The following is a 72089-nucleotide window of genomic DNA, read 5'->3' on the forward strand; positions in this document are numbered from 1 at the left end:
CGCGGCACGTGCAAACGAGTTGGCGTCCCCCACCTCGTATGCCGCATCTGGAGCTATTAACTGCTTGACTCTTCCCGAAAGTGTAGCGAGAGCCTGGCACTGTTCCAGGTAAAGTGAGTCCCGAAGCAAGACGGCTGTAATGCACTGTGAAACCCAGGCAGCGTCGCCCCTTCCGCCACTTTGTGACGGCGCTTGCAAGTCAGCAAGGCAATACCGCAGCGAGAAAGCCCTCGGACAATTGGGACCCAAGGAGCGACCCTCTCCGCCTTGGTGACGGTAGTTGCAGACCGGGACGGCAAGACCGCAGAGAAAATTAAGCACTCGGACAATTGGGGACCAAGGAGCGACCCTTTCCGCCGGGTGTGACGCAATCGCACGGGCGCCCACCATTGGCCGAAAATGACGACACCTGAGCGAGCTCGCCGATTGGCCGACAATGGCGTCGGCCAATCGGCGACGCCATTGACACAGACCGGGAGCTGCGAGAGAGGATTCCTTCATTGATCTCTTTCGAGCTTCTTGCCACGGGCCGCAGCGTCCGTGTTGCTGCCGGCCCGCAATGACTCTATGACTGTTAATTTCTTGGTCGTCTCACTTTAAATAATGTAAATAAACCTCCAGTTTTTCATCGCAAAGTCCTCCTCAACTCCTACAACTGGTGGCAGTGGTGGGATCGCCTCCAAATGCAAGAACTGTTTGCCAGCGGTGGGATCGCCTCCAAATGCAACAACTGGTGGCAGCGCTACGGATGAACCTTCATCGAAAGAAGTCCTGAGGAACCCGGAACAGCGAAAAAGTGCCTTCGTCCAAAGGAGTCGCGAGGAACCGGGAAGAGCGAAGAAGAGAGTGCCTTCGTCCAAAGAGGTCCTAAGAAACTGGGAACAGCGAAGAAGTGCGAGCCTTTGACCCAGAGAGTCCTGAGGAACCGGGAACAGCGGACCAATAAACCAGATGGCAGGGTGCTGCAACCCTAGGTGAGCGCGTGGTTTTTTTTCCTTTTGATTCCTTTTTCCTTTTGATATATCAGTGCTTTCGTTCTGAGCAAAAGACTGCTATAGGGCAGCAGCGTAGTTAGAGCTAAGCGTTATAATTGCGTATGTTATTAAAAGAAAGTACGCTCTCGAAGTTGCTGTTTGAAGCTTGCTCAAACGAGAAAAATATAATTTATTGAAAAGGTAGTCCCTTGAGTTACGCTGGTGTGTTGCGAAGAAGTTGAACAGATTGCCGTAGGGACAATGCGCACAATGCCGGAACATGACAGATTAAGGGTGCGTCGACTGCACGACGTGGGAACAAACAGACGAAAGGGAAGTACATCTCTCTTGCTGCGGCGCGATGTAAAACAAAAACATGCAGACATTCGGTTTGTGTGCTTTATTATTTCTCTAAGCTTTAATTCGTGTATTCTAGCAACATATTGCACAAATAACGCGTGTTGGCTTGAATAATTCTCGAAATGACGTGTCATCACGAGCGATGTCACAGCGCGAACACGTGTCCGTAGGCGCATTAGCACGCGCACGTCTTCCTCCGACTTGGAGTGCGGTGGCAGCGAGGAGGAGGAGGGAAAACGGCGTTCGGTTTGAAATTTCTGATCCTTCCGTGGCGCGTAGCGATGTAATACTGTTGCGGATGAGATAGATTTATTTACAAGATGATCGAGGGGGCGTAGAGACGAGATCGCATGCAGTCGGGCATTTTCTACACCACGCGCAGTTCTTCCATCTCCTCTTCTTCGGCTTCGCCGCGCAGCGGGACATTTTCCTCCGACGCAGACGAAGCTCGTCGAGCGAGTTAGGGATCCACCTAATTGGTAGTTCTTGATTCGGGAACCCTATGATGGTAGTGCTTGAGGCGGGCCACATGAACCACTTGAGTCTTCCGCGACCGGCGATTATTGGCGGTCAGTTTAGCGATTACGTAGTTGGCGTCACTTAACAGGAAGCTTTAGCCTGGGCCCAACTCCGACGCCGCCTATGCAAACACATGTAAAAAGCAAAAACGCTTTTCTGGGATAACCCCTGGACCGATTTTAATAAAATTTGTTGCAGTTGAGAGAGAAAGTTAAATTGTAGTGGCTGTTGGAAGCGGTATTTCGATTTAGAGCCTGAACTTTATGAAACAGATTTTGAAAAAAATCCAAAGTTTGAAGAAAATAGACGCACGAGGTTTATAGATTAATTGCTCTGGATCAAAAACAGATGTCGCAGTTCTGTGAACGGCATCCATTAGATCATTAAAAGCGGACAAATTCGATATGTCACTTTATATCTTACGTGAATTTCTTACGCTGTGTACGAGGGTACTGCAAAAGCTGTATTTACACATTACCACATTTTTTAAATTCATGTGTAACATATCAGTTTTGTCCGCTTTAGATGGTCTATCAGTTGCAACTCGCAGAATTGTGATATCATTTTTCCTTGCTGAGTTGAAGGGTTGTAAATTTGGTAGTTTAGTTTTTCTGAAAATGCTCGATATCTGCCAATTTTTTATAAACATTTCACAATCTAAATAGAAAATCGGAAACCATCAGTCACTAGATTTTAAGCTTTCTTTAAAATGCAACAAACCTCGTAGAATTTCGTGCAGCGGTTGCCGAGGAAAACGAATTCTCCCTTTGCATGTATTTAAATAGGAGCACCCGAGCTAAAGCTTCCTCTTAATCGGCTGAGTATCACAAATGTACCGCTGTACGTTGAGAGCAACTTGCGATAGAAGCCTTTCTTCCGTAGAGGTGCCCACAGTAACATATTATCGCCAGGAGCCTAAGTGACATGCCTATGCCAGGCGTCATAGCGTGCCTTGGTTGAAACTTGCGAAGAGAGCATTCTTAAGCGAGCTAGGCGACGCGCTTCTTCGGAATGACACAAGGTCTGCGGAATGGATGTGTCTTCATTCAGTGTGAATGGCAAAATTGTGTCCAAGAACGTTTGGGCGCTGCAAATGTACAACAGATTGAAAGTTGCATACCCCGTTACTCGTGCTTTGCTGTATAGTATGCGTACGTGACAAAGGGCAGCACGGCATCCCAATTGCTGTGATCAGCTGAGACGTACAGAGACAACATGTTGGTAAGCGTACGGTTCGTGCGTTCAGTGAGGCCATTTGTTTGTGGCTGGTACGGTGTTGAATGGTGATAAGTAGAACCGCAAAGGCGCAGCAGTTCTTCAACAACGTCAGCTATGAATTGCCGTCCACGGTCACTTATAACAACACGTGGAGGGCTGTGACGCAGGATGACAGAATAAAACAGAAAGCACGACACATCGGCGGTGGTAGCAGAGGTAAGTGCCGCAGTCTCAGTATAGCGGGTCAAGTATTCGACGCAAACAATAATTCAGCGACGATGGGTAGAGCCCTTGGGAAAGGGGCCGAGCAAATAGATACCAACTTTTTTCAAATGGTAAGGTAGGTGGTTCGCGGTACACAGGATAGTCATAAAATGGGGCCTAGGGCTGGCTGTACTGAGGTGCGAGGCGTTGGGGTGGTCAGGTCTGACGACGTTCGAAAGTACACGAAAGATGCCGGAACTCCACATTGTCGACGCGGACGCCTTCATCATGCAAAGACCGAATTTCACTGTTAGTTTGCAGTCGGCAAAGCAACGGCTGTTCAGCACGGTGTATGTCAAGCGTGCAGTGGCGGTACTCTCGTCCTGCGTCTCTCGACCTTGTGCTTGAAAGTGCGCCAATTCTTCTCTAACGAGTTGGCGTACTAACAAGGCGATGTCGTGGGAGGAGGAGGTGTCCACGCTTGCGACCGTGGTCACGTTGTGAAGTCTACCGAACGTTGGCAATACACGACGTGTCTTCAGTGCCTCAAAAGCCCAACAGTGACGTCTTAGACCAGATGGAGTCCGCAGGTATTCCTTTGACATATGAAAATTGTAGACATCTTGTAGACATGCCCGTGTTCACAATTCTGCAAAGTTTGAATACTTCTTCAATGTAAGTTGTGCATGTTTCTCCGGGCCACTGTGCTCTACGAAAAAGCGTATGCCCAACCTTCTTTCTTTTTGAAAGTGAGTCTCCGAAGCAGCTCTTGATTTCGTGAACAAACCTTTCTCACGTTGCCATCGCGCTTTCGTTATTATCGAACCAGAGAAGTGGGGTTCCGGTCAGAAAGAAAACTACGTTACAAAATGGCGCCGTTGCGTTCCACTCTTTGTGACCGCTTACCCTTTGATAATACTTCAGCCAGCCGTCAACACCCTCATCAACATTGGCGGAAAAGGTGCGCGGTTCTTTCTGATGGATACAGGAGATGACTTGCCTTGGGCGCTCACTGTCATCTTGCATACTTGTGTCATGGCTGCCGCCAGCCACTTGTGGTTCGTTCATGTCCGTGTCTTCAGGCGGTAGTCCAAGCAAGCGCCGGCTTCGTCGGAGGGTACGTAGAAGCAAGTTGTGCAAAGCGATTACCTCCCACCGTCCACCAAATTTGTTACGGATGAGATGGATTTATTTACAAGATGCCCGAGGGGGTGTAGAAACGAGATGGCAAACAGTCGGGCATTTTCTACACCGCGCGCAGTTCTTCCATCTCCTGTCCTTCTGCTGCGCCGCGCAGCGTAACAATGCTTTGCAGACACGATCATTATCGCGCATTGTATGCTCTGGGCTTGTCAGCTCAAAATGCCCAGACCTGGTGAGGGGCCCTTTAAGCTTTTTCGTGTCAGGGCGAGATAAAAGGAAATCATACGTACGTGCGGTCGGGTATTGCCACTACATCACTCTTTACGCAATGTCATTGAATTTCAATCACCACAGAAGCCCACTCATTGTGGGAGTTTACTGCCCGTCATAACCCTGGAAACGCAGGGTCCTACCACTGCGTAGACGACTGCTGTTTATTATTTTCTGGTTGATGATGGGCAAACACGCTCTACTGTCCACGAGTGCAGTAATCTCAACACCGTCAATCTTGACAGGGACATAAAGTAGGCTAGAAGATGCCAAGTACATAGGTTCGTGGCAATCTTTCATGAGAGGCCTGTCGTCTTTACCCAGCTCTGTGTGTGGTTCGCAGGCAATCGGAACGCGTAGAGTGCTACCAGCACTATTCGAATAGCAATTCGAGGGCTTCAAAAAGTTCTTCTCAAGGCTCCCTGCAAGTTTGATTGATCGTATATGTGACTGAGTTTCTACGAACTCACTGACCTCATTGCTGTCCAAGAGAAATTCCTCTCCGAAAGGACGACTTTTCTGCGCTGGTTCCAATGGAAAATTTTTCGGACACTGCATACGGTCGTCTGTTGTATCTGGGGCTTTCAGCTTGGCCTGCTTTCGTATACTGACAGAAAGTCCCAGTGTTGCCAAGGCTATAACTGCGAATTATGAGCGTTTAGGCTCTGTCATGCGCAATAGATGACGCTTCTCAAGTCAGTACAATAGTAGGAAGCCACATGTGTCTCATGTGTAGCGCGAACTGCTGTCCCTCCGATAGATTCTATTGGAACAAAACAACGAAGCTGTATTTTCACTTATCTTAACATGTTGGCCTTTTTATTCAAGCTCTACAGATTACAGCATTTTCTGGCAGTGACACCAAGGTATAGTCACACGTTCTGTACTTTCCCTTTGTTGGATAGCCATTCGTTAATATCAGAAGTATACTCACAATACCATAACCAATGTTGCGGGTCTTCGGAGCCTTCTTCAAAAACATCAGGTTCAACCATATCCGGCGCTCGTCTTCATTTCCCCAAAGACTCAGCTAGTGTTGCCATCAGTTGATTTTGTTCCAGGATCTGACGCTGTTGTCTTTCAAAAACTTTCAAGGCGTGGCTCACCTTCTCCGCTGACATATCCTCTGTTGAAGAACCACGTCGCACGGGTGCCAGAACCAGCTCTTTTATTGTCGATAGCTGCGAATTCACCATTATTGATTCTGTCTGCAAAAGTTCACTTGGTTCATTTAACCTAATGGTAACAAATGTAAGATCATGAGAATTTCTGCCGCATGAATCGTACTGTGCCCTGTAATTATTTCCTTAATAACTATCCCCGTTGTAAAATCAGCAACTACAAATACTTTCGTGTTTACATATCCGAAAGCCTTTCAAGCCATACGCATATTGAACAAATAGCAACTCTAATTGATTCCTTAGTTACATAAAACGCAGATTCTCCCTCACCCTTACTAACCTAAAGCTCCTTTTGTATGAAACGTTGTACGTTCGAAACTTCAATATGCCTCCTCCGTCTCGGACCCACATCTTCAGTCGGTATTACTTTGCATCGAAGCCGTGCAAAACCATTTTGCTCGTTTCATCTTCCCTTGCTATTGCTGCACTGCAAGACTCACATCAATGAAATCATCTCTTAATTTTTCTCAACTTTCACTTCCACGTAAATGTGCTCGACTCTGCCTTTTCCATGAAATATACGATCCCAACCCCGTTCTACGCACCTCTCACTTCACCGCACCCTCTTAGATTTCCTTACGCAACGACCACCGGTTCCAATTGGTATGCCTAATTGTCGTACTAATAGTTATTTTCATTTTTTGGTACCAACCACAAACATGGACTGAAATCACCTTACCGTCGATTTCACCTTCATCCCCGATGACAACAATCTTAAGAATGCCATTCCCTCTCGCTTGATGTAATTGCATCATATTACTCACTCCTCTCTGTAGTTACTCACTCCTCACTCCTTCCTTGTTTATCCGCTCTTTGACAGTTCAGTGAATTCTACCGGAGCTCTTGAGTCAGACACTTTTATGTTTTGTCGTTTATTAGGTCCTTTGCCACGTCCTACAGGAGAGCTTACCTTCTGGTTGCCTTCGTGCCTTAGTTGTCGCTTCAGTTGCTGCTTCTGAAATCAGTCTAAATGCGGTTTCAATCCTTACCTCTATATTATCTTCATCTTCCTGTTCTAAATCTCCAAATTTTTTGCGAGCACCAGCCTGAGATCGTCTGCTTTAACCTTGCTGTGTCCAGGTTGGCCTGTTTCTTCTTGACTAATTTCGCACTTCCTTATTCAAATTGAGAGCAATCCTAGACTTCGCTAATCTATGATGGCTGCCCTTTACCCTACCTAACTATTCTACATATTGCGCTGTGCTGGGATGGGCAGAGCGTATGAAATCGATTCCGTTTCTTGTTTCTCCATTAGGGCATTTGCAAGTCAACTTGCTGTTAACTCGCTTCCTGAAGAAGGTATCCATCATTCGGAGTCTATACCTTTCTGTGAAGTATACTAACATTTCTCCTCTAGTGTTCCTAGAATCGATGCTGTACTTGCCAATTGCTTGTTTCCCAGCCTGCTTTATCCCTAATTTTGCACTAAAGTCGTGCATAACTACACTATACTGAGTCTTGTACTTTCCTCATTGCTAATTGAACATCTTAATGGATCTATTATATTTCTTCATCGCCATGACTTGAAGTAGGAGGCATAGGTTTGTACTACCTTTAATATATATCTCCTATTTAGCTTTATTACGACTGCTGCTACCATCTCAATGATGCTGTACAGTTCATCAATGCTGCTCACTATGTCCGTATCAGTTAGAAATCCCATCCCGTATTCTTTACTACGAACAAGACCTCTGTAGCAGGGGACGTGGCCGTTAGTCTGCACTGTATAAGCTTCAACAGTTCTAACCTAAGGCCAATAAGGTCTGAGGCAACACCTGATCATTCATCGAAGAGCCAGCTTCGCTCGAGACGGTTCGCGTGTCTAACGCTCCCAGGTTCAGTTTCCAGTGACGGAGTTTCCGAATCCAGATATTCTTAGCACCCTCTGCCATGTCCCAGGTCTGACCGCCACCTTTATCAGGTGCTCTGCAGCCGCTGGGGAGTGAGGTTCATGGGCTAATTGAAAGGGGCATGAGGGAAGTAGTGACCTAATACTGCACCAAGGCCAGTTCCTGCTTTGGCGATGGAGTGTCTTTCTTAAAGCTTAGTGGGCCTTCCCAATTTCGTTGGACTTGGGCTAGTATAGCCTCACTGGCTCTCGGCAACTTTTTTGCCGGTGTCAGGTGCTACTCCAAGACTGAGGAATGTAGTGGACTGGAAGAGGATTTGAACTTACGACATTCAGATTAGCTGTCCGGTGTTTCTGACTCCGATCCACGCCACCCACACCACCAATGTATGTACATCATTGCCAAACGCGGCCGACTGGCAGTCTTCGCAGGATGGAGGGATGCGACCGGATAGGTCGCACAGGGGCCGCTTGCCTGTGCCAGATGTGAGTACACAGACGAGTGCATTTGTACGTATTCGTGGGTGCTAACACGTTATTTGATTTTCCAGAGGCATTGAATGTGTCTTCTGCCAAGCAAGCTCTCAAGAAAATGTGGACCCTTCCACACAAGTGATAAGTGCCTTAATCAGAAGTTAGCGGTGGCGTCGACACTTCCGAGCGCACTAAATCATACGCTTTCTCCCTCTCTCTTTCTACGCATGCAGTGTTGACCTAGCGAGATTACATGGAACATACAAGTTGGATACACCTTCATAATGATGAAGAGGTAGAAACAGCTGCCTTGTATCGTGCAGTTTTTTTTTTGTTTGCCTTATGCAAACCAAATAAGCAAAAGCAAATAAGCGAAAGTTTGGAGACCGGGAACCGCATAGGAAACAAAAGAAACTTTTATCTAGAGCATCTCCATAACGCGGCGTTGCTGCAGTGCATTGCATTTGTCCAACACGCGCACGTAGGCTATTCCTCTTGATTGTATCCGAAATGCCCAGACATGCCAAGAATTTATTTTACGGCACCATTGTCCTCCAAAGTTAAACTCGCGACTGTACTTAAGCGGATTCGCTGACTGCGTATTTTTCCTTAAAACTGAACACTTTTTAGTCAAATAGCACTTGCAAAAACTAGTCCTGTTAAATGTTCATTAAGTTAGGCCCGGTTAAAAGGCGGTCAAAGTGTGCGCCCCGGTCTATATGTATTTAAGTTGTCGTCTTTCTCGAAATGCTGCAGGACGGCAGTATTCTGGTTAGAATAGAATGAGAATTAGAAAGCATATCCACCTAGAACGAAAGAAGAACCGGGAACCCAAAGGTCACGTAAACAGAGTCTGAGTCGTGGAATGCTTTGCTCTTAAAAGTCGTTTGGGCTTGAAGATCCGCACCGTCGTTTTCTACTTCATTCTGCGACGATTCTTATACGAGAGCGCCTTTCAAGCACTCTAGGTCTGCAAGAAGAGCATTGTTTGCGAAAGGCTTCCGGGGAATGCCAAGAGGCGCCAGGAAGACTCCGACATGAAGAGACAACGTTGAGCTTCGACGTCCACATAAACATTGCCCTTTCTTGGTTCGCAGTGGCTGGCACTGTTTGTCCATCCGCACAGCCGAAACGGCGGCGCGCCTGGCATTTCAGGGCGAAAAATTGTAGACAGCTTTGCCGGCTTCCAAAGGACCGAAGCGAAGGCACCTCAGGTTAATAATGTTCTCTTTTTAAATGTAGCCTTGTTCTGATAGGCTATTCCTAGCTATTTTTTTGTCTTCGCTTCCTTTCTTTTGAAGATGAAAATAACTACTGGGATATTTACAGTAATTCAGATTTGGTATATGTCTCTCCATTGACTTATAAATATCATGCCTTTTTTAAGTATTGCAACATTGCCATCTCTGCTACTGTAGTTTGTTCTCTAAGCATTATTTTGTTTATTTGCATTTCGCGGTCTCCACCGGTTGTTATTCGCCGAGTTTTGCTTTCTATCTGCACAACGAAAAAGAGCCAAGGTCGTTGAAGGCTGCAAAGAATAAGCAGATGCTCTTGCGGACGATGCGCATTTCGCTTAAAAAGAAAAAAAAATTAATACTCATCCTCCTAGAGAGTTGTGAAGCTTTGTATTGGCGTTAAATAGAAAAGAAAGTATCGTTTAATATACCTATGGTTTGTTATTATACACCACTCCTTTGTAAATGAAAAGACGCTCTTGAATAATAAAAGGGGAGAAAGTAGAGACCCCAGAATATTACCCGCCATGGTTGCTCAGTGGCTATGGTGTTAGGCTTCTGAGCACGAGGTCGCGGTATCAAATCCCGGTCACCGCGGTCGCATTTCGATGGAGGCGAAATGCGAAAACACCCGTGTACTTAGATTTAGGTGAACGTTGAAGAACCCCAGGTGGTTGAAATTTCCGGAGTCCTCCATTACGGCGTGCCTCATAACCAGAAAGTGGTTTTGGCACGCAAAACCCCATAATTTAATTTTAACCCCAGAATATTGCCTAACAACTTTGAAACTGTTATTCTGGGTTGTCAAAACCGCACTTTCTCGGCCGAAATAGCATAAAAGTAAATCTTGCATTAGACATACAGTTGTACTAGAGAAATGTCAGCACATAAAAGGAGTACTGCACTCTTCGAAATTGTGCAAGAGAGATAGATAGAAGCAAGAAAAAGCAGGGAGGTTATCTAGACACACGCGTTGTTGGCTACACTACACTGGGGGGAGAAGGTATAAATGTGTAAAAAGAGAGAAAGAAGGGAAGAAAGAGAGAAAGCATTAGATGACGAGCACGCTTGTAGGTGCACCCCGAGTATGTAAACAGTCCCAGAGACCTGTTAAAATTATTATAAACTATACAATACCGAACAGACGGACAGGTCAGCACAGAACACAAATTGGTTATTCCACGCCTAGCTTCCCAAGAGGCTCATTTAACCATCTCAGATTCTTATTTAACGTTCTGGCTCTTTATAGGTTTCTGCAAGGTCTTCTCCAAAATCATGGTTTAACATTTTTGTTGTCCTGCAAAAGTTGGCTGACTTTTGCTGACTCTAAAAGTTGGCCGACTTAGTTGCGTGATAAATACGGGGCTGTAAGAAATGTTGCAGAAAAATTACTTCGGGGTGCAGAGCTACAGGATATTGGCCTACGCACTCTAGAATTTAGGCTTGTAGATATCGTTTATTCGTAAGTACAGTAGGCAAAATGCTTGTTATATAACATCGAAACATATGACGAGATTGCGTCTAATATACATTTTATTAGGAGAAAACTTGCACTTTTGTTATTATATTTGCTTTCCGTGTCCATCACTGGAGCCAAACTGCTCAGCAAAGGTTTTCTCGTGCGAGGCATATTATGGAAAAAAGAAATAAATGTTAACATTCCGAAGTCTCCGCCTCAGTTAGCCGTATTTGTGCACTGAGGAATGCATCAATAGCGGCACGTGAGAGAATACGCCGTGTGAGCTTAAATTCTTCTCTGGCCCCAAGACTTCTCGTTGGCTCGACGAGATGCTATAGGAGGACAGAGGAAATGGAATTTTGCTAATGATGTGTGACTGAGCAGCACAATTGAGATCTCACGTGCTGGCAGATGCAGTGTTGCAGTCGGACGTTGCGTGCGCTGAATGCTTGCAGCGTGAGATTTGATGCTCTGTGCTGCGAAGCGGCTTTACGGAACGACGTTCGCCGTCCTGCCGAGACCAAGTAAAAATTTTTATGTCTCTCTCCATGTTATCTCAATGTGAGATAACACCCGAGTTTGAAGGCGAACTGGCAAATCTGTCGGATGCACTACAAGCACCGTTTCATTTGAACTGCCGTGATGTGAAAATTACAGCTGGAGATTTACTAACATGAATATTAGGAATATTTGTCAAGTTCTCTTTCTCCTAGTTGGTTATCTTGGCCGAGGAAATTTTAATTCAGGAGCATGGCTTCAGGAAAATCCGGCGAAACAATTTTTATAAGCGAAGAAAAAGTCCTACTGCCTGAAGAAAATTGTTCATTATGCACCTCCCTTACCCGCCGTGGTTGATCAGTGGCTATGGTGTTTGGCTGCTGAGCACGAGGTCGCGGGTTCGAATCCCGGCCACGGTGGCCGCATTTCGATGGGTGCGAAAACACCCATGTACTTAGATTTAGGTGCATGTTAAAGAACCCCAGGTGGTCGAAATTTCCAAAGTCCTCCACTACGGCGTGCCTCATGATCAGAAAGTGGTTTGGCACGTAAAACCCCATAATTTTTTATGCACCTCCCTTGGAATAAGGAACTTAGACATGTCACCATTGAAAAGGAACGCTTCATCCCTTGTGTTACCACTGTCTATCAGATTGCTGCGTTGCAGGATTACGCGGCTTCCTTTTGAAGGTGCTCTAAAAGAAAACAGTAAATCAGTTAAGGCTGGTAATCTTTGACAGCTCTTTTTTTGCGTTCATTTGGTAGGACGTTGGCTACCGTATACGCTCGGGTAAGGGCCACACCCCCAACTTGGCAGCCAAGAATTTGGGGGGAAAATTAAATGGAGAAGGAACCGAGTAAGGTATCCCGATACCATGCACGCATCGACGAATTTTCGCTCGCTGCGTGCTTTCGCATGCCGCTACTGGATGGCGAAAGCTATGGGCTGACCTCTGATGCAATGGTACATGCGGGGATATTGGGTGTGCACAAGTAGAGGCTGCGCCGGCACCATGTTCACAAAAAGGTTAGGTCCCGTGTAAGAGCCCCAACTCACCAAATTCCTTGAACAAAAAGTGCGGCCTTTACACGAGTCTACACGGTATTACTTATGAAGCGAACGCCAAAGTAATCTCTTTTTCTGTACTTCTCGCCAAAGCATCACTGTGCGTCTGTGTGACGTCACAGGTTTCAGTGTAACTTCTCGTAGTTGAACCGTTATGGTGCACGAACATTCTCGAAAGCTGCTACGTTGAGTCTGATTCTTGCAGAATGTAGTCGCAACTTCAACTTCCAATTAACGATTAATTTGATCTGTGTAGGCGCTGTCAAAACGGATGTCGTCACGGTAAGCTACTGCTGTAATTTCAGAGCCGTGTCGCTATAAACTGCAGAAAATAGCTTTCACAAGCATTTCACAAGCACTTACCGCGCACTTTAAGCTATGGGAGAAAGAGAGGCGCAAAACTCGAGCTTTGGGATAATTTTGCAGTATCATACGAAAAACATGACACATAATCAAACAGAGAAGAAACGATGGGGATCGATGGGACCGCATAATGCCTTCGTTGTGGCGGCAGGTCTAAGCGGGGTGTTTATGGTATTGGAGTGCGTATGAATAGACATTGAAAAAAAAATTAGAGGACGCGTAAGCTTCGCCTTTAAGAATGGAAAGCGATAGCATTCAAAGATCGCTGACTGCTTCTCACGTTTCCTGGCAACTGCAGCTTATGTAAGGGTAATGTTTACTGGGAAACGCCGGCCACGAACGCTGTGCACGAAGGCCAGCTTTCTGGCAGAAACGCGACCTCTAGCGGGGGCCGCGGATGCGCGGAGGCGAGCGCCATCAGGATGGTGTTGCAAGGAACCGGGCGCGCCGCTCTATGTATGGTAGAAACGCTGAAAAAAGGGTTTGTGTTTGAGCTTCCGCGTAACAGAAATATGTTTTATCGTATATTCAAATTACAGTCCGACGCTATCATGTCTTTAGTTTGTGTGTAAGTGATACTTTGCGATTGTTCTGGCGCATTTTACTTTGAGAAATTCAGTCAGTTCAATAACGTCTTTGCGTTAGACGCAAAAGACGTTACACGCAAAGACGGAGGGCCTGCGTGATTAGGTATGCGTGGTTGGCAATAATTTTTCGCTCCAAGAGGACCGACGTTGGATGCGGGACGCCGACCTCGGATTTCCTGCGGCACGGGGCCCTTAGCGCTATCGCGTCGAAAGAGGAAGCGAGCCTACATCTACGTCTATCGCACATGTATCTATACTCACGATAGTAGAGGTGGCTGGATAAGGAAATGCTGTAGAAGACGCATTCGTAGATAGCAGTTGACTGTGATGCACAAGAACATTGAACACAGAAGACCCAAATAAAAGGCATGGTAACTGACTTTCTTCGTTATGGCATTCAGCACCTACTTTCCTAGGAGCAGTACGCTGGTGACTTAGAGGTCGACAGGTAGTTCTTTTCTTTTTTCTTTTTGCTTTTGTTCAGGAAAGCATCATCCGCTGAAAGTGAGTACACTAATCAGCGGCAGTCTTGATATCTTAAGAAGTAAGGATATTCTAGGTATAATAAATGTGGCTCAAAAGTTATGCATATCATACGAATTGCGGGAATCTATGTTATGCAAATCATTTTGCCCGAAACTGGCTATCCAGCATTGTTTGGTGTTATAAAATATGGACCAACGTGTTTGTGTGAGGAGAAGAATTGTGTCAATGTTGCAAGTGAGTTGGGATCCGACAGCAGCCAGACGACGACGGCGATGACTTAACGACTAAGTATGATTTTGTACTCCTGCGACGAAAAGTTGCAACATGTCCGGTTGAGACCTCGATTGGTACCGAATGCGGTACAATGTTCCACACAGTGTATTGTGGAGGAAAGGTGCAGCGAATGTGGGTCTCTCATAATGCTGTGCAGTCTAACGCCACGCCTCGAAGCTCTAGCAGCCACGAAGTAAGAATGCGAGGAACTGGAACGCGCACGCTTTCATAAGCCACTCGCTGTGCGACGAGACGCACGCGACTGACAGCGGTAAATTGAGCGTTGTTTGCACGTTCTCATTCCTCCTTCTGTTGCCTAATGTGAACAACTGACGCGTGCTGGCGTGCGGTCACTTTGTGCAACCTGTTGTACGTCCGTTAAATAGGGATTAGTGAAAGCAACCTCGAGCAGAATGCGCAGCAAGCACGTACGATCACGCCAGTGTGGAAGCCATGGGGAATGCGAAAGAAACGCTTCCGCCAAATATAGCGTAGAGATACCCACACTGCCGTTACGCTCCACTCGATTGGGAGCGCTAAGAACGCCACGCAACAGCAGCCACACAAAAGCAGCAGCGTCACGTCGAGAGAAAGGTCATACGAGCGGCTCAGAGGAGCGACCAGGGGCAGTTTGAGTAGCTCTAGCAGCCATGGTGGCAAGTGCGCTCGACGAAAGGCAAGTGTCCATTCTGGGAGGCCAGCAAAATTCGGAACATGCGCACATATAGCCTAGTCCATTTCGAAAAGTAGAATCAAGACGAGGTGCTAAATGAAAAGATCGCACGTGTAAGTATAGTTACGTTCTTCAGTAAGTCGTACAATTTTTGCAGCAGCTTGGTCGCTTTTTTTATTATCTGCGCATAGCTTTCTGTGCACCGACGCTTATTTGCATACTTCCACTTGTCCGCTGTCTTCGTGAAGTAAATATGTCGTTAGAAGCGTTTCTGGATCCATGTTCGTGTTACAACAGGCCCAAATGCGGGCCTTATTCGAGTTTTAAGCAGTTTCAGCGTATCGATGAGATTTCACTTTGCCCGCTATTGCCAGTGGTTGGACAAGAACTGCAGTTCTACACTGTGCTTCCGCCTAGGGCACGCTGCGTGTCGATAGTGTGTGTCAGTTGCTCCTACGTGCGCCGTGCCGTCCGAGATTGTAGGACCACGGGTGAGTCGGCGATGGTGCCCCACGCACATGCACAACTTCGCGTTCCGGGATGCAGGCGAGAGCTCCTCGCGGAGCAGTAGTTGTCGCCGAGACGCTCTGACAAGATCTTGCTGATATTATGGTGTGAGTTGACGGAAACAACAAGCCGACGGCCTACGATTACAAACAACTGAAACACAGCCAGTACGGAACAGAATAGTCCAAAGGTGGTATTTATATATTTGGTAATTTTGGTCCAAATTTTCTCAAGAACTAAGAGCGTGTAATTTTTGTCAAGCAACGATAATTTCCTTTGAAGATATTCTACACGCCAGCGGACACGACAAAAGTAACGAATACCTACGAACAAGCCGATTTTTAAATGCAGTTAATACTTTTGGAAGCTCTTGTACTGGAAGGTCGCCTCGCGAAATTTGGAGCCATAGAAAATATGCACTGAAGCAGCCCTAGCCTTTGAAGCTGGACGTGACTTGTGTATCTCGACAAACATTGCCGACCCACAGAGATCAACAGCACTTCGCCGAGTTTCTATCGCCGAGTTTAAGATGAAAACACCCCCTAAGACATTAAATGAAGGGGAAACGCATACTGCCGCCTGCTTATAAGGATGCCACCATTCACTTCCCCCTCCCTCTATTACTATTACCATGAAACATTCTTCTAAGCATTCAGAAGACTCTTTCACAATACATGTACGGAGGCCGAGACGGAAAAGACACCATGCAAGAATAAAGGGCCCAAGTTTGTGCACCGCGCCCCAAAACTTTGAGACAAGTTCTTCACTTTAGAGTTACGAGCCTTAAACACTTAAACATAAGCGAAACAGAATCACGTACGCACAATGCTGGCAATATGAGCACATCGTAAAACCCTACTACATAGACTTCATTGCTTCCTTGCAGAAATGAGCTATTTGCCAGAGTAGGAACTCATGTTTCGTATATATCATGCACGTCATCCTACAGTTATGCTTTTCGTAATCAGTGGAAGGGCCTTATAACGGCCTAGCAATAAATTTTCTCACCACATTCCTAAATTGCGAGGCCAGCAATTGCTTGACACTGATTATATATGTATATATGTATATATATATATATATATATATATATATATATATATATATATATATATATATATATATATATATATATATATATATATATATGGGCAAGTCTGTAAGGCTTTTCTGTAACCCTCGATAAATGTCGCTCCACCGACCGACCAAAACACACACACGCACACACGCACGTATATTACAGAGATGGAGACCGCACATAAAAATGCATGCTGTGCATCTGTGCACCTTTTATATATATATATATATATATATATATATATATATATATATTGTGTCGCTTTGGATCCGGGTTCTGACAAGTGCCCCATCTTGCAACGATATTTACCTGATTTCATGTCTTCTATAACAGGGGGGGAGGCAGCCGCTCTCTTCTGCCCTGGATATGCCGGACTGTGGCCCATATTCCGAATGTAAAATTATAGGCTGGTTACATCGGCGCAGCTTTATACAGCAGCTTCTAAAGGCCCTTCTGCATTTATCTAAGGACGACAGGCTTACCTAAACTACTGTGATTGAATGATGCTGTAACCTTCTTCTTTCGTTCTCCTATCATCTTATCATTCTTGTATTTCTATTCAACAGCGCCGCGTAGCGAACCCGATTGCGGCAGAAAAATCTATAATAGAGCGAGTTTCTATGTTTTCGGCGCCTACTAGCGGCGTACAAAAGAAAAATCACAGTGAAAATGCCCATATTGTGTATTTCACTGTCCTTGTCCCTTGCGCATAGCTACAGTGTTCATAGACGAATTATTCTGCCCTTTAACCTCTTCTACCTTCCTATCTTGCTATTTTTTCTCACATTCACACAAGGTTTTTACGATTGAAATTTACTCGATGTCATGGCGGATCTATCATTCTTCAATCCACCCGAGTGATTTTACTTATCGCTGCTTTTTTTCATATATTGCCCCGTGGCTCTATAGAAATCTCAATATTTCCCGGATCTTGGCGCTTGCCTTGCCTGTTTGGAACTGAAAAGAAATCTACATTATTAAATTATGTTCACTGGTTTCGTTGACTTGCATACTGCGCTGAAAATAGCGTTCTCAAACTTTCGCCTTTGTAATCTTGTTTTTAAGCTCTCAACCATAGCCGCGAAAACAAAAGAACCCTTTTGGCTGTAGAAGTTGTAAAAATAAATGAAATGACATCTTGAGAGGTCCTAAAGAGCTTTCGTATCTGTTCATAAAATACTTTTATCTAACACTAAGAAGTAGAGACAACAAGCAGGGTCCCTAGGAAATGCGAGCGGGGACGAAGGCGGTATTGATGTTAATGTTACTCTAGAGACGACGAAGGGCTATTGAATAACGGAACAAGGATGCGAAGAACCTTGAATTAACGGAGGAAATATGATTTGTGCTCAGCTTCACAAATCGCTGAGAGATACCTTTCTTTGAGATGAAAAACCAGTTCTAAATTACGAGGTTGGATGTATTGGAGCTTATCGAAAGACTCGATAGTTTGGAGCCTCTTTGAGTACGTGAAAACAATTTGCGAAGCCATGATTACGTTGATTTCAACTTTCCAGGCGTATTACACAGTTCAAGAACTCTGATTTAAAGCCGCTGTGATACGGATCCCAGAAAAGACCAAAACGTTGTTCAAAACCGGTGTTTTACATAATGAGGTCAGGTAATCAATGACAAAGGTGTGAGTTTACAAGCGCGGTCATGCCAACGCGTGTCCGTTCGGGCCGTGTTTTGTCCGTTTCTAAAAGTGGAAATAAACTTTGCTTTTAAGACGAGCCTGTGTGCTCAGTTTCAATTTCAGGGCATACGGTATTTGATGTCACGGATCCTTTTATTCACTCGCACGTTACTGCTGGGAACTTCTCAGTTTTTACAGAAGTGTTTCTTCCAAAAGCCATTGTCATGTTGGGAACTTGTGAGTTAAATTAGTGTTTTGACCAGGCAAGGTAAACGTTTGTGGGCTTATACGACTCTCACTGTCTACTACAAGCAATGGTAAAGGTGATGCGGAATTCTTGACGTAAGGCTGCTTACGCTAGCTTATACTGAAGAGAGTCCAACTTAAGCTGTGCGTGACGTGGGGCTTGTTGCGATTGCATTGCTTCTGAAGTGCTGGACGTCACAGTAAGACGAAGACAAATGTGGAGGAAGGAAAGACAAACTCTGTTGTCTCCCTTCTTATTTACCCTCGTCTTGCTGCACTGTCTTGATCTTCAGAAGAGGTCAAGTCACAGGTCTCGCTGATATCAATTCTGCTTCTTGATATCACTCTTTGACGCTAATTAAAACACACAACATATGTAATTTCGCAGTAATAGGTTGTCAGAAGTGCCTAGCATGCAGGTTACTAGAACATGCCCTTAAGTTGCAGTCTCTGATGTGGTCCTTATGCGTAAATCACTCCTCAAGCGATGCCACTTTTATCAAATAGACCGCGGTTCTGACAACATGAACTGCAACGCCTTTGTCAGAAAAAACTCTTTTAACTCTCACAGTCTTGACCAATAGAAAGCCACCTACAACGAAAGATTTGGCACCCCGGTTTGTTCGTTATCGGACAATCGCACTCGCACAAAATCTTCTTAAAGGACGGCAGTTTTACTATTGGCTGTCTTTCGAACATGTTTTAGCTAGCCTCGCCAGCGCTAGTCTTAGAAGTGAATCGTTATCTCATTCAGTAGCTATATTCATCCAAGCGAAGAATCCTTCTCCTGCATCCGCGCCCTTACCCAATATGTGCTTCAATAATGTTTTTATTTATATATTCATAATACCCTCAAGGCCAAAAGCGTTACAGATTTTGCACGATGTTAAAGGCTACGATGTTAAAGGCTACTTGATGAGGTGCATTTTGACATACCCGCATACCGTTAACGTTCAATAATTCCGCAATCTATTCCAAAACAGACCATATCAAGTTGTCGCACAATAGTGCATTGCACGTGTTCTCTCTTACTCGCATTGTGTTGACTCATTAATTCTCGCGAGCAGTTGTGAGTATGTGCAGAGCGATGTGTACCGACGTTGTACTCCACTCTTCCAATTTATCCCGCTTGACAAAAACTGTTCTGATGGACTTTGCTCAGCTGTCTGAACTTCTCAGTGAATAAATAGCATTAATAAATGATCCATCTGCACGCTTATGGTAACGTGTCAAAGTTATTTTTTTTCTAAGTACCAATCAAAATGAAATTTCTCTGAACATCGTGATGTTGTTTTCAGAAGTTCTCTTCATTTTTATTTCGTCTGGCAAATATTCAGGGTAAATTGTGTGCTGTAACAACCCGTGAGGAGTTTTTTATTGCGTTTGAGAGATTGCTATTTTTTAGCTGCTACTACCAAAAACGCCTAAAAATTTCAGTCTGTTGTATATAAAACAATAGTTGGCTTACCAGTACCTCTGGCAAACCGCGGCCAGCTAACGCATATTGCATTTTCACCTGTTTTGCTAGCAGTAATGAACGATACACGGTATGCTTCGAGCCATTTTGAGAAGGCGTCTTCAAAATCTAACAATACTCAGCAAGCTTTCGCCGCATTATCAACATGCCCGCCTGGTCAAGCCTCAATGGTAACACATATTTTGTTTGTCTTTTACTGGTGACCGCGTTTTACCGGCTAACGAATGTTAAAATGTTAAAATTTATCGCTCAGCTCAAGATTGCTTTTCCGTATCTGAAATTTCTGGAATGTTACAGCTGTTTCTATCGTTTGTGTAGTATATTCTGGGAAGCACAGGGGCACCAGCGATTACGCTTGAACCTTTGAGGAGCCATCTATAAAACAAGTTTACCTGGCAGCATAGCATTCATATTTATTTATTTATTTATTTATTTATTCATTTATTTATTTATTTATTTATTTATTTATTTATTTATTTATTTATTTATTATCAATACCTGAAATACCCCGGCTTGAGGGGTATTGCATGAGGGGTGGGCGAGCATACAAATTAGCTTAAACACAATACCACTGCAGTAAGCACTGAAATGAGTGAGAATCAGCAACGAAGAAAAACGTAAAAACCAATACATTTTGCACATCCACAGGTTAAGAAATAGGAAAACGCAAAAAAAAAACACGAAAACTTATCAAATATGACAATCGACAAGTGTTGAACCTAATGTGTAGAAAAAGTGGCAGTAAAATTTTTCTACATATAACACGGCAAGTAAAAACAGGCGGACATCTCGGTAAACATGTTAGGACGTCGGCAGAAGCACATTTAAAAGAATACAACAGATAATGCAAGCAGATGACGCAATCAGGCAAATAATTCAATGTCATACCTAAAACGCGCAGGATCATCATGAATAATGACGCTGACTGGAAGAGGTATCAAATCGATGGCTCTTTGAGAAAAGAAGGAATGAAGATGAGCAGTTGTCCGAGCATGTGGCGGATAAACGGTTTTATGGTGGCTGGTACGACTTGAAAGGCGGTATGTTGGTTTGATAAGGGTGTTGTCGGCAGAGAGGACATGGTAGAGCTTATGATAAAGGCAAAGTTGCCTATCTAGTTTGGGAAGCTTAGCCCTTTATTTTAACTGAGTGACACTTGTATGATATGAGTAGTCAGAAAAGATGAATCTGGCTGCACGATTTTGTACCGACTCGAATGTCTTGTTAAGATTGTGTTTATGAGTTATCCCAGGTTGCGCACGCATATTCTAACTTAGGTCTTACAAGAGATTGATAGGCTAATACCTTACCAGAGGGTGGGAAAAGTTCGATACGTAGTAGATAACCAAAGGTGCGGTTAGCTTTGTTTGTGATGTGTGTGACGTGTTATGACCTCGTGAGGTCCCGGTTGATGTTAAGTGCTAAATATTTGAGGGAATATACCGAAGAAATGACCTCGCCATTAAGCATGTACGTATTAGGTTGGTATTCTTGTCGTCAATGAAAAGAAATTACGGAAGATTTCTTAATACTGTGAACCATGAGATCCGTACAACACTAAATTTCTATGTTTATTAGGTCGCACTGAAGCATTAGTTTATTGGTGGAATTAGTGATGGAACGGTAAATGACATAATCATCCGCGAATAGAGGAATGCTTGAAGAGAGGCACGCGGGGAGATCCATTGATATAAATTTTTAGAAAAAGTAGCAGGCCGAGTACTGTTCCCTCTGGGACACCGGAGGCAACAGTACACTAGGTGGAGTTGACTTCATTGGCGGAAACGAACTGTTGGCAGTCGGTGAGGAACTCTCTTATCCATTCAAGCACTAACAGGTGCAAGTTTAAAGGTGATGCTTTTAGCAAGAGTCGACGATCAGGTATTTTCTCTAAGGCCTTTTCATAATCCAGAAATATGGCATCTACTGGAATGTTATTCTCCAGACTAGAACTGATGTCGTTAATAAAAAAGCTAATTAAGTTTCGCAAGAAAGGCCTTACCAGAAACCGTGTTGGTTGGAGTAAAGAAATTGACAGAAGTTAAAAATTTGACAACGTGGGAGTGAATAACGTGCTCCATTATTTTTTAACACAAACTGCTGAGCGTAATGGGACGGTAAGTGTTTGTCGAGACATTTTCTCGGATAGGTATTACTTCGCCAATTTTCGAGGAACAGAGCCTGATTCGAGAGACTGTTGGAAGATTTTCGCTAAAATTGTGCTGACGAAATGCTGAGTATTTTTACTACTTTGCTATTAATACCGTCAGTTCTGCAGATTAGGTTAGTTTTAATGAGTCGATGATTTTACAGATACCATGGGGTTCGAAATTGATACTGGGCATGCACGGATGATCGAAGAAGGGGTATGCTGGAAGGGTATTGGAAGGTTCGTTGGTGAAGACAGATCGAAATTCGGTGTTAGGATTCTCGGCAGCTTCAGGGCTTTGGGATGGCGATACCGGCTTGATCTAACAGAGATATAGATGCCGACGAATCACGAGGATTGATGATCCTCCAAAATTGCTTCGGGCTTCTGCCTATTAGTGAAAGTAATGTGAAACTGAAGAAGATGCGGTTTCCGCGTGTTAATAGAGAGTAGAATTGCTAAGCCTGGTAGATCGATATTTTTCCACTGCGTACGAGGTATTTGCCCACTTCGCCGATCTGAATTGGCGCTTTTGTTTCGTTCTTCAGTCGTTTTAAATCTTTCATAAACCGTGGCGACATAGTTTGTTCACAAACATATACAGTGGAGTATATTTTTTATAAGTCGCTGCATTTCATTTTTAAACAGAGACCAATTCAAATCTACGAAGCGTGCGTGGATGTCCTATAAAAATCAGCCGCAAAAATTGCCTATTTCGGTGTTCATACCATCGTAATCCCCTTTATCATATATTGTTATTGTTCTCATCTTGGTGTTTTGGCGAATCGATTTGCATTTGTACATGCCGTGGATCACAGCGTGGTCATTGATGTTATTGAGGTAACTAAGCGGGGGGAAATTTCCAGGTTGTAAAGTTAGCACAATGCCAAGAAAGTTAGAAGATTGCGCTATGTGCCTAGTTGCCAAGTTGATTCGATGGAATAGGCCAAATGTAAGGCATGTGTTCACGAAGTCACTTTCTTCATTTTGTTTCGATGTTTTGTAAGCTACGTCAGACTAGGTAATGGATGGAAAGTTAAAATCACCAAAGATAGTGATAGGGGTCTTGGGATACAGAGAAGATACCTTGTGTAATGCATCACGAAACAATGATGTAAATAAGCGTTCACTGTCTGGCGGATGGTAGCAAGCCCTGATTATTGTAGGTCAGCTCACGGCCTTGCAGATGACGAAAACGATTTCTAAGGGGGAAAAGGGCTATACTGGCGCACTGCAGCCTGTATTACTATAGGTTCATATAAGTCCATCTATGTAACGAGGGTCCACGTCTGGCGGAAGAAAAAATAATGTGACGCTGTATCCCTTAAACAGAAGTGACATCACTTTTGTTCTGAAAGGGCTTCGTTTCCCCTGCGTAAAGAAATTGTCGCCAGACCACGCCATCTCTCTCTCTGTCTCTGTATATACATATATAACTCGAGAGCAATATATTGCTACACGAGTGTGGCATCGAATAGTTGTAACGAGGCGCGTGGGCGCCATCATACGAGGAAAGAGGAGGAATAACAAACTGGGCTCGCGCTGTGAATCTAACCGGTCAGCGCTGCAACCGCTGTTGTAAATATAACCTGTAAATACTTGCTCCTCTTACTGACTCGGCCTTCACGTAACATTGTGGTGGAGGTGGCACGTTTTCCGTCCTGGCCACGGAGCTCCGAAGCGGCCGCACCGTCGTCTTCTCAGTCATGGCTTCCGATGTAACCACACCGTCGCCACCTACACCTGCGGCACCAACCACAACGTACGTTACGGTTCCTAGTCTCCGTGATCCTGTGACATTCTCCGCCAAAAATGGCGTTGACGTAGACGACTGCTCAGCATGTATGAGCGTCTTAGCCAAAGCCACCACTGGGACCCTACCATCATGCTTGCCCATGTGATCTTTTATCTGGACGGGACACCGCGTGTCTGGTTTCACACGCATGAGGTCGAGCTCTCCAGCTGGGACATTTTTAAAGACAGCCTTCGCGACCTCATTGGCAACCCGTCAGGTCGCCAACAGGCTGCGCGAAAAGAGCTTGCCACACATGTCCAGTCGTCGACCGAATCGTATGTCTCCTTCATACAGGAAGTGCTTGCGCTTTGTCGGAAAGTCGACGAGCACATGATCGAGGTTGACGAGGTGGGCCATATCCTAGAAGGCATCGCGGACGACGCCTTCAATTTGCTCGTCTGTAACGACGTTTCTGCCGTCGACGCCATCGTCAAAGAATGCCGCCGCTTCGAGGTAGCCAAAAGCCGTCGCGTCGTCCCACAGTTTTCCCGGCTCCGAAAGACCCCTGCCACGTCCTCTTGCTCCGCTCTTACCGCCGCACGACCATTTCAGAAAAACGTCACACATATCGTTCGCCGTGAGATTGAAGCGGCAAGTCCGGCCCCCCTTCCTCCACGACTCCTTGACGGTACCTTTGACCAAGCGGCCCCCTCTATTTCCGTTATTCAAGCAGTTGTGCGGCAAGAAATTGCAGACCTTGGCATCCATACCGCCTGCTCTGTCCCCCGACCTGATTCGGCACCCATTCCCATGTCCAAAAACTGTAATGACCAGTATTTTGCTCCCAGACCACGCGATCCTGCTGAATGGCGAACCCCAGATGACGAACTGATCTGCTTTCGCTGCCACCGCGTTGGTCATGTATCCCGCCACTGCCGCACCACCTGGCTGCCGCTGTACTGGAGCTCATTCCCTGTTCCTCGCCCATACGCCGACGCTCGCCGTTATTCAACTCGCCGTCTGTACCGTACTTCTGATGCCCCTGACAGCCGCTCCTCCGTGCATTCGCCGTCGCCTCAACACCGTCGCTCCCCGTCATACCAACCTCGCCGCTTTTCATGGCCAAACCAGTGGACGGAAAACTAGACCATGCAGCCCTTGGAGGTAGTGCTGCATCACGTTCGTCCTATCCAAATCCTCCGTTGACGCCCCTCACTAAGACGAACTTAATCGAAGTAGACGTAGATGGTGTTCCGTTGTGGCAATAATTGATACTGGAGCCCATGTATCCATAATGAGCGCTAACATATGTCGTCGCCTCAAAAAAGTTCTTTCGCTTGCCATCACTTGAGCCGTACGCGTCGCCAATGGTGCCACTGTTGCCTTCAGGGGTATGTGCACTGCTTGCGTAGGAATTACTGGGCGCCAAGTTCCAGTCCTTTTCACCGAGTTGACCAGTTGCCCTCATGACCGGATCTTCGGGCTCGACTTTCTGTCGACGCATTCCGCCCTCATCGACTGTTCCACCCGGTACGCCGTGCCTCGAGCTTCCACTTCTTTCAGACGTTCACCCCGAACAACCGAACACCCTCTGCACTACAGCGCTTGTTCGCTTACCTCCAAAAGCCCTAACCTTCGTCGAATTGGCCTCAACGGCAACTGTGCCTGATGGCGACTATGTCGTCGCACCTATTCCTGAAGTCATCCTGGCGCGCGCACCTCTGTGCCAAACTCCGTCGTAACCCTTGTCGCTAATGGGATGTGTCTCCCCGTTATGAATTTTGGCTTGAAACTAAGTGTTACATGAAGGCATAGCGGTGGCCACGCTCCGGTCAGTGACAGACGACCACGTCACTGCTTTTGCAGCCGACGCGTCTCTAGATCCTCCTGATTACCCGCCGGATGCCTTGAACCTCGACGGCCCATTACGTCCCATGGTCGCTCCGGACCTCACACCTGACCAATCAGCTGCCCTATATCGCCTTTTTCTTTCCTACCGCGACAAATCTGACGCTGACAATCGACCACTTGGTCAGACGTCCCTTGTTAAGCATCGGATAAACACTGGTGATGCTGTTCCCATTCACCGTCGACCGTATCGCGTGTCCATAGCAGAGCGGCAAGTTATTCAGCAGGAAGTACACAAGATGCTCGCCAGAGGCATTGTTGAGCTCTCGTCGAGTCCTTGGGCGTCGCCGGTCGTGCTCGTCAAAAAGAAAGATGGCACGTGTTGCTTCTGCATTGATTGCCGCCACCTAAACCGAATCCCTAAAAAGGACGTTTACCCTTTACCACGGATCGACGACGCTCCTGATTGTCGTCACGGTGCCAAATACTTTTCGTCCATCAAGCTTTGATCTGGTTAATGGCAGATTTCCGTCGATGAGCAAGACCAAGAAAAGACCGCTTTCGTCACTCTAGATGGTCTCTACCAATTCAAGGTTTTGCCGTTTCGTTTATGCAATGCTCCCGCAATGTTCGAGCGGATGATAGACTCTCTGCTTCAAGGTTTCAAATGGTCAACTTGCCTTTGTGACCTCGACGACGTCCTTGTGTTTTCTCCTATATTTGAGACGCACCTTGACTTGAGACGCAAATATTCGATTACCGAGCGGGAATGTCTTGTTCTCGTCTTGGTTGTTTCAAAGTTCCACCCATTTATATATGGCAAGCCCTTGTCCGTAATCAGAGACGATGATGCGCTCTGTTGACTTTCGTCACTAAAGGATCCTACTGGCCGGCTCGGTCGTTGGGCCCTCCGACTACAAGATTATCCCTACACACTGACTTACAAGTCAGGACGCCGACACCAGGACGCAGATTGCCTCTTTCGCTACCCAGTCGAAGACGCCACCTCTACGTCTGATAGTGACAGCGGCGCTTGTGTTCTCTCTGTTTTTCCACTGCTCCATGTCGCCGACGAGCAGCGCCGTGAACCGTCCTTGCGTATAATCATTGACCGCGTGGAATCGGCACTTGCCGACAGTTTCCTTCGCTTATTCACCCTTCAAGAAGGGGTACTCTACCGCCACAACGTTGAACACGACGGCCCTGCATTACACCTTGTGATCCCTAAACACCTTCGCTCGGCTGTTCTCCACGAACTCCGCGACCTCCCCACTGCCGCTCACCTGGGTGTGGCACGTACGTACGACCGGATCCTCCGACGCTTGTTTTGGCCAGGGCTACGTGTGATACGTAGCTGCGTGTGAGAAATGCCAGCGACGCAAGACACCATCGACATTCCCTGCTGGGTACTTTCAACCATTCGATATTCCCGCGGAACCATTTTTTCAGGTTGGTTTTGACTTGCCCTTTTTCCTCTTTCTACCTCTGGGAACAAAACAAGCAGATCGCTTTTGCCACGGATTACGCCACGCGCTAAGCCATCGCCCTAGCGCTTCTTAGAAGCTGTGCCACAGAAGGCGCTGATTTTCTTCTACGCGATGTGATTTTATTACATGGAGCTCCGCGACAACTTCTCAGAGACCGTGGCCGGATATTCCTACCAAAGTTATCGCGGACACCCTGCGGCCCTGTGCCACGCGGCACAAGCTATCCACGTCATACCATCCGCAAACAAATGGCCTCACGGAGCGTCTCAATCGCGCTCTCACAGACATGCTCGCGAAATATGTCTCTTTAGACCACACTGACTGGGACCTCGCTCTACCATTTGTCACATTTGCTTATAATTCCTCGCGCCACGATAGAGCCAGTTATTCCCCATTTTTCCTTCTGTTCGGCCGAGAACCAGCACTGCCCCTCGGCACAACCCTCCCTGTTCACGCGGCACCGACCAGTGAATATGCACCTGACGTTATCGCCCGCTGTGCCCACGCAAGTGAAATCGCCCGTGACCGTCTTCTGAAATCCCAAGAGAGCCAAAGGCGTTTGTACGACCGGCGACACCGAGACGTGCACTTCCCGCCTGGTTCTTTGATGCTTCTACGGTCTCCGTCGCATCAGGCCGGCTTGTCAGAAAAACTGCTGTCTCGTTATACAGGCCCATACCGAGTGCTCCGTGTCGTGACTCCCGTCACCTACGAGATCGCCCCTAACGCCCCATTCGCTTCCCAGTCCAGTGGTATCGTGCACGTTACACGACTGAAGCAGTATCACCCTCCCAGTGATGACATTCAGACGCTCCAGGACGTCGCTTCTGCCGCCGGGGGATTATCATACACGCGTGTGGTATTTGATTATTTGAACAAGGCGCGTGCGTGTCATTACTCGAGGAAAGAGGAGGAAGAACGAACAGGACTCGCGGTGTGAAACGAACCGGCCAGCGCTGGAACGGCTGTTGTAAATATAACAGCTTGTCATTTGCGTAACAATATATATATATATATATATATATATATATATATATATATATATATATATATATATATATATATATATATATATATATATATATATATATATATATGTGTGTGTGTGTGTGTGGTAAGCTTTGAGACGCTATTTCGGACCGTATACGATCATGCAACTGATTGGCGCAGTGGAGGATTTGGTCATGGCACGATGCTTTTTAAGAGGGGCATTGACGTGCGCATTTCTTTACCTTTTACTGGTGACCGCGTTTCACTGGTTGACAAACGTTAACAGTTATCGCGCAGCACCAGACGCGCGTTTCTGCAACTGAAGTGTCTCAATGTTATTGCTAGTCTATCCGCTGTCTGTTGTCACCGAATCTTGTGTATTCTTTATCTGTACGTGACACAAATTATCTAGTAGTTTCTGGAAGGCACGCGAGCACCACTGATTACGCTGGAACCTACAACGAGTCATGCCCAATGGACAACAGACAACCCTGGGACACCCCTCTGGACAACGTTACCGTACATCAAGAAGGTCCGGAGGACGTACCAAGAAATCCACGGGACGTATGATGAACGACAGAAGGACTAAAAGGTGCGTAGGAATTGTACGTCCGAAGCTGGTCCGATGGACGTCAAAAACGGACGTTCCAACTTTTACACATTTTGTTGCCGCCTTTAACTGCGTCGAGCCGACGTCCACGGGATCGAACTTCAAGCTCAAGCCAAGCAATATCAAAACGGGGAGCGCCTCGCCGCTACGTCACACAGAAAGGTCCCGTGATTAAGTCTGAATGATGGTTTGTCATGGCAAATAATCATACTGCACGTCGCGGCAGAGGTTTGCCAAGCAAAACCTGCCGCATACGTATTCGCCTTGGTATTCAGTTTCGAACTTCCTCGCTCTTATAGTCGCGGAGCGTTTCTATCTGACATTGTAGCGGGGCTGCCTTTTCTGTGCTTCCGGGCCGTCCGTTTTTGATATTGCCGGCATTGAGCATAGAAGTTTTTTAATGAATATTTTAGCAGAGGGGCATTCTTGAAGTTTTAGAGCGCAGCATTAGGCGCGTGCTCCTGCGTTTGGAGCCGGCATCCCTCAGTTGCGTCCTTCGGGGTCGTTTGTCGGCGTCACCGAGCGAACAACACAGCAAATGATGAAATAGTGAACGCGGAGCGCAGCGGGGTTGAAAGACGGTGACAGTGAAAACAGCGCGAGTAAGAAAAGGGAGGATGGTACAGCAGAACCATGAAGCGGAAAGCGGGGAGGAGGGTACGGCGAAAGCGTCAGCAGCGTAGTGCCAGGCAAGACAGGCCCTGCAGCGACGACCTCTACGAGATGGCGCCAGAGTCAGGATTGTCAGGATTGGAAGTTAACTAAAGATCAGTAGGCTGGTTGGCTTTGAGAGCCCACGGTAAAACTACAAATGAGGCAGTGCAGGGTGACGTGGGTTGGGCCTCGTTTGAAGTCAGAGAAGCGCAGAGCAAAATGAGTTTTGAAGAAAGACTCAGCAACATGGATCAAAATAATTGGGCTGCTAAAGTGCACAAGTATCTGTAATTGAAAAGCGTGTGCACAGAATGGAGGAAGAGGCCAAGAAAATTGACAACCAAGTATAAGGTAATTTAAACTGTATATAGACAACCAGGAGTCACCCGAAAGAAAGTGACAGAAACAGAGCCAATTAACTGGATGGAAAGTATGGAAACATAAAGGACCATGGAGATTTACAGGTATGAGAAGTAAAAATTTAGGAAGTAAAATCTGTACGATAACACAAAGGGGAGCGGCTTGCTATTTGAGGCTCGAGCCGGTTGCCTAAGGACAAAAACATACTGAAGCAAATATTCGTGACTAGATGAGGCATGTGTGTGCTGCAGCTAAAATCCGGAGACCACTCAGCACGTACTACCGGATTGAGAAGGGATTTACTAAGTGGGAACCGTAGGTAACATAGTAGATATTCGAAGGGCCTCCGGGTTAACGGCTGACGACCCCGTCACTAAACGTAGCGTTCCTGCCTCAAATGAACAAGATGACTCCTGAAACTTGTTTTAAAGGACCCATCTTGAACCATGAAACTCAGCCAGCTGTAACGCCGCCAGAAAGTTATATAACTGTTCTGAACGCACTGTCTGACATTCAGAAATGCCAGATGAAGCAACACTAGCAGCTGGTAGAACTTTTTGTTACGCTGTCAAGATCTGGAAGCAAGAGGGAACAGCATTTCTTGAACGCAGACATATTTGATGGAAATCCGTTCGGTGTGCATGTTTCATGTTTCAGGCTTCATGTTTATGACTATGCGTGCTCCAGGAACTAATGGTCGACTGACGAGGATCGCGTACAGAACATGCGGGCATTTCTGTGTGGCAACGCATGGGAATGTTATGATCTTCGGTTAAGTTCACATTTGAATGAATCATGGAATGAGTGGAAGGAGAGTTTTTCTCGATCATTCAAATAGAGTCCCATGAAACTTTGTAATAACGCCATATTCTATAGACAGAAAGCAATAAACATCAGAGGGTATATATGTGTTCAAAAAGTGGCATTTAATTTGTACAGCCGAGCCGAAACTTCCAGAATCGTCACTTATCGCCCTCATTATACACGGTATCGCAAGACAGTGCCAGAAACAAGCTCTAGTTAGGACGCCAAGCACAACGGACCAACTGTTTCAGTCAGGCGTACGTTATGACGAGAAATCTTATAGTGCCATCAAAAGCGACAAGAATCACAACTCTAGACCAAGCGACAAATACGCGCGAGGCTCGATATTTCATAACCAACCGTACCTTCAAAAGTCCAGGCACCACAGAATCTCATCAATATGCCGAAGAAACGGTACTCCTTCTTAAATCAGGCGTTCTGACAGTGCCGATGCTTGTAAACAACCGAAACATCTCAGCATTGATTGACACTGGTGCTTCCGTGAGCCTAATGAATGAAACTATAGGGGAGTCAACCAGCAAGATATCCGGAAAGTCTATTCATGTGTGTAGCTACGATGGTTCCCATCTCGGCATTACCATAAATAAACAGCAGCAGCTCTTGAGTTTGAAGGTCAGAACTTCAAGGCGGAAGCACTCGTCGTGTCAGCGGAGAACTTCGACTTTCTTTTATCACAACCTGATGTAAAGAACATGAAGATCAACAGTCTATGGAATGATGAGATGACTATTGAACAACCTAAGAATGATATGTGTTTGACGGAAAAACCCGGTGAACAAAAGCCATGATGCGTGGAAGACGTGCCGCTGAAGCTCCACGAGCTAATCTGCATTGGGCCATATCCTGAAGCCACAACCGTGATTGAGGTGCCGTTCTTGTTGCGTGACAGCACAGTCATCAGAAAAAAGCCGTAGGGCATCAGCCATGAAACGAAAGTATGGCTAAGGCGAGAACTTCAGGGCATGTGTGAAGCAGGAATCATTAGACCATCGACATCTTGTTTTGCTTCCCCTATTACCATTGTACCGAAGGAAGATGGATCATTCCGACTGTGCACTGATACCGAATTATAAACAAGCAGGCGTATCTTTTTTCACACCCGATGCCAAGGATAGATGACATCATTGACGAGACTGGAGGGTGCGAATGGTTTTTACGTATAGACTTATGCGAGGGGTACTGCCGAGTACCACTAAAAGAAGGGACTAAATTTATGGCATTTGTCACACCGTTCGACATCTACGAGTATAATTGGCCACCATTTGCCGGGAAGTATTCTGGGTCGTGGTTCCAGAAGATGATGAATGAAACGCTGAGCAAATTGATTGGAAAATTTTGCAATGCATATGTGGCAGATATCATTGTCTACTCCAGGACAAGGGAAGACCACGAGGAGCATTTGTGTAAAGTACTTGAGGCACTAACCACCGCACGAATTAAAGTTAGCATCAAGAAAAGTTTGTTTTTTGCAATGAGGTGGTTTTTCTCGGAAGAGCGTTTAGCGGTGAAATGAAAAGCACTAAGGAAGAGGGTGTTCAGCGCATCAAGAAAATGGTTAAATCGTATGATATTCATTCTCTTCGAGTGTTTTTGGGACTGGCGGGCCACTTTCGTGCATTCATAAGACGCTATGCCAGAAAAACCAAACGTCTGACCGCAGTGACCCAAAAGGGCATGCCATTTATGTGGTCAGAAGAGTGTGAGAATAGCTACACCGAGCTTGTCCACATCATTTCATCGGACCCTGCATTAATGTTCGCCGGCTTCAACCTGCCCTTTGAGCTCTATGCCAACGCATTTTATTATGGAGTAGGCGCCATACTCCACCAGCATGGCGCTACAAAGCACCGAAGAAAGGAGCTGATGGTGGTAGCTTAGTACTCTTACACTTTTACGAAGACGCAAGAAAATTATGCAACTATGGAGAAGGAAGCACTGGCGGTGGTGTTAGCTTTGAGATACTTCAAAAGGTACCTGGAAGGCAACCACTTCAAGCTGTTCACAGACAATCAGGCATTGACGCACTTGTTACAGCTCTCGCAGCCGAAGGGCAGAATAGCTTGATGTGTTATCGAAGTGCAATAATTCAGCTTTGACGTCACAGATCGCCCGGGACAGAAACATCAAGATTCCGATGCTCTATCTCGACTCCACCTGCTACATGAAAACCCTACTAGAAATATAAACCTGTTTCAGCTTTGGGAATGCACACAGGAGATGGAAGTAAAGAATGACAAATAATACGTCCCGGAGACCAAAGTGCCAACAGTCCTTAAGGTTTACCACACTACCCCAGAGTCAGGAGGACACGACGGATTCGGGAAGACATACCGCAATATAGCCCAGCGTTTCACATGGAAAAAGATGAAAGAACACATCACAAATTATGTGAGAACTTGTCATCAATGTCAGCTTGTTAAAGCGAAGTACAAGCCTAGAGGCAACAGGATGGTCTTGTCCGAGTATTGCGATATCCCCTTCGAGGTTGTGCATCTTGGCTTCGGTGAAAGCAAAAATAAGGGAGACGGAGTTATAAGAACGAAAGCATTCCTTGTCGCCGTGCACGAGTGCACACGTTTTGTCACCGCCAAAGCTAGAAAGCAGGACGCAAACTGCATGGTATTGTTGCGTGTGGAAAGACACAGACAGAAGCGGCTATTTACACACTGGAGCCAGGCAGCCAGGCTGACACTCACTCGCGCCAAGCGCACCGACCAACTTCATCGTCGTTCTCGCGGCGGCTCGTTTCTTGAGCATCGCTTGATCATATCGTAATACTACCCTCCCGGCGGCAAAGGCACCGTCACGGTGCTGTTAAATATCCAAGCCGCGTGGAGAGTTGTAGGGCTTGAGTCGGGCGACGTGGACAATGTCACTCGTTGTCACAGTGGAGGACGTAGTGGGCGTGGCTAGAACGATTTCATAGGTGACATCGGTCACTTTGCGGAGCACGCGATATGGACCTGTGTAACAAGAAAGGAGTTTTTCACATAGGCTAACTTAAGGCGAAGGTGACCAAAGCAACACGAGACTGCCGGGCACAAAATGGACATCACGGTGACGGAGGTCGTAGCGTTGCTTCTGCTTGTCTTGAGACACTTGTAGACGAGCGCGCGCAAGTTGGCGAGCGTGGTCAGCATGAGAGATTGCATCACGGGCATAATCGCTAGTTGAAGCTGTGGCGGACGGAAGCACAGTGTCCAGTGGTAGCGTTGGTTCGCGGCCATACAAGAGGTAAAACGGGGAAAAGCCAGCAGTTTCGAGACGGGAAGAGTTGTATGCAAAGGTAATGTAAGGTAGAGCCAGGTCCCAGTCACGGTGGTCGTCGGAAACGTGTTTGGATTTGGTTACGACGGTACTCTGTACCGTCGTAACCTTCATCCAGAGAGCTCTGAGTTCCTACTTGTAATACCCAGCACCTCCACCAGAATGTTGCGTGTGGAAAGACACAGACAGAAGAGGCTATTTACAGGCTATTTACACTGGAGCCAAGCAGCGAGACCGACACTCGCTCGCGCCAAGCGCACCGACCAACTTGATCGTTGATCTCGCAGCGGCTCGTTTCTTGAGCATCGCTTGATCATATTGTAATACTATCATTGCTGGAACGAGAACTCTTCAAGAACGCAGAGTCGTCATCGCCGACAATGGTCCATCCTTTAAAATCGAAAAATTGTGGCTTTGGGCTGAGAAAAGAAATATCACCCTTCGTGTCCCAGCACATTACCATCCGGAAACGAATTCCCTTGCAGAGTGAATGATAAGGGACTTGAACATGAACATACCATTATACCCCGAACTCAAAGGCGGCTGGAAATGCGCCTTGGAAGCCGCCGGTGCACATCACAACAGATAATATACAGCAGGCCGGAGATGCAGCCCACGTTCTGCGGCATTTGACACGAGATCGTGGCTGCCAGCGGACCACGAATTGGGCTTAGTGAAGCAAATTGATCTAAAGGAGCATCCCAAGACTTCTCATCAGCGACAAAAATATAGAGCGACAATGAAAAAAAATTTGGACCGCAGGCACTGCACAAAGATGACCGAGATTGAACCAGATTGATGGATTCTGGTTCGAAAGGGACTTGATTCCAAAACGCCGTTTACCGGACCTTACTAAGTCGTCAAGACAGCTAGAGAGAAAGGACTGCTGAAGACACTATACTACCAAGGAACTAGTGAAAAAGTTGAAAAGGCTTCAATTGGGAATGTGTTACCGTATCATCATCGTGGGGGCCAGGATAGCCGATTGGGAGTGGTTCCAAAACGCCGTGTACAGGACCTTACTACATCGTCAAAACAGCTAGAGAGCGAGGACTGCTGAAGACACTATACTACCAAAGAACCAGTGAAAAAGTTGAAAAGGCTACAATTGGGAATGTGTTACCGTATCATCATCGTGGGGGCCAGGACAGCCGATTGGGAGTGTGTGGCGATCCACATCGCCAGGGGGTAATGAGAGAGAGAAGACAATGAGCTTAGGCGGAGGAGGAGGAATAAACTTTTATTGTACGACCAGCACTTTATGTTGGCCGGGCCTAAGCCTCCCATGATGGGACGTCGAGGGCTTGCCTCGCCGCCGCCTCACGGGTGTGCTGGGTCGCCCAGGTTTGGTTGTCGAGGGCGGAGCTCCGCAGAGCCTCATGCAACCTCGACGAGAGAGTCGTGGTGTTAGTCTGCGTACTGCGCTGGGCACTCCCACAGCATATGCGGAACCATAGCCGGGTGAATGCCACAGCACCGGCAGCTGGGGGTAGTGTAGACGTCCGGAAATATAAGGTGGAGGCGGGCGGGTGAAAGGTACGTGTTTGTTTGTAGCAGACGCAGGGTGGTAGCCTGCGCCCGGCTGAACTTGGGGTGAGGCGGGGGGAAGGTTCGGCGACTGAAGTAAAAGGCCTTAACGAGATCGTTATAAGTTGTCAGATTGTCCCTGGTGTCCAACTCACCTCCAGTGACTCCGGCGCGGTTGACCAGGCCTCGCGCAATGGAGTGGGGGACCTCGTTGAGATTGGGGATGTGTGGGTGGACAGGACCCGCATGGGCCGGGATCCGTGGGCTATATAACGTAAAACTATTCCACACTTTTCTATTCCAATTCTGCTATCAGCCCTTCGCGATTGGTCAAAACCTTTTTTGGACCATCCCCCTTCCCCTGTCTGTCACGCGCCGTCACGAAAACCACGATACCTCCCCATCTGATATGATGTGTACACACTGATTATGTATGAGTTGACCGAAAAAGAAAAACTGTTATTTCTGATTCGACGCCTTTTCGCCATTAGCCACCGGCTATTGGTCAAAAGTTTTCGGGCTGCATCCACTTCACCTACATGGCGCGACGTCACAAAACCGCGAAAGCTCACCGCGTCAAAGTCACGTGTACGCATAAAAGATGCATTAATATGCCGAACAAAACTGAAATTTCCTCTGAATAGCCGGAGGCTGCCCCGTTCCGAAAGGAATAAAAGATGGCTGCCGCCGATCGCTCAGGTGCTGGCTACTCGCACCTGCTGGAGAGCATGGGTTTATTTGCGTATAATAAAACTTCTTGCGTGGCCGTGTAACGCTTCCGAGCACTTTCGGCACGTTTACGACCTCATTCTGCTAACTCTTCTTTGCTGAGGATCCGTTTTAGCGACATTCTTAAGATTCTGTTGCATGCCGCCGCGATTTTCGACCAGCCACCGCAAGCTAAGAGAAAGCCGACCAATCGCAGACGCCGGCACCACCCTATTCCTCCGGTTATCAATTTTCATCGCAGTGACTCTGTCCCATCGCATCCCTCTCCACTTGAGCGTTCTCCTCGCCTCTTGTCAGCCAATTAGATACTACAAGCTGCTCAGTGTAGGCAATCTTATTTGTTTTTCAAGCAAACAAAAGTTACCTCCTATGAACGAGGAGAGCGTTTGATTGGTGTATTCAGACAACCCCGCGGGTGACCGCCCGGTGCTTGCGTCGGTGGTTACGCAAATTTGACGTCAGGAGATTGGAATAAAAACATATTGGAATAGTTTTACGTTATATGGCCCCATGTCAGGGAGATTATGCTGTCTTTAGAGTGTGGCGCCTGGCAGAGGATGCGAAGCGCTTGGGGAGAAATACGGCCTTGGCTTAAGTTAGTGACGGCTGAGCGAGAGCGACACACGATGGTGTGACAGGTGGGATGTAGAGGGGCCAGGGCGATGGCCACTTCTTCAGCCGTCTCGGCAGTGGGGGTAGTGACGCTGGAGGCGTGGTGTAGGACTCCATCGGGTGTGGCGACGGCCACAAATCGTGTGCCATGGGAGTATTGGGCTGCATCAACAAATGTCACGCCAGGTACATGAGCAAGGGGTTTTATGATAGCTCCGGCCAGAGCTTGGCGCCGGGCCCTGTTATATTCACGGTGCATGTTTCTAGGGATAGGGCCTATGTAGATCCAGCTACGTATGTCGGTCGGGATTGGTTTTTTGGGGCCCTGTTGCTGATGGTAGGTGAAGCCAAGTGTGGATAAAATAAAGCGTCCCTTTCAGTGAGGGTGAGCCGTTCAAGCTGAGAGCGTTGTTGGGCTTCAATCACTTTGGAAAGGTTGTTGTGAACTCCCAGTTGATTGAAGAGTTCAGTGCTGGTGCAGTGCGGGAGGCCAAGTGCATGCTTGTAGGCCCCTCGTATGAGGGTGTCGAGCTTGTTTTGCTCAGCCCGGTACCAGCTGAGGTACGCAGCAAAGTAGGTAATGTGACATATGACAAAGGATTGCACGAGGCGGAGAAGGCATTCTTCTTTGAGTCCCCCTCGTCGGTTAGTGATACGTTGAAGAAGTGGTAGGGTGTTTTGAGATTGGGCACAGATCTTTCTGAGAGCCAAGACGTTGGAGCCGTTGGTAGAGTTGGTGAGATCGAGGACCAGGATACTAGGGATGTGTGGGATAAGACTGCCATCTTGAAGGCGTAGGGTGATGGCGTCACAGGGTCGGTGATCAGATTGGTGTTTGGGAGGGCGACCCCGCAGAATGGGGCTTGTAGAGCAAAAGCTCCGATTTAGCCGGCGAACAGCGCAGTCCGGTCTCTTGGAGATAGGCTTCAACAGTGCCAATCGCCGTTTGGAGGGCTGACTCCCCTTGACCATCACTGCCTCGGTACGACCAGATGGTGATGTCGTCGGTGTAGATCGTATGGTTGATATTGTCGACTCGCTGTAGTTGCTTGGCAAGGCCAATCGTGACTAACCCAAAGAGCATGGGAGAGATAACTGAACCTTGCGGGGTGCCATTGCTGCCAAGGGGAAGCTGGTCTGATCGTAAATCCCCGGCCGAGAGGGCGGCCGTGCGATTGGAGAGAAAGTCACGAATGTAATTGTAGGCTCGCTCTCCCAGATGGAGGTGGTAGACCTGGTCAAGGATAGCTGCATGGGAAATGTTATCAAAGGCTTGAGTAAGGTCGAGTCCGAGGATGGCTTTCATGTTACGGGAACGATCGTTTAGCACTTGATGTTTGAGCTCCAGCATAGCGTATTGAGTAGAAAGGTGATGGCGAAATCCAATGATGGTTTGAGGATAGATAGATTTGTCTTCGAGGTGACTGCTGATGCGTGCTAAGAAGGCGTGTTCCATCACCTTGCCTACGCATGAAGTAAGGGAGATGGGCCTTAGGTTATTTAGGCTAGATGGTTTGCCAGGCTTTGGGATTAGGATAACGTTGGCAGTCTTCAAGGCAGCTGGGAGGGCGCCACTTCGCCAGCAATCGTTGATGTAGTCAGTCAGATCGGACACGAACACATCATCGAGGTTGCGAAGGGTTTTGTTAGTGACCTCGTCTGGCCCTGGAGCAGAACGACCGTTAAGCTTGCGAAGAGCAGCATGTATTTCAGATACGCTGAAATCGGCGTCTAGTAGAGGGTTCGAATTAATGATGTAGTTGCTGTGTGGACTGACTTGTCCCCGGGAGATATATCTGGTTCAGAGGTAGTCAAGCACCTGTTGTGGACCTTGCTTAAGGGTATCCGTATAAAGGAGCTTCTGCAGCCGATCCTATTGGGTGGTGCGTTGGTAGTATTATCAAGCAGCTATTTGAGGAGTTTCCACGAGTAGGGGCGATGAAGTTGTCCATCCGCCGTGTTACACAGCTCAGTCCATTGTTGCCGGCTGAGGGTTTCACAATGCTCTTCAATGGCTGTGTTGAGTTTGGAGATCTTACTTCTGAGATGACGGTTTAGGCGCTGCCCCTTCCATCTAGCTAGGATGGAGGCCTTAGCCTCCAGAAGATGGGCTAGGCGGCTATCCATGCGTTCAACTGAGGCATCTGCAGTTACCACCCGAGTGGCCGTTTGAACATCAGTGCGTAGCGCTTGTATCCAGGTGTTAATGTCGGCAATGCGTTCTGCGGAGGTAGAACCTATGCGTATCTTGCGAAAAACATCCCAGTCGGTAATGATGAATTCTTTAGTGGGGGCAGGGGCGGCAGCGAGTTAGGGTAAAGGGAGAGCAAGGATATAATGGTCGCTGCCCAGGTCTTGCTGGGTATTGGTCCAGTGTGCATTGTTGATATGTTTGATGAAGGTGAGGTCGGGGGTAGAGTCCCGGGTAGTGGAGGTACCGAGGCGTGTGGGAATGGAGGGATCCGTGATGAGCGTAAGGTCTAAGTCGTACTAATCTTCCCAGAGGTTGCGAGCTGCAGCTTCCGTGCAAACGTAGCCCGAGCCTGTATGGGCGAGGTTGAAATCGCCGCCGATGAGTAGGGGGTGCGTTCCAGCTACGTGAAGAGCCTTCTTAAAGAGGGTGAGGAAACGACACCTTGCTTTGTCCTTGGGGCTATTGTAGATATTCAGAAGGAAGATGCATTCTTTCCGTTTACGATTGGGAATTAATTCGAGGAATAGATGTTCGATGTGAGGACTATTGAGATCATGTTCAATAACAGGGATACGACGCCATACTAGGGTGGAGACCCGGCGAAGAGGGTGGGTGGTATGGAAGGTTTGATAACCGGGGAGCGTGGTGGGGGCGTTATTTGTTTCTTGAAGTAGAATAGCATCCGGGTGGCGGGTATGTTGGTGTAGGTATTGATTGAGTACCGGTTGTTTCTGGTGAAAGCCTCGGCAGTCCCACTGCCAAATGAGGGCGTCTTGATTAGTGTGAACCATGATGGGAGATGGTGGATGTCGCCATCGGCGTCCCGGAAGGGTCGCACACGGGGGCGGCATGGCTAGGAGGCGTGAGAATATGAGTTTCCAGGTTGGTCACTCGTTGGACAATACCAATGAAGGCATGCTGGATGGAGTCCGGTGCATGTTGGAAAGTGCTAATAGTTGTTTGAAGTGAGAGGAGCATGTCTTTAACTTCAGAGCGGACCTGGCCCGTGGCTCCATCTTGCAGGGCTCTCTTGGGGACGGGAGTCGAGGGGGCCTCCTGACTAGGGGCAGGGACGTTCTGTGCGATAGGTGTAGAGGCTGGTGTTTGGGATTGTTTGAGGTCTCTAACCTCCTGCGTGAGTTTAGTTAGAACATCACGTAGGATGGCGTTCTCGCGCTTAAGCTGAGCTATTTCTGGGTTATCTAGTGAAAGAGGAGCGGAGGTGACTTGTGTGTTGGCGATCTTACGACCCTCTCGCGAGGTGCCCCTGAGAGCCTCTGCGAAGCTCACCTTGTTGTCGGTAGATGTGATGCGTCAAGCCGATGCAGACTGGGATCATGAGCGTTGTTGCCTGGATAGAGATGGAGTGCTGGAGCGGGAACGGCTTCCCCTTGACGGTGTGCGGGAGCGTGGCCTGGTTCTGGTGTTGAGGGTGGAGGGGCCGGCTTGTTTATAGGTGGCTTGGCTAGTTGTTCGTCGTTCCCCGATATGCTTTCGGATGACGTGCGGGGTTACGAGCGGCACAGCTTTTGTCCACGGTGAGATGGGGACCACCACAGAGCGAGCATTTAGGGTTACAGTTATGGTCGGTGGGGGGGGGGGGGGGTTGCGGAAACTGCAGCCCCGGCATATCTTGTTATTTGGGTAGCGACAAACGTCCATACGGTGTCCGAGGCGGCCACACTGGCAGCAAATGTCAATTTGCTTCCGATATATCGAACATGGGAGTAACGTGGAGCCGTAGTGGACCTGATGAGGCACACCCAGATCCTCAAAAGCGATGATCACTGCTGTAGTACAAGCGATGCGCTTGGCTGCCAAGGTTGTCGGGTTTCGGGCAGTGACGATTTCGTTGTGGATCTGCTGGGGGGTCTCCGTGAGTGGGATCCCACGGATGACCCCCTTCGTCGTGTGCTCAGTTGCGGCTTCGTAGGCATTCACCTCGTGGTTGACGCCGTTCACTTGGATAGTGCGGATGCGAGCGCACCGATCTGCATGGTCCGGGTGAGGTGTGCTGACGACAAGGATGTTTTGTTGCGTATTCGGGCAGACAGTGTCTTCTGAGCTTTCTTCTATTCCATGAGGTTGGCTGTTTAGAGAATGGCGGCGGTTACCACGTGACTGCCGATCTTGGCTATATGAAGGGCGCCCTTGGTGCGGATGACAATCTTGATATCCTCCGCCGGAACCGGCGGCATGCGGCCCGCCTTCAAAAAATGAGCTTTAACGCGCTGCCTCGCGAGCGGGGCCGGCTACTTGGGGCTTGAGGTGATTCGTTCGTCGGGGTCAAGTTGTCCGTGCCGCGTTTTGAGCGGCGGGATCGTGCAGTGAGCCAGCCAGACTGGGCAGTCACTTCTTCCGGAGAAATATCCTGGCCGGCGACCTGGATCTCCATAGCGAAGACAGAGGTGCGGGATTACACTGGTGGGAGATGTAAACGCCGTGCGCCGAGGCGCGACACTCCGCCGAGACGCAGCCGGAGCAGTGGGAGGCTTAACGACCGGCGAGCTAGGCTTCCACTACCCTAGTGAAATCTTTACAAGGAAAAGAAATGGTCCGAGGACCTAGCCTTGGGTATCACCGGACAAGGCTTATGAAAAAGACGATGAATATGCTTTAACATAGACAAAGTGATGACGGTCGGTTTTAAATGCTTGAATCCAATTAAGAGCTGATCGGTGTAGATTTATTCGTAAGAGTTTGAGTAGTAAATAAGCATAGTGTGCTCGGTCGAAAGCTTTTTCGAAGTCAAGGCAAAATGCATGGACAGGTATGTTACTATCAAGGGATAAGTGAATGTCCTGTAAGAGTAAAGCGAGCTGGGTTTCGCAGAAATGGCCTGTGGGAAACCGTATTGGTTAGGATAAAAAAAGTTAATGGATGATAGAAATTTTGTCACACTAGAAAAAATTGCCTGTTCTAATAATTAGGAGCATACGCTCGTGATTTAAGCTGAGCGATAGTATTTGGGAGCAGACTTGGTACCTTTCTTAAAAACTGGGAATACTTTGCCAACGCGCCAGTCGACTGGCGCAGTACTAGTATCAAGAAATTCTTGAAAAATTCTGGAACGAATGACGCTAGAATGACGCATATTGTTTGCTAGTACCTTATCTTTGATTTTATCAATCCCGGTTGACGACGAATTTTTTAATGAATCGATTAATTTAACAATGCCAGGTGGGTCAAACGCAATGTTATTCGTTTGGGTAGCGGTGTATGCCAAAATGACTGGCATGCTATGAATGGATTCGTTAGTAAAAAACCGAAAATAATGTCATGTTTAGGACATGTTTAGGATAAAGTGAAATGGAGTTCTCCTAATGAGAGTGGCGGAATTTACTATTTTCCTTCTTTCTTATTGTTTAATCTTTTCAATGTTGTATTGAACCACGGAGAGCGTTTGCATTCCGTTATTTTTATAGTTGGAACATGTAGTTTTATTAAAGGTAGTATCTCAGATTTCAACAGCTGTCAATTTGACTCGACGGTCCGTGAGTGAAAAACAGACATGAAATACCAAATACCAAACAATCGATGTGCGCTACGGTCATTAGCGCTCCCTCGGCGCAGCCAAACGTAGCAGCTGGTTAGGTCAGGAACGGGGGTAGCTGTCAAAACCGCATTACGTTCACGCTTCGCGACATCTTCAGCGTTATCAAACGCCACCAAATCGTTCTCGAACCACAGTCTGTCGCACAACGCACAACGGAATCCAAAATGTCTGCCCAGAAATTCCCTCTGGAATTTCACATACGCACCTTTTGCTTGTGTCAATTCACTGGCGTGTGACCAGTACAAAAACAAAGTTCAATATAGGGGTTGCTAAGTTTGATGATGGGAACACTGCGTGGTTCCCGCTTTTTAAGATAGGATTTTAGGCAATATAATAACAAGAGCTTGCTTAGAACGACAGAAAGCTGAGCTAGTTGGTAAGGAATCATTATGCAAAAAAGAGGTGAGGCGTGCAGACAGGACACAAGAGTAGAGAAGAGGACAACACGGCGTTCGTGTTGTCCACTTCTCTACTCTTGTGTCCTGTCTGCACGCCTCCCCTCTTTTGTGAACAAGAGCTTGGGGGTGCAACTCCCCACCACATTCGAAAGGGTCCGCTCATAGCATCCATCCATCCATTCGGGTGGTTTCTTAGCTATCCCCTTGCTACGCCAAGTGTCCGTACATGCCTTACTGGTTTGCTTCGCCTCCTCACACAGGGCGCGGGAGTTTGAGGCACGGACATTGAAAAATATATCAGAGAGTAGACGTAATCACTTCGCTGTGAAAAGTGCGAAAAAGCAGAAAGGGCGAATTTGGATAGGTAGCAGGAAGTGCGCACCTAGCGTCATGGAACAATGATATCAACGGCGAGCAAGTGCCGGGTGGACAATAGCAGATACCGACTACTACGGGTGGAAAAGTAGCCTTACAGAACACCCAGGATATTTTTACGGGAGTTGCTAATTCAATGGGTGAGCAATGTAATTGGCGATGAGCTGCGATGAGAACGACATCACCATGTATGTCGCACTCCCTGTCTTTACAAAAGATTGCATAAATATTGAAGGCAAGCAGGATTTCTCTGTGGCTTATTGTTGAATTGAGCCATGTTTCAGTAACAACACTACGGTAGAACTAGATGAGTAGGTGAGATAGCATAAAAGGTCAAGCTTAGGAACGACACTGTGCATGTTAGTGAACGAGATAGATAGGGGAGAGTGGTCTGGTTGGAACCAATGGTTGAGCGACGGTTGTTTGAGAGCTGTAGGTTATTGCTAGTTTGCTTTAGACCACAGCTCTTAGGCGCCCGTCCCTGCAGCATGCGTCGGCGTTGGCGTTGTCCTTCGTAACCGAGCGTGCGAGAGCAGCGAAGGATGAAAAATAACGCGGTGCACAGCGGGCGATGAAAGATGCTATAATAAAAAGAGCGCGAGGACGAAAGCGGAGGAGCAGGGTGCAGTGTAACCATGATGCGGAAGCGAAGGAGGAGGATGTGGCGAAAGCTTGAGAAGAAAGCCGTAGTGCCGCGCATGGCGGGCTTCGCGGCGATGATGACTACGAGATGACAGCAGAATAGCGCACGTCGTCTGTATACAAACAAAGCACTGCATGAGATGAGGTCTGTTTGCTGTGACTCCTGTGAATCGTGCCACGCGTCACCTCCGCGTTGCCTCTCGCGATCTCAGGGTTAGCGAGGCAGTCACAACACACTTCGCTCCGTATACAATGTGCCGCCCGAGACAGATGGTCCGCGCCAGCCAATATACCTCGAATTGAAAACACCTATAGAGCTGCGCTCAAATTTCCCATTAAGGAATATAGTAATCGTTGGTGAATTTTTTCTTCTGATGAGACTAAAGTAATCTTGATGTTGTCACTTATATATTTATCCAATGCTTCCCGCAGTAATCCAGAAGACCGGAATATTAAAATTGATCAATACCTCGAAGTTTTGATCCTCATGTGGAAGTGTCAACGTAACTTCCAAGTTCCTGAAACAAACTAAGATGTATTCATCATTTCTTCTACGTAGACATTTTAAGCAATTCCGGAATCATGTTGTTTTGCTGGAGCAGCGGAAAAATTGGGAAGGTGATCCCTTTACGTAAATCGGGTAACAAACATTCCTCTTCTGATTAAGGGTTAATCTCATTGATCAGCCTTCCTTGCAAACTAATGGAGTACATCCTCCACACGCGCCTTTTTTTTAATTTCTTAGAGTCAAATTCCTTTTTCTCAACTTCAAAACGCTGAGTTCGAAAATATTAAAGTATGGGTTTTTAAGTATCAAACCAAGATCTAATTTAGAGGCACGCCGTAGTGGGAGACTCCGAAATAATTTGGACTACGTCGGGTTCTTGAACTTTCGCCTAAATCTAAGGACACTCATGTTTTCGTATTTCGCCCCTATTCAAATGCGGCCGCCATGGCCAGGATTTGATGCCGTGATATCGTCTTTGCAACCCAACACCATAGCCACTAAGCATCGATGGCGGGTCAAAATACACAGTTCCCGGCGTTCATGTTGCTTTGTTTTACACATTCTTCACAGGCGATACTTGGCAAAAATTCCCTGGTCTACTGCATTTCTTAAAATATTCAAAGGCGTTCGAGAAGGTAACTTATAAAATAATAATGCTTAAGCTTTCATGCTTAAGCTTAGATCTGACTTTACCTACCTGACTGAGGCGTTCTCATAATATTCGCAATCAAAACGTTACTCTCGATGGATCCGACCCGCCTTGAACGACAGTGAAATCAGGTATGTCGCCTCGGCCCACCGTGGTCTTTTTTCGGACGTTACTTCCAGTGTAACCCACCTACCGGTGAAACGCACCATTTCAATTGCCGAAGCAAAGGTTCTTGTGCTAGACCATTTGAGCACAGCGTTTGAAATCTACCTACAAGCGTACACAGACGGGTTGGTGCGTGCACACACAGATAAATGCGCCAGCGGCATTCTGCGTACCCTCCCTCAAAGTGTGATGGTCTGGTCGCGTGGATCGCTTAGTTTCGTCTATAACAGTAGAAAGTGCCGCAATTACCACGGCCTTGCGAATACTACGCGTCTTTTCTGCACGTGATGTCGTGGTGCTGACAGTTCCGAAATCAGCGTCACAACTATCGCAGCATGGCTTACTTGGAGGGAAATTTACAAGGCATTCTCTGGCAGTGTATGAAGTTCTAACGAGCAAAAAGTTTAATGTAAAATTTCAGAAGATTCCATCCTACGTAGGAATTGAAGGAAACGAAAAGCTGACGCTCTTGTACGCCTATCGTTGACATGTGTTGCACAAGTAAGAGCGCCAAGTATTATTCAGAACCATAAGGATGCACTTCCCACCAAGCCTGTGTGACCCATGGACTTGCTCATGAAGAAGCAGCGCTGCTGTACCGCGCCAGAACCGATTCCCCGTGCACCCCGGCTTGGTTATTGAAGACGGGGCGATGCGATTCACCGCTCTGTGCCTTCTGTGGTGATATCGACGAGATCAAACATTTCATCTGGCTATGCCCGCAGTTCGCCACGGAAAGAAAAGCGATGGTCGACAGCCTGCAAAAGAATGGTTTTTCACACAGGACCTTTGAAAACGTCGTTTTCCCTGGAGGGCCTGCGGCAGTCAGGAAGAGAGTGCAACGATTCCTGATTGCCTTCATGCGAGACACGGATCTCTTCGACCCCTGGTGACACACATAGTGACTGTCATTGCAGGCTCAGGCCAAACATTTCCTGGCTATGTATGCCTCGCTAGCCTCGCCTACTGCAACACCACCACCAAGGCTCAGTTCTGAGGCCCCTACTCTTTCCTATCTATATTAACGATTTGTCTAGTTACATTTCTTCGTCTATTCATCTATATGTTCATGAGTGCGGAATTTATCGTGAGGTTTCGAATAATGATGGTATATGTGCCGTCCAACATGACTTAAATAATGTAACCCTTTGTTGCAAGAAATGGTTGATCGGTTTAATAACAAAGAAGTGCGAACTCATGCTTGTATCCCGCCGAAGCACTTTCTGTACCTTCATATTGATTAAACAATCTTCACCTAGAATCCGTGTGTTCATGTCGATACCTTGGTGAGATAATTAATTCGACTTTAAATCGGACGCAACATATCGGCATAATAACAGCTAATGCTCCGCGCATGCTAGGATATTGAAGTTGAAACTTTAATATAGATCCCGTGTCACTAAAACTACTTGTCTACAAAATGCTCGCTTTTTTTTCTAAACTAGAATACGATGGGGCCTCAGCCGTTCTAACCTACAATAGGTTCGTGAACTAGTTCAGGATAACCGCTCCTGTTTTATTACTTCAACTTATAATCACATCGTCAGTGCTACATCTGTGAATAAAATTTGACCTTTACCTTCCTTATTAGTCCCGATAAAAGTTTTTCTGTCAATGTTTATTCACAAAATTTATTGATGAGAAAGCATCGAATGGCCCATTGAGCGAAAAAGCCGGCGTCTGTAGCAGCGAAGCGGCTCCTAAATTTCAATTGGCTTCAACGACACGTCACGTGCGCGCCTCGACGGAGCAGAGCAGGCGAAAGGATACAACTGCTGCAGTGCTGGCGCGTCAGGTGTTGCCTGAAGGGGAAGGGCAAGGCGGCGACCTCGCGTTCCTTGTTCGCGTTCCTTGTTCCTTGTTGTCTGCGTTCTAACTTTGCCTCGGTAATCGCTCTAAAGAAATTATAACGACAGGAGTGCCCTTCGTACAGCTTTGGAGCACTTAGACGACTTTCTTTTCACAGAGGAGAAGACCTTGGGCCCGGGGCCCCGTGCGTCTGCTATGTGCAAGGCCTCAAAAACGTTGGTGCGTTTCTTGAAATGCACCTGCCTGTATGAACGCCTGTGAATGATACAGTGGTGCACGCTTGTGTGCGTAACAGCGGAGACTGTAAGCTCCTTTCTTCCTTCTTCTCTGTCAATCCCCTTTCCCGCTTCCCCAGTACAGGGTAGCCTACCGGGCTCTGCCTGGTTGACCTCCCTACCTTTCCCTTATGACTTCTCTCTCTCTCTCTCTGTCTATGGTATAAAAGAACAGAATAAATAAAGGGGAAAAACGTTGGCTGTAGTGCGTTTCGATCCTACGACCACAGGTTCAGAAGCCGAGTGTCTTTCCCACTCGGCTAAACCAGTGCCTCCTAGATAACAGGCCTGTGCGCTCAGCTTTACGACGTCATGCTACCTGACCCTATATTTCCATTGCCAAGCGCAGCGTGACCAAAACGCTGACGTCAAAATCACCGCGTCTTACTCGGCAGCGTCCTTATTAGATTCTATGGCGGTCGGGCGCGGCAGCATAAAGTCACGGATCGAAGTGCACCGAACTTGTGCTGTCTAGGAGGCCTTGGCCAAATGTCTCAAGTTCATAACTCGAAGGACTGCTTAGCGTCGTTCAATTGGACTTTATACCTTTGACACACGAGCACTCTAAAGTCCTTTAGGTAAGGGGACATCTACCGTAAAGGCGTTCAAGCGCAGTGACACTCAATAAAGGAGTAGCTCCCTTACGGCAAATGCGGGAAAGGAGATCGCACATCTACTTTTCGAGCGGAAAGGGCGTTACTCTCGCATGCAGCGAGCACAACTCGTCAACAGAAGGAAACATCTCACAGAACTGCACTGCCGCATAAGTATTTATTTATGTTGCGAAAATGTCTTTATTTTTAGTGCTAATGCGATTTGTCGAACAGTGTAGATTTACTCTAGCTATACGCTCAAACGCTCACATCACGTCGCTCGTATCACAACACAAACGTGAAAAAGGATGGCAGAAACGTGGGTAGTACACTGGTTGCACCATAATAAACAGCGTGCGCATCAAAACGGCGAAGAAAATGAATAAAATAAACGAATGTGCCCATTATAAGCCATCAACGATGAAAAAAAAATTGTGTTTAGGTTCTATAATCGCTAAATGCAATGTACATACATTATATTTTAAATTGTTTTCGCTCTTGCTCCTCTAACAAGCAGCTCTATTTTGTTTTTGCAGCATTCATGTGAGAAACCACCTAAAGAAGTTAGTGCGGTGCGGTGTGCCATCGGCGCAACTGCTTTCTGAAATGGGTCTTTTAGAGTAACAAAAGGGGGTTACTGCAAAGGACTTTTGTCTGTGTGTCAGGGGCATTATTGACTATTTCATTCACAACTCGTAAGAAGTGCTTAGGTGCTTACCTAACCAACTAGTGCTTTACCTAACCAACTCATATATCTTTCCGTATCATCGGCATAAGATTGAATCCCTTGATTGTCGCACAATTGCATTTTTACTCGTTTTCTTCACTCACGTGTAACCGATGAAATGAAATGAAATCCACTGAAAGGAAATGTTTATTTCTCTTAGAGTTAACGAGTAGACAGGGAGAAGGGACCCAGGGCAAGAAATCTGCATGATGCAAAGTGAAGACCGCGCGGTGCCCGTTGATCACTTGACAGCAATTTGTGAAGATGGCCTTCGGACTTTCACAATTCTGACTTCAAACGCGATGCATTTAGACGCACTTCAGACTGCCACAATATAGCAAGGCCTGTAAAAAACCAAGAAACCAAACATAATGAAATAACACTTCATACATACTTCCTCGGTTATCAAAAAGAACCACCTTCAAAACGAACCACCAACAAAAATGAAATGACCTTCCCGTACATATTGCATCCATATCCGATTTCACTATTTCGGAAAGCACTGCCCACATTTTATGATCGTGATGACCCTGCTTAAGTACAAGAGACGTGTTTTAGAACAACAGAAAGCTGAGCTAGTTGGTAAAGATTCATGATGCAAAAAAGAGGTGAGGCGTGCAGACAGGACACAAGAGTGGAGAAGTGGAAAACACGAACGCCGACTATCAACTGAAGGGAGCACTGAGGCGAAAAAAGAAAGAAGACAGAAAACTCGTCTGCGCAAGCTCGGGAATGGTATCACCATGTGTCAGCCGGTTACATGTGCCGGTCTACGCGAGAGATAACTGGCGAGAGATAATCTTTTCCTTATGTAAAGTAATCGAAGGCTGACTCACGCATGCACTTCCACCATTATAGATATGCCATGCCTCTACCATAAGACGTGTATTTCATTCTTATGCCTGTACAATATCGCGCATTCATCTAACTCTGGCGTGCACTTACACTCTTGGCAATGTAGGGAAAGATTAGAAGGCGATCCACCGGTTAACGACTTTTTATGTTCCATTAGCCTCTGATTGATACACCGTCCCGTTTCCCCTACGTAGAACTGGCCACAGCTAAGGGAATTTTATAAGCCACACCCATACGACAGTCAGTAAACTGTTGTTCTTATTGTGCTTCGCTGGACAAATATCTGTTTTTTTCTTGCCTTTTACCTGCTCATTTTTCCTCTGTACGGCAGCGCATATCTTACCTAGCTTATTGGGAGCAGTGAAAACATCATTAACATCATATCTACTTGCAACTTTTTAAGCCTGTGCGACACTGAATGAATGTACGGAATAGCCACTTCTCTTGTTTTGCTATTACTGCTTTCTGTAATCACGTCCGTCCCCCTCGAAACCGACTTCTTTAGGCGCTCAGCCATGGTGACCACTGCTGCACTAGGATAACCTGCTTCTAATAGGCCCCGGACCTGCGCATTAAAACTGTGGCTCATTTTCTGCATGCAGGATCTTGTGAGAGAAGACTTCAGGCACGACATGGTAATTCCGTTTTTTTTACTTTGGAATGCTTGGATTGAAAGTTTAGCAACGGCTTCGAAGATCTTGGGGAGTGCTGCCAACAAACGTGACTTTTTTTTCGAAGACCAAGAAATTGGCAAGAAACTGAATTACGCGTCCCTGAGGAAATTCCTTGGTAAACTTTAATCCTCCTCCATAAAGTTTAAATTGCTCACTTACTGAGGTAGCAGCGGAATGGAATTCTTCTCTATTGCAGAAAATCAGGTAATCATCAACGTAACGAAATATCTTGATAACGCTATAACCTAAGGCTTTCTCTAAGCAGCTGTAAACCTTACTCAGGTAAATATTGCTAAGAATAGGGGCAACCTTTGAGCCAAAACAAATGCCTGATTTCTGCAGAAAAACGCCATCTTTCCACCCAATCAGCGTCGACTTCAAGTACATTGAAAGAACTTTTTTCGCCTGAGTGCTCCCTTCAGTTGATAGTCGGCGTTCGTGTTGTCCACTTCTCTACTCTTGTGTCCTGTCTGCACGCCTCACCTCTTTTTTGCATTATGAAGGGACGTGTTTGTTTCGTGACTTTTTTCACACTGGACAGACGCCACTCATGTGGTGTCTCTCTTTTTTCCCCCTCTTTATTATTGCAGATTTTTTTTTCAGTTTTCCACTTTACTAAATAGCGTGGACTCTGATTTAGCGAATCTCAATTTTACATTTCTGGTGAGACGTGAGATGCGCTCACACTAGATGTGTGCGAATTCGCTCTGCAAATCTTAATCAGGGATGACTCTTGTATCAATCTCCACGCAAATGTCCTGTTCTTATGCGTTAACTTGCACTTCGTACCAAGACCGCACGGTGCTGATGCCTGATAGACATCCAATTCCCAGTGATCATTCGAGCATTCCACCACAGTCTTATTTTCTGTCTCGTTTGCTTGCTCAAACATCTATTCAATACAATGCCCAACTGGGAACAGATGTGATGTTTTGCATTTTCATACTAACAAACTCTCGCGGCCTGCACTTCGCCGCGCCTATCGCCGAATAGCTTTACAGTCTTAACCTTCGCACGATTCCGTTTCTTTTCTTTTTCTTTCGCTCCCGCTGAAATGGCATGCAAGGAAGCTTCCTTGCCTTATGGATGTAGTAATGCATTTCGCCTTGCAGCTTGCCCTTTGACCAACCCAATATTGCACGGATTTCCGGTCGTTCAAATTATTCCTAAACAAGACACGTTGGGCTGCTTTTTTTTTTTCAAGTTAAGCCTGCCACTGTACCCTGTCTCTCCGGGCATCTTGCAGCAAGATACCAAAATCAGACCTCCTCGCCGAAAGCTTTCAGAGAAGTCCTCGACGCTGTCTAACTCCTACTGCACGCTCTATTAAATGGGTATCATTCCGCTATGACTGAACTTTTCACGCTGTAGAGCTTCTCTAGCGACCGTCTCTTCCAACGGCTTGTCAATGTGAACGGCTCGTACGATAGGGAACTCTTGAACAAGAGCACTTCGTGCGTTACCTGTCACGTTCAAAAACACAGCCAGCTTGTTTTCCTCTTAGACAGCGTTTACAGTGAGGAAACACTAAAGGCGCTTTAAATAGGAGTAAAAATTCTGCTGCTTTCTGTATACTCGTTGATCTTCCCTACCTGCGCCACATTCCAGCTGAAATTATACTGTTCGCTGACCGCTTGTATGCTAGTTAACACTGAATGCCTAGATACCTATGTGCCTCTGGTATACGAAAGTTTATGTGCCTCCACTCAACCTCCCACGTGTCACATTGCTTGGTCATTGCACAAGGCAGAAAGCCACCTTTCTAAAAGAAAAATACATCTGCGGAGGAACGCATCTCAACGACGGCGATAATACGTTTAGGATAGAATGAAGTGGCCGAGTCGCGATGCAATACATATAAGAATGCGCTGATCCGTTCATTGGACAGCATTTTGTTCTCTGGATGAAATGGTAGAAATGGGATATTTCGGAGTCACGGGGACCCATTTCCGCGTGTGTGCGTCGGGAAAACAAACCGGCTACACATCGGGAAAGCATAATGTGGAGGATACGAGCACGCTCGCCTAGACTGATCATAGCGACGAAACAAGATATCACCATCGATTAGGACGGAAAGCTCGGAAATGTGATTTCCGCTCACGTTCTTTCCGGTCAGCGGGATAATACGCCTTCTTTTTTGCTAGGGGCGTCACGTGGTTGTGCACAAGCAAGCACTCTTCGTTCCCAGACCATACGTCCTCGTCATTGTGTTTTGAGCGCTTGGCTTGGAAAGAGTGATGGATCCACTAAGAGGACAGGAAACAAATAAAGGGGGGGGGGGCGTAGACGAAGTAGGGTTGGAGTAGACGGCGTTGCCCCAAGCCGGAGACAAAACATGATACCCCGAAGGGGAGTAAAAAAAATAAAGCAAGTAAAATACATGGAAAAATGGACCTGGCGAATCGGACATCAGCGCAGTTCTAATAATGTGACTGGAAACACGAAGGCAAGCTGGCTCATGGCTCCGGGCGCACACGAACTCCGCAAGTACAACGGAATAAAGCAGAGGGATACTTATTATGATTTCAAGTGTAGCCTCTCAATTTTTGTTGGTTAACTGCAGCGCTCATGCACAATAAAGGACGGAAGAAACGAGACGACAGACGAGCGCTACCGTCTGTCGCCTCGTTTCTTCTGTCCTTGCGCATACTTGCGCTGCAATTCATCAATATGTTGAACTAAGAAGCCCAAAAGTGCCACGTTACTCTCAATTCCTTTGTACGCATGCTGCGTTTGGGGACGCATGTATGATTGTGCGGTACGTACGTTGGAGATTTTTTTTATTTTTCGCTGTTTGGGGCATATTTCTTGGTTTTAAATTGCATGTATTAGTTGTTTTATTTGTAAAAATAATCCGCTGGTAATCTTCACTACGCAAAAAAATTAAGCATGCAATAATTACTTGATAAGGTATCGTTTAAACGAACACTTTAAAATATATCCTTGAATATTTCGAATTCCAATTATTATTATTATTGTTATTATTATTATTATTACTATTTAGCAGGGATAGGGCAATATGATGCCAAGTAGAGGCATCTGCGTGTTCCAAAATTGACCTTTTTTTTAGGGAAACAGCACTATCGAAGTCTTGCTGTTTGTTCCAAGCGATGTTTGTTGTTTAATAACGGCAGGCAAATCGTAAGGTAGGCTACATTACAGCCGGCGAAACAAAGTTTCAATGAAAAAATTGAGGTTCCTCCCTAAGCAGATAACACAGATTCACAAACATATCAAGTCTACAAAAATAACGGAAACGCAAAAAGTAATAGTAAAAGTAAAACCAGAGAGAAGTCCCGAATGTACACGCATTAAGGAATAAAAGCTGATACGCGCTGTGCAATAAAAGGGCTATTATATGCAAACACGCACAGGAATGATATTCTTTTAACAGCCTTTCAAAAACACTCAGTGTAAGTATATTGAGTTTACTAGAACACACAAATCAATCCATATTGACTAGGTTGCTGTTTACAAAATAATACCGTTGATCTGTCAAAACATATGTCTGACACGGAGTAATTTTGTTTTGGAAAAAGTACCTCTGTACATCTGGCACAAATTCTCAAGCAAATGGATTTTCCTTTAATCATATCGCGGCTAGCTCGCGGAATAAGTGTTCCACAAAATCGGCTGGGTTGTAACAGTAGCGACAGTTTGAAGTTGTAATTTTTCCCACCAGCATCGAGAAGACACTCGAAATGCGGAACCGGCAATTCAACCGCCACAGGAACTCTACCAAATGCACAGGAATTCAATCGCTGGCCACCGACGATCTGCGCGAGACTATCAGAGCGGTCGTACGGGAAGAGCTGCAGAGGTTGTACCCCAGGTCGCAGCCTCAAGTAGCTTCAATCGCCTAAATCGTCAAAGATGAGCTTGAGCGATCCCTTGGAGTTACTGAGGTGCAACCAGAATCACCGCAGCCCCAGCCGGAAGCGCTGACCTACGTCGCCGTCGCCAAGGCCCCGCTGCACGACCGCGCCAGGGACCTTTAACGCCACAATTCCGTCGTCCACGCGAGGAAGACGGACATTTGGCGCACTCCTGACCACCGCCCACTCTGCTACCACTGCGGAGAAGCGGGTCACGTCTACCGCCGATGCCCATACCGGGAGATGGGACTGCGAGGGTTCGCCGTGAACGCGCCGCGACCACAGCTTGGAGAACGACCTCGCGATATCGCCGACTACCTCGCCACCACTCAATGGAGCCCTCGACGACCGTCCCGTTCGCCGTCACCAGGACGCTACCTGTCGCCACAGCGCCATGCAACCACACACTGGCCCGCCCGGGGCCGGTCTGCGAGCCCATAGCCTGAAAACTAAAAGCAGCAACCGATGGAGGTGCGGTTGCTGTTCGTCGAACTGACGAAGATCCTCCGCCGCCGACGAAGTCAGGAAGCAAAGACTACGCCCGCGAAAGACGACCTGACGACGCCACATACCAGCCACAGGTCGACGCGACGCAGCCGTGATCCCACGCCAAGACCTAACTTTAACGCAAGACAAAGAACCACCGACCTCGACGTTCTTCTCGACGGCCACGCAGTTACAGCCTTAGTGGACACAGGGGCCGATTACTCCGTAATGAGTGGGCACATAGCCGCCCAGTTGAAGAAAGTTAAAACTGCATGGGAAGGCCCTCAAATTGGGACCGCTGGAGCACACCTCATCACGCCGACTGGAATCTGCACGGCAAGAATTACCGTTCATGACCGGACTTACCCTGCCACCTTCGTTATCCTCCAACAGTGTTCACGAGACGTCATTCTCGGCATAGACTTCCTGAACCAACATGGCGCAATGATCGACCGAAAGTCGAAGTCGATAACGCTGTCGGAAGATCGAGCGATACCGCCGGAGAGCCCTCGTATTCACCACGCCTTGAGTGTGAGGCCGCCAACTTGCTTGCACCTGCCGCGCCTCGGGAATGTGGTATACGTGCTTCTGCGCTCCTTAATTAGCTGTGGCGCGATTCGATGTGGTCTGGTGAACTCGAAGGAGGCGCAGGAAACGGTCCCGTATCTAACAAGGCCTCATCGAGGGTGACCAACGTCTAGTGCTAGACCGTGAAATTTGCGTCGCAAGAGGGATCGCTCGACTGCATGGAGGGAAAACTGAACTGTTGCTGACAAATTTCAGGCAGGGGTTCAAGCACATCAACAAGGGCACGACGATCGCGTACATCGAGGAAATTCCGGAAACCTGTAATGCGTTTGTCCTCTCGCATTCCGCCACATCTACCCCGACGACCGTGGTTCCCGAACCAGACTACGACATTCATCCAAGTCTCCCCATGATTAAGCAACAACAGCTCAGAAGTCTGCTCCGACGATACAAAGGCTGCTTTTCGACGTCATCGAGGATTCGACAAACACCAGTGGCAATGCACCGCATAATCACCGAGGAGTGCGCTCGACCACTCCGCCGGAGCCCTTACCGAGTTTCGCCGCGAGAACGTGCAGCTATAAGAGAACAAGTCGACGAAATGCTGCGTAACGACATCATCCAGCCGTCGAAAAGCCCGTGGGCATCCCCTGTTGTCCTCGTAAAGAAAAAGGACGGAACCCTACGTTTCTGCGTGGATTATCGTTGACTGAAGAAGGTCACAAAGAAGGATGTATACCCGCTACCATGGATAGACGGCGCATTAGATTGGCTCTGCAACGCAAAATACTTCTCGTTGATGGATCTCTAGTCTGGCTACTGGCAAATAGAAGTCGACGAGAGAGATCGCGAAAAGACCGCCTTCATCACGCCAGACGGCCTCTACGAGTTCAAGGTCATGCCATTCGGACTCTGCTAGGCACCTGCAACATTCCAGCGCGTCATGGACACGGAGTTAGCAGGATTGAAGTGGCAGAAATGCCTTGTTTACATGGATGACGTCGTCGTCTTCGCCGGAAATTTCAACGGTCACCTTAGGCGGCTTGCGACAGTACTAGAGGCCATCAAGTCATCAGGGCTCACTATGAAGCCAGAAAAGTGCCGCTTCGCTTACGATGAGCTTATGTTCCTAGGCCACGTCATCAGCAAGTCTGGAGTCCGCCCCGACCCGCAGAAGACAGCTGCCATCGCGAAGTTCCCGCAGCCCATCGACAAGAAGGCGGTGCGTAGATTCCTTGGCATGTGTGCCTACTACGGGCGCTTTGTCAAGTACTTTTCACGATCGCTGAGCCGCTGACAAAGTTAACTAAATGTGACGTCGAGTTGAAGTGGGAAACGCCGCAGGTTGACGCATTTCAAGAACTCAAACGACGCATGCAGTCGCCGCCCGTACTTGCGCACTTAGACGAGCACGCCGATAGCGAAATCTACACTGACGCCAGTAGCCTAGGCCTCAGTGCCGTCCTAGTCCAGAGAAAAGATGGACATGAACACGTGGTAGCCTACGCTAGCCGGTCGTTGTCAAAAGCGGAAGGCAATTATTCTACAACCGAAAAGGAATGCCTCGCCATCGTTTGGGCTACAGCCAAATTCCGCCCTTACCTATATGGAAAGCCATTCAAAGTCGTCAGCGACCATCACGCCTTGTGTTGGCTAGCGAATTTAAAGGATCCTTCAGGACGGCTGGCGCGGTGGAGCCTAAGCCTGCAATAATACGATATCACTGTAACCTGTAAGTCCGGACGAAAACACTCTGATGCCGATTGCCTATCACGCGCCCCCATTGACCCGCCGCCGCAAGATGACGAGGATGACGACGCCTTCCTTGGAATAATAAGCGCGGAAGACTTCGCTGAACAGCAACGAGGAGACCCGGAGCTAAAAGCCCTAGTCGAGTATTTGGAAGGGCACACCGACGTTGTCCTTAGGGCATTTAAGCGTGGATTGTCTTCGTTCACGCTTCAAAACAACCTACTCGTGAAGAACTTTCCACCAGTCCGCGCCAGCTACTTTCTTGTTCCGTCGGCGCTGCGTCCAGAAGTACTGCACGCCCTACATGACGATCCGACCGCTGGGCACCTCGGTTTCTCCCGGACGCTATCGAGGATACAAGAAAGGTATTACTGGCCTCACCTAACCGCCGATGTCGCCCGTTACGTCAACACATGTCGAGACTGTCAGCGACGCAAGACACCACCGACAAGATCAGCGGGATTACTACAGCCGATCAAGCCTCCTTACCGGCCTTTTCAGCAGATCGGGATGGACTTGTTGGGACCGTTTCCGGCATCAACTTCCGGAAATAAGTGGATCGTCGTGGCGACGGACTATCTCACCCGCTTCGCTGAAACTAGAGCTCTACCGAAAGGCAGCGCAGCCGAAGTGGCGAAATTTTTTGTCGAGAACATCCTGCTTCGACATGGTGCTCCAGAAGTCCTCATCACCGACAGAGGAACGGCTTTTACAGCAGAGCTCACGCAAGCCATTCTGCAATACAGCCAGACAAGTCACAGGAGGACAACTGCCTATCATCCGCAGACGAATGGTCTCACGGAGCGCCTGAACAAGACCCTCGCTGAGATGCTAGCAATGTACGTCGATGTCGAGCACAAGACGTGGGATGCGGTCCTGCAGTACGTTACATTGGCTTACAACACGGCGGTGCAAGAAACAACACAGATCACGCCGTTTAAGCTGGTTTACGGCAGGTACCCGACGACTATACTCGACGCCATGCTGCCGCACGTCACTGACGAGGAAAATCTTGACGTCGCTACCTATCTCCAGCGCGCCGAAGAAGCCCGACAGCTCGCCTGCCTGCGGATCAAGAACCAGCAGAGAACCGGCAGCCGACACTACAGCCTCCGTGACGCTTCGTCGAGTACCAGCCCGGCGACCGTGTTTGGCTATGGACCCAGATACGCCGACGAGGACTCAGTGAGAAACTACTGCGACGCTATTTCGAACCCTACAAGGTCATCTGACGTATTGGCGCACTGGACTATGGAATGCGAAATGCTGGAATGCGAAATGCCAGAGGGCATTTCGCATTCCCAGCGGCGCCGCACACGATCTGAAGTGGTCCACGTGGTGCGTCTTAAACCCTTTTACGGACGCTGACGAACTTCCTTATTTTGTTCTTTTCGTTGCTACGAGTGCTTTTCTTTATTTCGTTTGTTTGCAGCATCGGGTCGATGCTTTTTTACGAGTGGGGTATTGACATGTGTACTTGTCTTCATCGGGGGACACGTTTCACCACCTAACAAATGTTATCGCACAGCGCAGGACGCGCTTGCATGTGTCGGAAGTTTCTGGAATGTTGTCGATGGTTCCATCCACTGTTTGTGACCGAACCTTGTGTAATCTGATTGCATGTGTGCGCGACGCGAATAATGTAGAACATTGTGGAAGGCTCGCGGGTCCCAGCGATTAGGCTGGAACATTCGACGATTGATGTATAAGAGCCGGCGCGCTTGACCCGTTGATCAGATTTCGACGACCGCCGATCGTGTTCGCCGCTACCGTTGTTCTTTGAGTGTAGCCCGTTTTTGAGGGCACAAGTCCGCCCAATAAAACGCTCGTTTCTTTAATCACAGTTTCGCTGCCTTCTTAACCGTCACTACCACGTGACAATACTGATAAATGTGAAAAAAAAAAGCTTTCAATTGAGGCTCCTTCTGTGGTCTAAGTATGTGTCATTGCAATTGTTTACCTGCTATCATACTCAGATACTAGCTACTAGATGCCATACTAGTAATAGATACCAGTCATAATCATACTGGATACCCTATCATAGTCATACTACATAATAAACGCACTTCGCTCTGCTGAAAGGTTTTGACGTTACATAGATGTTTAGATGGATATGGCTGGCAACATTCGCAGGCACACTTAGGTGCTGAACCGACAAGCGTAAGCACGTCCGTACAAGCTGTTACTTAACGATACTTGGGAATGTACCTGCAAAAACTCAAGAGCGGAAGCCGCTTTGCTCGAAATGCAGGGAACATGAGCATTCCATCTAAAGTCCATAGTGAAAACGAAACCATAGTATCTGAATTCGGTGACTTAATTTAGACTTTTATTTTTTATGTAGTACGCAAACTTACCCAGGAACGCTTTCTTCCGAAGGTGACGTGCACAAATTTTTTACGTTAAGTGGCATATCCCATCGTGGGCATCAATCAGCGCCTAATCTTATGTATTGCGCAAATGCTCAGAATTGTGCAGATTGCTCACGATTCTATATATTATGCAATCATCTGCGATTATGCCGATAGTGGATTCTATGTCTGTGGTAATGTTATTAATAAATACCAGCAACAACAGTGGCCCCAATACTATACCTTGCGCAACTTCATAGGTATTTTCCGTATATTCTGTCAAATGACCATTGAGAACGACTTATTTCTTAAAGTTAAGTATACCTGTATCTATGAAATAACCTTCTCATGCAGCTTATATCTGCGTTGTTTTGATATGGAACAGACTATGAGACACCACATCGAACGCTTTTTGAAAATTCAGAAATATGCAGTCGATAATTGGCTGCCTATCTATCGTTAACGCTACATCATGAGCATTTTCCACAAGATATGCTACACAAGACAAACCATGCATAAAGCCATGTTACGCCGGGTAAGAAAGGTTATGTGAAATTAGATGCGCCATTAACAAGTGTAAAGGATGTGCTCCATAACTTTACAAGGTAAATTAGTCAGGAACACCGGCCTGCAGTTGTATACGCGTTGTCTGGGCTCAGTTTTACGATATGGCACCACATCTGCCAGCTTAAGCAGGTAGTATACTTTATGCAGAGGTGTTTTGGAACTACCTTGTAAAGTACAGGCATAGCCTCCTCGGAAAGTTTATGGGAATTGCTGCAGAAAAATTGCCTAGACCCCACGGCATTCTTACTTTCACTTTTTCTAGTAGTTCAGATACTTGACACGCAAAAACAACTTCAGGCGTATCGTCTATGTGGGTCATTCCATGCGAAACGTTCCAGACCCTAAAAGCGACCAGTTAGCTACCGATCGCTGCCTAAGAGCGTTCGGTAGGCAGGCGTCTTCTATTCCTGTCAAAACGGATTGCCCAGTCTGGAGCTATTCCGAAAATAGTTGAGTTTGTTTCGGCATGTCAAGGCATTTTTAATGCGCATACTTCACTTCGACGTGGTAAGGCCCCGCGGTTTTATGACGTCGCGCTTTAGAAAGGTGAAGTGGGCACAGCCCGAGAACTTTTGTCTAATAGAGGAGCACTAATGACAAGACGTGGAATCAAAATATATTTTTGTTTTCTTCGGCCTCATCCTGCATAATAAGTCTGCACACGTCGTATCAGATAGGGAGCTCTCGCGGTTTTCGTGACGTCGCGTGACACAGAGGCGAAGCGGGGGTAGCCCAAAAATTTTCTGACCAATTGTGAAGGGCTGATTGAAGAAACTAAATATTAGCAGTTTACAATAGATTTGCGTTAGCGCCCCTAGCTACCCAAGGGGCTAAATTCAGCGCAAAAAAAGGTAGAACCAGCGTACAAACACGACTAGCGCGGCACCCATGTACCGGTATCAACCATCCAGAACGAAGCATTGAGCCCCCTGAATGAAGGTTGCGGTTACGCCACAGGCTGCAGTGATGACACGATGCATTGGCCACAAAACGTCACCCACGAAACCCAACACACTAAAACTACGCTCACCATGACTACGGTCGAGCAGTGGGAGACTTTGCTGCTCAGCTTGGACCCAGAACAGCAGCTTTTGGCCGTCCGGAAGGCCGAAGACGCCGCTAGAAAGCAAGGACTGGCCGCCATCTGAGGAAGGGGGTGGGGACTCTCCAAACCCCCACCACCACTAGACCCATTCAAGGACACATTAAAGCTTTAGCTCTCTGGATTACTCTCCTGATATGCTAGAGGTGGAGGTCTCCAGGCTGCCCGCTTCAATGAACTTCTCACGCCCAGGCGCGGCTAGGCTGCAATTCTTTCGTTTTCTTCCTGTCTACTCTCTACTAGTTTGATCCCCGTATTCTGAAACACGCCTTCACTTGAAGCTTCTCCTCCACTCAGCCAAGTGGAGCTGACGGAGCTTCCTTCACTCAAGGCGCCGTTGCGTTTCGTGAACACTGCTCCACCTTTCCTCTGCCGAGGAACGCCTTGAAAATGCGCCCTCGACTCAAGTGAAGTGTACCGACCGAGAGAAGCGTCTGATATCGAGACTATTCTGAAATGTGCTTATCAAAAGCCCAATTATTTAAGACAAATATGTGTTTCCGTTAATTCGTTTTCCTATTCAAACGACTACAAGGCACAATGCACAACTTTAGCTCGGCAATGCTGCCACTGTCAGCGTTCGACTGATAGAGCAAGCGGGAGCTGTGTTTGAGGTCTGACAACAATCGCATCCCAACAGCTGAGAGCATAGCGCATAGCTGAGAACCAAGATAATTTGCGCCGGCATTTGTCCGCTGCTCTTTGTTTCCTGGTGATTCATTGGTAACTGACATTGCGGTTGTTAATCGCGGTTATGATGGGTGATCTTGTCCTTCTGCGTATGATGACTGAGCCTGTTGGACTTTTGAGGCCAGAGATGGAACGGCCGATGAACAGCTGTGTTTACCTTCAAGACGGAGTGGTGCTCAGAGTTTGCTGAAAGCAACAACAGGACAGAAAATATGGGTGAGTGAGCCATTTTCTCATGGAAGCACAGCATGTTAATGCGGTTTTCGTGAGGTTGCCGTGGCGCTATCGATAAGCCGTTTCCGATGAGCCCAAGCGTGATTGACTGCAGTTGCTCACATTCGAGGCAGCATAAGCTTGTGCGAAACATTATTATTTTATTTGCTAATGGGAACTTGTAGAAGATTCGGCACGACATTCTGTTGTTGGTTTCGCTTTTTTAAACTGCATCCAGCGATCATTCCAGTATCGCGTATGAAATCTTTTAGTAGAGGAGGAGCAGTTATAGTATACATGTGGCAGAATGGGGGGCATATATGGTTGAGTGCGTAGCTCCGGCAGTTAAAAAAAAAACAAGCGTATTTTTTAAATCACGTACTTTGTTTTACAAGCCGTGGTAGTCGATTGGTCCGCTCAAATTGTAGCACATATGGTCAGCGAATCAGCACTGGTGCCTGCATTAACAGTGCTGTCTCACTTCATATATACGCTACGCAATGTTTTAATCTTCCGAAAATTCACTTGTCAATAGTTCATCATCGGCATTTATTTTTTCGATTTAACTTTTTTTAGTGTGCTATGTGCTAGCAATTGATGCAGGTTCCATAAACTGCTCTTTCAAGTTCACGCAACGGCCACATTTTTCTTTAGTTCTGTTACGTCTTTTCATTTCTGTTGCTTAGGTACACTGAATTTACTTAGCGCGCGAACGCCCTGTCTACATAAAATTTTGGGCACTCTGGTGCAGGATGTGGACCTTTGAAGGACCAGCTGATGAAAAAAATCTACGCCTGTGCTGCGCAGTAAGGCTCCTGGCAGACATGAAGGCATCGATAGATATGTTGCCTGCCTGTTGGAATTGCACCAGCTCGCTACCCTGAAAGAACCTAGGTGCTGAAGAAGTACTTGACTATCCTACCCGGTAATTAGTCTGTGCCTATTTTCATAAACATTGTAAAAAATATTCTTGTTACGTGTCCCCACATTCACAAAATGGCGAAATGGACACCGTGTTATTTCGAACCACAAACATGAAATAGCCATGCCATAATGAAATCAAATTATTATTTTATTCCTCTTCAGCTATCATATAATTTTATTTTAAATAGCATGAATATGATGGGCGAAGTCATCAGTTGCCCGTGGTGCATTGCAGTGGCGACGGAAGCTTTTTGCAGCCCACATTTTGTGATACAACACTTTCGTAGCATTTGTAGCCAGCACTCCAGTATTTAGGGCATGCTGAAGCTACTTTAGCATGAGCAAGTGTAGATTAAAAATACGCTATTGTTTTGATGGTTGATCTCAGCTTTTCTCAAATAATGGTAGTAATGCACTATATACTGTATTTTTCAGCAATGTAATTGTGACAGTCGGCATCACCATTTGGCCTATCTTGGGATCCCACAAGACACCATGCTACCCTGGGTTTTCTACCTCGGTCAATTGCTGAAGTTCTGCAAGCCCCATGGAAGCCAATTGTCATCCGCATCCAATGGAAGAAACTTATTGTTCCGGCCCTCATAATTCATCTTAAGCTGAAGCTAGAACCAGGGTAGAAACAACACACATTCTACAAGGATTTACCACTGCATGCCATCGGGCGGCTACATCCGACAGACTGCTGTCTTGAACAGAGGTTGTTTTTTATTCTAGAATATATTTGTCACAATTACTACTGCTTCTGTTTATATCCTGAGAAGCAAAGAAGAAAAGACACCAAAGGCAACATAGGAGAAATTACTTGTACTTACTCATTGAATTAAAGAAACGACAAATTAATGGCAATGAAAGTGGATGAAAAAACAACTTGCCATATGTGGGGAATGATCCCACGTCTTCGCATTACGCGTGTGATGCTCTAACCGATTGAGCTACCGCGGCGCTGTTTTCCCATACACTTTCTTGTGTATTTATATTTTACTACTAGAACTAACTACTACTTCTACTACTAAAACTAGATCGTTCCCCACCTGCGGCAAGTTATTTTTTTCATTCACCTTCATTGCCATTAATTTATCATTTCTTTAATTCAATTAGTAAGTACAAGTAATTTCCCTTATGTTGTCTCTGGTGACTTTGCTTGTTGGCTTCTCATGATATGATTATTAAATATCGCGCCACTCGGTTAACCCCCTTTCTTCTCCTTCATTACTGCTTCTGTTTGCAGGATAAGAGTTCACGCTGTATTTGCATACTATCAAAGTACAAAAATACGAGAATAATGTTAATTTATTGTTTCAGAAAAAAACTGGCCCTTGGATTGACCAGAAATTATTAAGGGGTACATACTGTCTTAACAAATATGACTGAAGAAAATACATCTGGACGAAAAATACAATGGCTTCAGCTACAACGTATCTATGAAGGCAAATCCATGCAGTCATACTGCTTTTAGTGGTGATGTTTGAGCTGGTAGGATGTCATAAAGGGGATAGATGTCTTAAGCAGAATATTACGACGGCTATTATAGCGCAGCAGGACATAAACTGGAGCTCTCCTCCACTTGCACACCAATGCAAGCGCAGCACACACAGCACAGTTGGAAAGGCCGTTGCTCTTCGTGCATGTGTTGGCAACCTGGTTCCTGCATAAGAGAAGGGGTTGGTAATAAATATACAATGATGCTAAAAAAGGTCCATGAAAACTAGCTTAGGTACTGTATTTGTTTTCTTTAGTGTACATTTCGTACTAATACATTCGTTTAAGACTTTTATGTTATAAAGCGCGATTTTTTTTACATTAATGGGCTCATACTGTTTCTATTTATTTTTATTCGCAAAGAAACATTCTTCAGCTGGTCTACCGCCTATGCAGCAAGATCGACATACAGCGATCTAACACTTTCACAATGAACCCTATAGAGAGCTGGAATGTTCGCAATAAAGATGTGCGAGATATATCTGCCACCACTTGCTAGCAATGTCTGTATTAGGAGCTGTCACTATACTGCTACACCTTTTTTTATCGGAATAAGAAACAATGTGATGCAGAAAAACTCTACTCTGTTGTATTGTTATTTTGTCTCTTTTATTCAAACATAACATCACATTCGCCTGTGTATACATGCAGGTATAATTCTGAATGCCATATTATGGTTGATGACTTCCTCGTTGAGCTCGGATCTTCATACGGATGATAAGCTAATTAAACTGAATGGTTTGAAGCAAGGATTACGTAATTATTGCTTATGACTTTAATTTCCCCAACTGCACATTGTCCACGCGAAATTGCAGTACATTTCTTATTTTACTTAGCGCAAATAGATGCATAAAAAAGAAAATTGCTTAAATTAAAGTGAACGCACCTGCTCGTTTTAGAGATGCTCGCTTTGCTTCGGTGTGCTTCGCCATCCTTGGATTAGCGTAGGCAGTGACGATCTATCCGAGTACAAGCATCGCCGATGGGGCGGCTGCCGGCGCTCGCGCAAGCAATACACGAACACAGGCAATACACGCACTAATGACAGGAATCTTCGCAGTTGCTTTCTTTCTACAAGTTCGAAGTCCGCCGCAGTCATGTATCGCGCCGTACTTGAACTGATGCGGCTTTGTACGATCAGCCACGAGAAATAGTAGTAAACGTAAACGTAAATAGTAAACGCCGATAGTAGTTTTGGAGCACTGGCACAAAGAATAGCCGTATGCAGGTCATCAACTGGTTATGCACGGAGTAAGACGATAGTCACTGCACTAGCTCGCAGTCTTCTTGACAGGACGGCCGATCTGTCTGGGCGGTGCAGTGGAATAATTCCGGTGACGAAGCGCTCCAGAGGACTGCACCAGTCCTTAAAACGAAGCGCTTGAAAATGCGCAGCATGGTTAGCCTATGAAAAGCTGCGGAGGTAACTGGCGTCCATCCGAAAGAGCTGACGAGGCGAGCGACAGATCGCAAGGCAGCCATGTTTACGCGCTAACTTCACTCGAGGAGCGATTCAAGGTAGCTGCGAGGCTACCTTGAGATTCTCGAGTAAAGCGCTCGAGCTTTCCTTCACTCAAGGCGCGTTTCGAGTGGAGGGCGATTTGTGAAACGAGAAACCACCCTCAAGGAGCATTTCGAGTGGAGGGTCAAGTCGAGGTGCGTTTGTGAATACGGGGTTGAGGCTGATCTCGTCCGCTTTTGCGCCAACGACCATGAATGCCCCGTGAGTCATTGCTGCTTTCAACACTCGCTGTGTGCCGACTCAAGAAAGACGAAGAACAAGTCTCGGGCACCTTGTGCACGTGTAGTTGGGCCTATATTTGAGTATCTCACTGTAACCTGGTGCCTTTTTATACGTGACCGAAAAAATGGAACGCTGTGTCCGAGATGATTCGGGCGTCCATTTTAAATTGGAAGAGACAGAAACGAGGGCCCTCCTTTGAATTTAAGTGGTTCTTTTTATTATCTTCATAACAACATGATTACAAACATTTCTTGTTGCGGACCGTACACAGCTGAACACCAGCGTGTAGAGTGCGGCTTTCCAGGGGGCCCTGCAGCCAGCCCGAGAAAGCTTTTTGGGTGGCTTTGATCGAAGCAGTCATTTCAAGCGTCGGAGACGCCATAGAGGGTGTCTGCAAGGATTGGCTAAGAATGCCGGCTGCCACGAGTGCTGCGTAAAATAGATTTAGTTGTGATATATAGCCATTTAAAAATATCATAGCCATTTAAATATATCAGGAAGCATCTTAAATATGAGTTTATTTCATGCCGCATGCCATAGGTGCTGGCTACCTTGGTCGCTTCTTTAGAACAATTTACGTGCTTTGAATCTCACTCCCCTAGGTAGCTTAGTGGCTATGGTGCTGTGCTGCTTTCATCCCCCCATCCCGCCCCCATGTGTAGGGTAGCAAACCGGTTAAGCTAAACTGGTTAACCTCCCTGCCTTTCCTTCTCCATTTTTTACTTCCTTCCATGCTGCTGAGCGCGAATTCGTGGGTTCGTTCCTGGCCGTGGCGACCGTGTTTCGAAGAGGGTGAAATGCTAAATCACTCGTGTACTTAAATCAAGGTGCACAATCAAGAACCCCGGGTAGTCAAAATTAATCTACATTCCTGCACTACGGCATGCCTCATAATGATATAGTGGATTTGGCACTTCAAACCCCATAATTTACTTGTAAATCGCGCAGACCCAGCTTCAAAGCGTTATGTTCTGGCCAACGCAGCCGCAAGGCGCAAACCGCAGTTTCGCGAAATTGAAGCCATACAATATGGAGTCTTATTTCTACCTCGTGGGGTAGTCTACTGCAGCCTGCACTCGCGACTCGCTTGAAGTCGACAATATGACAAGATCTCGTTTAATCTACATATCAAAAAGAGGAACACCTACCAAAAGTGGGCCACACCCCTTTGATCGGTGTCCTGCTTTTTTTTCTTTTCCCAATACGAATACCTATTTGGCCAAGTTATTTCGCGATTGGGGGGGGGGGGGTGATCTTACCGGCGTAGACTTTGGTGTTTTTATATCCGTTTTGGGAAGTTACGCGTTTCTATTCAGCTTCTGTAAAGGTTTAAAATTCTGTCAGACTTCCATTGTATATGCACTTTCCGCTCCTTTCAGTTCAGATGGACGTGATTATTGTCAAGGAGGTGCCTGACACAAATGCGAAACGTCAGATGCGCATTGCAAATGGCCCAAATGAGAGAACCTTCCACGCGCTGATCTGTTTTATTCCGCAGTCTTTCTCCGTCCCCGAAGGTTGACATTTTGAATGGGAGCGAGTATAAACGACCATTTGCTTTTGTTCGTCTCTCTGCCCTGTCTATTTTGACAATCGGAGAGCCATATTGTGTTTTGTTTCTTTCTTTTCATACATGGCGCCGAGCATCCGACACTGGCGGTGCGGCGAAGCATGGGACACGCACTCAACCGTTCGTTCACGATTCGCGAACCTGTCTTACTTCCACGGCTCTAACCCAATTACATGTGTTCTGTACCTTGCCAGGCAGAAACATAGAGTGAACTGCCGCGCTGCTAGCAAACGCAACCGCCACTCGGTCCATCTTTCAACTAGGACTACATGAAGCTTTGTTTGGTTCTGGTAACCTTGATGAGAAGCCTGCTTCCCTGCTTTCGTGTCCGCTCATTGTCAGAAGTCCGGGACATGAGGCAGCTAGCGCGCTTTGTCGGTGAGCCTCCGCTCGACGCTATATAACTGAAGGGGTACCGCAGTAAATAATCGGTTTTCCGACCAAAGCGCATTTATCAATTAATGTTTGATTGGCATATGAAAAAGGCTTAATTTCGAACACCTTGGACAAGTTGGGGCTCTCTGTTCCTCGGTATTTTGATTACCTCAGTGAGTCACCCATTCAACTTGTAAAATTCCCAGGAACCTTGACTATTTATCCACAGAAGTCAAACTTACGGAAGGTATTCCCTAATGGGTCTTTTTTTTATATATCATTCAAATTGTAAATAACAAGTGTGGTTTGTAGAGAGATGCAATTTCTTAACCGCTGTGACCCTTCGGTTGCGCAGCGTCAGGAAATCGCCCACCGAAAGAGAGCGCGAAGCATCTGATGCGCCTCATGTCCCGCATTTCGGGCCATGATTTTGGTTGCCACCACACATGTCATTTTTACTTCCTTTGTCTTGATCTTTCGTGATATCTGGGCTCACTTTGCGCTGGCATAGATGTTAAGTATGTTGCCAAGTTGCATCAAGCATGTGCAGTATAAGAAATTCACACAGAAACTGTTCAGGGAGTTGTCTAAGTATGCGTAAGCATTGTGCCACTTGCTCATCTCACCAGCCCGGTGTCATTATCAATGTTATGACGCTTGATCCTGCCAGGCTAAACCCTTAGCAATCCTTATCGGTCGTTATCAATCTTATCGGAATAGATCTGACCCTTATCGGTTGTTAGCAACCTTATCGAACTCGATTTGAGCCTTATCAACCCTTCTCTGATGTTATCAGCTTTATCGGACATTATGCGACCCTTATAAACTCTTCTCACCCCTTATCAACATTATCGATACTTATTAACCTTATCATAATTCTCCGACCATCATAATTCCTTATCGCTTTTTAGCACCTTGCCCATCCCCGTCGAACCATTAAGAGCCGTGATGAGACCCACATAAGCCCTCATCACTCCTTATCAACTCACTGACTGCTTATCTGTCTGTTCTGCGCGACGTGAAGCGCATAAAACTGAGAGATCGGTGGCCTTTCGGTACGGTAAAGGAACGCCTCAACAGAAGGCACATCCCGCGACCAACGGAACGCTTGGAGGATGTGGCATGTTTGGCACTAAATTTTCGCAAAGTCAGAATTTTCCTGGTGTCTACAGTGCTCCAAGTCCGCTCTACGTGTTGTCCTAGAGATAGCTTTTATTCCGCTATCACCAAATCTTTCAACAAAGCCTTCATAGAAACTGTTGTCCTTCGACATTTGTTTTGTACTGCCTGTACAACGCATTCACATGGCTCAGATGTATTTACTTCCTGCAAACATGGGTGTTTATTCCACCGTATAAGACTCTCGGCTTCTGAGCGTGGGCTTGCACGTTCGAAACTCACCATTTTGCTTGATCCATTAGTTTATAGCGATTCGCCTTACGTGTCGGACGGACGGACAGGATTCCTTGTTGGGTAGGCATATAAATGCTTACGCATTTAATACCTGGTTTTGACCCGCCGTGATTGCTCAGTGGCTATGGTGTTAGGCTGCTGAGCATGAGGTCTCGGGATCGAATCCCGGCCATGGCGGCCGCATTTCGATGGGGGCTAAATGCGAAAACACCCGTGTACTTAGATTTAGGTGCACGTTAAAGAACCGCAGTTGGTCGAAATTTCCGGAGTCCTCCTTTACGGCATGCCTTATAATCAGGAAGTGGTTTTGGCACGTAAAACCCCATAATTATTTTAATACCTGGTTCGTGTTATCTGCAGCATGGCAATTCGCTGTTTTAAATCGCATGCTATCACGCCGGGACCATGCATTAGGGATATTTAACAGCCTAACGGCACCACCAAGCAGCTGAGCAGGCCCAGTAACCATTTCGTGCCAGTTTCCCATGATATCGATGCCTCCCTGCATGGTGCCCCGCATGTTACAGCATTGTTGTTAAAGCGAGGTCGTATTGAAAACAGCAGAAATTAGCACTCTGCTCAATTCTCCTTTCGTTCTAGTTTCAGGTTTCTGCGCGTACGATAGCTTACGTTTGTTAGAGTCAACACCGACATTTCTTCTTAGACACATCCTTTTGACAGGCAGGGAGTAGAGAAATAGCTATAACGGTGGCCTTAACAATAGTTCTTGCACCGCCTTATTAGGCGTTGCGAGTGCATTTTCGGTAATTCAGAAATTAATTTCTTTGTGCAGATATATGGTTTCGCATGGAACATGGTTTGTCAGGTGTGTTATCAGGTGCTGCATTAACAGCTCTTCGTTAAAAAGAAGATTAACAATGGTCTCTTCGCAAACGGAGACAGTGCAAGGAGCACTATCGGACATATGATGGTGAAATAAGCTTAGTGAAGGCAGCTCCAGCCAAAATGGACACACCAGATATCTTGATAAAATATGCACTCACGTAATTTCAGAAGTCATGCATGTTGTCACTCGATGGTATTCATTAAGCAATCTCTATATTTTCTTTGACGCGCCTTACGGCAAGCCAGCGGAAATCCTAATAGCATTAGAGCATTGGCTTGGATGTTCCGAGTTATCATGCTATCATAATATCATAATTATCAGAAATCACGGGTAGCAAGAGCGGAATTTTTGTGCAGTCCACTCTACCCTGAGCTGACACGAAGCGTCTCAAACATCTTTGAACAAGACGGCACAAAAGAGGGGACACGGCGAGTGACAGACAGACAGACAGCGCTTAAAAAGCAGTTTATTGAGCGAACTTGTGTCGTCTGAACCAAGATACAACTCGACGACAGCGATAGCAACAAGCGCTGTCGGTGGTGTCCGAATCGATTGAGGGCGCTTGCGTTGTGTCGCTTCTATATACGCGTCATCAAATTGACCTATGTATGAAAGTGACGCATAATCAAGCAGGTAAATTGCAGAACATGAAAGAAACTATGAGTGCACCTACAACCTACGAAGAGACCTTCTTTCAGGAAAGAGCAACGTCATTCAATAATTGCGTGCTATCTCATATCACGAGCGTGTTCTCGCACGACCATAGAAACGTGATAACACGACAGCGCAGCGAAAGCGAATGCGAATTAACGAGGCTGTAAATGAAACTCGCTTACCAGTCTTTTTGTAATTAAACTTATGTCCGTCTCCGAAACACCGGGATTTTAAATAAAGAGTATTGAAGTGTATTGAACAGTTCAGATGGTAGCGTCTGTTCGTAATCCAGACGGTAGGTGACGTAGCGCAGGAACAGCTGGTTGCCCGAACGGCTCACGCTCGTGCTAAACACTGGTGATCCGGCTGGTCAGCTGGTTGCACTTCAGGCATGGAACAGACGATCTGGCTGGCCTTGTCCTTGTGCTCTTCTTCTTCATTACAAAAACCCCTGGTGCAAAAGCGGAGCCATCCTGGCGACTTACGACGTGGAGATGAGCGGGTCATAGAATTGTTTCAGGCGGTAAACGTGAACAACACCCCGTCCATTGCGGCGCTTGTCGGATGTCGGTGAAAGGGGCTCTATGACAAAGTTGACCGGAGCGGTGCGTTCGATGATGCGGTATGGTCCACCATACTGCGAGAGAAGTTTTGTAGAAAGTCCAGGCGTGATAGACGGCACGGACAACAAGACAAGTGTGCCGGGAGCGAAGCTCGGATTCGTAGTGTCGCCATCACAATTGGCTTTTTGTCGTTGTTGATCGGCGGAGGCGAACTTTCGGGCTAATTGACGGCATTCCTCAGCCTATCGGGCGACGGCTGAAACGGGAGCACACTCTGACGTGTCTGGTGTATAAGGCAAAACCGTATCGATAGTATGGGAAGGATCGCGACCGTAGAGAAGAAAGTATGGAGAAAATCCGGTAGTACTTTGTGTAGCCGCATTATATGCGTACGGGACAAATGGGAGGAGGATTTCCCAGTTTGTATGCTCTGATGAAACATAAATGGGGAGCATATCACCAAGGGTGCGATTGAAACTCTCCGTAAGCCCGTTAGTTTGAGGATGGTACGCCGTGGTGGTCCGGTGAACTATGCGGCATTGAGCAAGCAGAGCTTCAACCCCCTGCGACAAAAACACACGGCCTCTATCTCTCAGCAGCTCCCGATGTGGGCCATGACGAAGAATGAAATGATGGAGCAGAAAGGATGCAACGTCACTGGCGGTCGCTGCAGGTAAAGCAGCGGTTTCAACATAGCGTGTAAGGTGATCAACTGCAACAATAATCCATCGTTTGCCAGCGGGTATTAACGTTAGCGGCCCGTACAGGTCAATTCCCACACGGTCGAAGGCACGAGCTGTGCACAGAAGCGGCTGTAATAAACCGTGGGACGGATGAGGCAGTTATTTGCGACGTTGGCATTGCGGGCACGAGCGGACAAACTTTTGAACAAAAGTAAACATTCCTCGCCAGTAGTAACGTTGCCGCAGGCGCTCATACGTCT

This window comes from Dermacentor variabilis, unplaced genomic scaffold (assembly GCF_050947875.1).
Source record: "Dermacentor variabilis isolate Ectoservices unplaced genomic scaffold, ASM5094787v1 scaffold_15, whole genome shotgun sequence".
NCBI classification, from domain to species: domain Eukaryota; kingdom Metazoa; phylum Arthropoda; class Arachnida; order Ixodida; family Ixodidae; genus Dermacentor; species Dermacentor variabilis.